At 36.3% G+C, this 72,089-nt stretch overlaps 2 protein-coding genes and 2 pseudogenes across 2 annotated transcripts; all 4 read left to right on the top strand.

Annotated features, from left to right (window-relative positions):
* The first annotated feature begins 4,952 nt into the window (after positions 1–4,952).
* LOC125396534 (olfactory receptor 4A5-like) lies at positions 4,953–5,894 on the top strand. The gene has a single exon (XM_048428472.3). The coding sequence runs from the start codon at positions 4,953–4,955 to the stop codon at positions 5,892–5,894; it is 942 nt and encodes a 313-aa protein (XP_048284429.3).
* A 22,842-nt stretch (positions 5,895–28,736) lies between these two features.
* LOC125396533 (olfactory receptor 4A5-like) lies at positions 28,737–36,643 on the top strand. The gene is made up of 4 exons (XM_087908720.1): positions 28,737–29,490; positions 34,245–34,248; positions 36,058–36,185; positions 36,582–36,643. The coding sequence occupies exons 1-4, from the start codon at positions 28,737–28,739 to the stop codon at positions 36,641–36,643; spliced, it is 948 nt and encodes a 315-aa protein (XP_087764846.1).
* An 18,095-nt stretch (positions 36,644–54,738) lies between these two features.
* LOC125393293 (olfactory receptor 4A5-like) lies at positions 54,739–55,678 on the top strand (annotated as a pseudogene).
* Positions 55,679–64,502: 8,824 nt separating this feature from the next.
* Positions 64,503–65,416, top strand: LOC148121067 (olfactory receptor 4A15-like; annotated as a pseudogene).
* Positions 65,417–72,089: the final 6,673 nt, after the last annotated feature.

Raw genomic sequence — 72,089 nt, 5'->3', positions numbered from 1 at the left:
AAGCTGATTTGATTTATTTTCTATTTTACAAAATAACTAGTGAAATACATTTTATGTTTTAAAAAACAAGTGGATTTATTCTTTTATTTTATTCCATCTCATGTGGAATGTACTAACAAAGATGTGTAACTATTGTTAGATACATTTAAATTAAGATATTTGGGATAACATATTATTCCAAGTGGTCAGTATGTGCGGAAACAAATGTCTATCAAGTAGCCACTCTCTAATCTTTCTCTTTTAGCTCTTCAGCAGCACAATCCATCCATCATTTGGATGTGTGCTTCCATATGTAGCTAAAATTATTCAGTATGGTAGCATATACGTAAAGAACCTCCTTTACTTAGATTTATTATGTTGGTGTTGTAAAGTATTTTACTTAAAAATTAACAATGTTAATTTTATTGTGCTGACTTCATAAGATCATTTTCTCATAAGTATATAATGCACCTTGAGCCTATTTCCTCCATAAACATCCACTTGTGCTGCTTTCACCCCACCACCTATCTCTTACATTGTTTATTCATGTATTCCCTTTATTCTATGCACATACAATTTGACACTTCTTTGAAAATTTGGGATCAACAAATAAAAGACCATGCAATATTAGTGCTTCAAAGATGGATTTAATTTTCTCAATATAATCATATCTAGTTGCATTTGTTTTCCTTTAAGTGACATAGAGTCATTTTTCTTTATGGTTGAAAAGAGTTCTAGAACAATAAAACTATCTTTTATAAAAGCAATTAATGCCTGGCTAATTATTGTTTTTTTCTGGAAGTAATTATGAACAATTTGAATTTAAAGCATTCATATTCTCCATTTTTTATGGAATCAAAGTTGTATTAATCTGTAGTCTAGTTTACATGGTTTAAGTATGATATGGCTGAAGGACTCTGTTCTCACTTTGTTTTGTAATAACTATATTGGATTCTAGAAAATTTGTTCTGGTGAAACCCAATGCTGATTAAAGTTTTAAAGGTGCTAAAACACATAAAAAATAAGGTGTGGAAGTGGCAGAACTGTATATTTTCCTACACTTATGCTCAACTATATGTGTGTCTTCATCAGTCTGAAGCTTCAAAACTGGCAGCTGTAGATCTTTTATTCCAGGTAACAGCTGAAATGTGCTTGAATTACATAGAAGGTTTATCACAGCTAACATCTGAAGCAAGTGAAGATACTACATGTATCCTTAACCACTATTATACCATGTAGATGTGTTTACCTTTGCTCATTTCCAATTGAAACATAATCCTTTACAGACAACGGTTATGAGCACTTAAATGTAATATAATAAAAAATGCCTAAAATACTTTTTTTTAACCTATGTCCTAAAAGTGACGCAAATGACAGCATTACTAACAACTAAAATTCATTTAGAGGTCACAAGTAGTGAGAAAATCTTAAAGTAAATTCAAAAGTAAACAAAGCACTCTAGGATGCAGATATTGAAGATCCGGGTTGTAAGATAATATAGGTGGTAAATAGATGATCCTGACATTGTAACATAAGTACATGACCCAGAGTCCACAGAATTCTCCAATGTGTTTCTCTCTTTTAAAGTGTGTTTGAGATTATTTGATTATACGGTATTGATAAAAGCCAGAATCATTAGTGTCGTGTTCACATCCCATTTATTCCTGATTATCATTATTAAAGTAGATACAATCTTAAAGATTGATTATGTAAGAAAACTGCTAGCATCAGGATAAACCATACTGTGAGTATATAAGATTACAAGGAATGAAGGCAAAAGATTCCTGAGATACACTGAAATGCAGCTGATATTTTAAGTCCTATGATCTCACAGAAAGTATCTAAATTGGAAAATTAAAAGCTAAGCTGATATTAATCATAAAATACAAGCATATTTGCTATCAGTGTCACAGACTACTTGTCTTTTTTTGTAAAGAAGTTGCACCACTACCCTTCATATGGCCAAATAACAAGTGAAATATGTACATATTATAAATGACAGTGTTTTATTATTTTTATTTATGGATGCTGTGTTTTGTGTGCTGTTTTTAAAAGGATGCATAATCAGTTAAGATATTTTAAACAGGAAAATTAAAAGTTCTGTAACCTCACACTTGCTTAAGTTCTACAAGATCAAATCTATTATATTCAGTTTCATGATGCTGTATTTCATGCGTGCATCTTAAAATTGTCAATGAATTTGTATATATGTAAATAGAGAAAAACACAGGAATGCCTCACCTTTTAACACAGACTTTTGTTAGTTGGGTATTGTGTACTACTGTACATGGCATTAAAAAACTGAATAGTTTCCCTGGATATTTTCCCTTCCACTCTTATGTTTTCAGTGAGTATATCAGTTTATATATCTCCTAAATGTCTAAAACTGACAAATGAGAGAAAATATAATACAGTTCCTTCTGATTCTGATTTAAACAGACAATATATTCCACTTGTATCTGTTTTTTGTCAAGTGATATATTTCACTTCTCTTTATTGGTGATAAAATTTGATATACAAAACATTTTAAAAATATAAGACTATATGTAAAAAAAGGCATATTCTTAATAATGGATAATGCTATTATTTTTCAAGAAGTGTGTAAACAGCCTGGTGGTGGCAGAGCACACCTTTAATCTCAGGACTCGGCAGGCAGATCTCTGTGAGTTTGAGGTTATCCTGATCTACAAGAGCAAGTTTTAGGGTAGGCTCCAAAGCTGTGGAGAAACCCTGACTTGAAACACCAAAAAGAAATCCACAAAAACAAAAAAGAAAAACAAATTGAAAAACAGTCATACTATTCTCCAGTGTTTATAGAATCGACCCTTTGATAATGTACATTATGCATAATTCCAGTATTATGTGGCCTATTAACTCTGTTTTTTCTCTATTATACTATTACATAATAATCATATATGACTAGAAGGTTTGATTTGGTGAAAACCAATGCTAATCAATACTGAAGCAACTGAATGTGTAGAAGTACAATGCAGAAGACAGAATTGAACATAAGTTATGTGATAACCCTCTGTTCTGTGACAGGCATGCCTATGGCAGTTGGGAAATTCAAGAATGACAAGGACAGATGTTTTGGCTCGGACAGCAGTATAAATGTGAAGGAGACATGTATAAGGTGCGCCCCAACTGCTTTTACAGCCATCCTGACCCTGCACATGTCCTCTGGTACCAAGTCCTTGGACAGGAAATTTTCTTGATTGCTATTAGTTCAATTATATTTCTTCACAGGTAAATATTGATAATAATAGTACATATAATAAAGCAAATTATTCCTAAGATGTATGATTTTAATCAAAGTCCAGAAAATGATTCATGAGACACACATGTGCCGTTTTTTCTAACCCAGATTATGTCTACATTCCTGTTAAGTGAACAGAAATTCTCATGACTTTTTCTCAGCTGATGCTCACAGTGAACCATCTGAAAATAGTGACCACAGCCACCAGTGAGATGTCTGATGTTCTGGGCAGTGTTAGGTGTTTCATAAGAACACCAATAGATACTCTAGGAGATGGATATTATTGAAGTCCCTGTGGTACAAATGTGGAAACAGAGGCAGAGGGAGACTTACTAAGATGGTCAAGGTCAGAATGACACAAACTGAGTGAACCTCATGCTGTAACCAGGTGTGGCTTCAGGGTCCATGGCTTTCCTCACTGCTCGGTTTGTGTCAAGTATTTCTCGTATTCCTTCTTGATACACCATGTACAATAAAATGAAAGATATCACACAGTCGTGATAGTTATTAAATTTTATTCTCCACTTAGTATCATTCAGGAAGCAGTGGTAAACTTGGAAATTTTGTGCAAATGTGAAAAGGGAAATTATGACAGCAGAAAAAGAGAAGAGGTCAGAAGAAACAGTGCTCAGAGACTGTGAGACCGGGAGAGACTGAAATATCGTCCAACCCCCTTGTTTTTCAGGATACAAACAAAGACATGCTGATAATTATGTTTAGAAAATGAACCCAACCAACACCTTTGCATTCTTTCTACACATTTTCTTTGAGTGTTCAGCTTTTGGAGATCCAGGCATTTGTTTTCTATGTGAGGACCCTCAGCACCTAGGATGTATTAGGATAAACACTATGCCCTATTTAGTATTCACTCTCTCCTTTCTGTTTCTATTTCCCTCTATATCTCTGCTTAGTTTTTCCTGAGAGTTCAGAAAAAACATAAACAGTCTGTTGTTGCAGGACATGGTAAGAGCAATGGTTAGTTAAGGTAAAGTAAAAATTCTTGTGAGAAACCTGCTGGTGCATCTAACTGTGTTACTGATTACTATAAATAAATAAATACAGTTCCACATGAAACTGTAACTACTAAATGTGTCAGAATTAGAGGAATTAATTACTTCTGGTAAGGATGTGCTCAATAATATTTGAGGTATTTGGTGCAATTCAAAATTCACTTAATTTCTAGATTGAATGAGATGTGTATGATGACAAAAATTATCTTGTGAGGTGTAGTTTCTATGCCCTCTAGCATGTATTTTTGAAGACCAACGTTACTATGGGCATTGCACAAATTCATATTTTAAAATATTCTCCACAAATATCACCAGCTCAACCTTTTTCTTTAATACTAGTAGATATATTTTAGTTTAATGACACAACCACTTCTCAAGTTTCTTAAAGGAGAGAGTTTTACTCTGTTTGCTGCTATCAATGTTGAGGTGTAATGTGCTTTAAATAACCACATTTAGATGTTTGGGGACCAGAGATACCTCTGTATACATTTTTTTTGCCTAGAGAGACACTAATATTGAGACAAACCTAGGACTTAAGAGATTTATTGAGAGAAAGTGATGGAACTTGTTTCAAGGGGAAGTTCTTTAAATGCCTACTACTGGCTCACTACTGTATTATAACAGAATGGGTTCATAGTCTTGTTCAGTTTGTGGCAGCTCCTGTTCTCCTGAGCTCCTTCTCTGGAACAAACCAGTTAGAAGAATAAATGGGCCAGAACAACAATGTCACTGAATTTGTCCTGCTGGGCTTCACTCAGGATCCTTTGGGGCAGAAAGTATTGTTTGTTATGTTTTCACTCATCTACATTGTCACGATGGTTGGAAACCTGCTCATTGTGGTGACAGTGATTATCAGTCCCTCCTTGGGCTCCCCAATGTACTTCTTCCTTGCCTCTCTGTCACTCATGGATGCTGTTTATTCCACTGCCATCTCACCCAAGTTGATTGTAGACTTGCTCCGTGATAAGAAGACCATCTCCTTCACAGCATGCATAAGCCAGCTCTTTATAGAGCATTTATTTGGTGGTGTTGATATTGTCATTCTGGTAGCAATGGCCTATGACCGCTACGTGGCTATCTGTAAGCCCCTGCATTATTTGATTGTCATGAATCGACGGGTATGCATCCTTTTCTTAGTAATGGCCTGGGCAGGAGGGTTTGTGCATGCTTTGTTTCAAGTTCTTGCTGTGTATAAACTTCCTTTCTGTGGTCCCAATATCATTGACCACTTTGGCTGTGACATATACCCACTATTGTTACTTGCATGCACTGACACCTACTTCATTGGCCTCTCTGTCATTGGTAATAATGGGGCCATGTGTATAGTGATCTTCATCCTCCTCCTATTCTCCTATGGAATCATCCTAAGATCTCTCAAGACTCACAGTCAGGAAGGGAGGCGTAAAGCCCTGTCCACCTGCAGCTCCCATATCACTGTGGTTTTTCTCTTTTTTGTTCCCTGTATTTTCATGTATGTTAGACCTGTTTCTAGCTTTCCTATTGATAAGGCCATTACTGTCATTTATACAATTGTCACTCCCATGTTGAATCCTTTAATATATACTTTGAGAAACTCAGAGATGAAAATTTCTATGAAAAAACTCCTGCAAAAGTTATTAAGTCCCAATATAATAAGGCTTTTTTCTTGATGTTTCTATTTGTAAACCCTAGGAAACAATCATGAATGAATTCTAGTAGTATGTGTTTACATCTTGAACATTCACACTATCCATTGCCATTGTGAAACTACTGAAATTGTGACTGTCCTTTGTAAATATTTTTCATTGTTGTGATTTTTATAAAATAAATACTGTAGCTGTTTATTGTATCATTCATTTTCTATGCTATCTATTTTAACATTTTTGATAAACTGTTTGTTGTAGTTTATGTCAAATTTTCAATAAATAATTTTCTTTAAAATTTTTTAAAAATATATATTTATTTATTATGTATACAATATTCTGTCTGCATGTATTCCTGCAGGCCAGAAGAGGAGACCAGACATCATTACTGATGTTTGTGAGCCACCATGTGGTTGCTGGGAATTGAACTCAGGACCTTTGGAAGAGAAGGCAATGCTCTTAACTGCTAAGCCACCTCTCCAGCCCCAAAAATTTTTCCTACAAAATATTTAATCACTTTTTCTTCTCCCCTGTCTTTCCCAGTATCTTCTCCCTTCCTGTCTCAACCAACATCATGTTCTCATATTCTCTTTCTCTGTACTATTCCCAAACCTCCCAAAAGTAAACATAAAAAATTAATAAACAAAAACAAGAAGCAAAAAACCAACAAGATAAAAATAGAAAACGGAACAATTTGAAAGAACCCCCAACACAACACACAGACACGAACATGCACATACACACACATGCACACATACACACATGAATCTAAACAAACCAAAACAAATCCATGGAGTTAATTTTCTGTTGGCCAACTACTCTTGGTTATGAGCTTTGTGCTGGAGTATGGTAGATACACCTAGTGACATCCTATTGGAAAATATTGTTCTTCCCCTCAGCAGGTATCAATTATAGGTAGTCTCTTGTTTTGATATGGGTCTTGGTTTCTACTTTCTTTTTTCAGTACTGTGGTATTGTGTAACTTGAATCTGTATAGGTAATGTGCATGCTGTCAGTCTCTATGAATCCATACATGCAACAGTGTCTGGAAATACTGCCCCATTAATTCATCTACTACCTCTGACTTTTATAATCTTTCCACCTCCTCTTCTATGGAGATATTATATTTAGAACAAATGTAATATATTTAGTCCTAAATGGTTTTCTCAATATAATTGGTTTGGTAGAAGTCTTTAGGTTTTCATTTCAGCTAATTCTGTATTGTAATTTGTACTACAAAATATACTCCATTTGTAATCTTCTATACTGCTTTCCTTTATTTTGATTAATAAAAAATTTCCAATTAAAGTTAATTTGAAATAATTCTCCTTAAATGTTTTGTAGATTAAGATACTTACAATCTGTGATCATTTATGATGTGTAAGCATTATGTAGTGGTAAATTGACTTAATTTTCATTTTATTATCAATGATAGTATTTATTTCTGTGTGGTGAGAAACCCACAATCTACTTGATATTCCTTCTTAACTGTGATATTTTTCTTATTCTCTTAATAATTGTCTCTTTTGGTTGCTTTAAAATTATTTCTTTGTTTGATGGCATACCATGTCCTGTATATTTTATGTTTATGTTCTTATGGATCTCTTTCCAGATCATTTAATTTGGCAAATTGACCTTTTTCCTAATTTAATATTTTATTATTGTATGCCAGTTAAGTAGGTATTGAAAAGCAGTAAAATATATCCTATTAATTAATTTTATTTAAACAACATTTCACAATGACGATAGTTATGGCTGGTGGTGTGTTAACTGTGTAGGTAGTTTAGAGAAGGGCTGATTCTTGAACTCAGTAAACTTTACTTTTGGGGATTAGGAAATGCTAGCTTTCTGCAGGTTCAGAAACTATCAATAGTCTTGTTCTTCATTTGTTTTAATCATTCAGAAATTTTACATTTTTTTCTTGAGATTTTATAATATGTGTTATTGTAATTAAACTTTTAAATTGATTTCTATCCTGCAATTTTTTAGTGATAGTGACAAATAAGTAAGGAAGTTAAAGCATGAATTTGGACACTTTATCAAGAATCTTTATATAATGTGTTGAAATTTCTCTTAATTCCTTGAATTGGCAAGATAAAAGTGATATCACACTGAAATAAGTACTTTTGTTTACAACAATTTCTTCCCAATATTTATAACATATTTACTCATTATGCCTCTGTACCTCAAGGCTTTTAGAACTGATTGAGAACTTACTTTACTGTGGTGTCCTTAATTCAGGGAAGCTGTTGCCATTTCATGCTGTTTTAATCATTGCTTGTCTTATGCAAATGCATCAAGATGAGCATAGTTTCTATATGTTACACTTTGGAAATTTTCTTTTCATATTATGTGTTTTCAAATCATCTTGGGAGTCAGCTACTCACTGTTGGCAAGATATGAGGCTCTTGACCCCAGGGACTACAAAAATGAAGAAGACTATTCAAGAGACATTGTTTCATTTGAATTTGTTCTAAATATTCGAAGTAGTTTATCTACTAAAATAGATGGGGCTACACAGCTAGGATAAATGAAAGAACTATTTTGCTAATTAAATTATCTAAAGATAAGTGTTCCCCTCACTCCACATCCTCTCCAGCATAGGCTATCATTGGTGTTTTTGATTTTAGCTATTCTGACAGGTGTAAAACGGTATCTCAAAGTTGTTTTGATTTTGCATTTCCCTAATTGCTAAGGAGATTGAGCATGACCTTAAGTGTGTTTTGGCCATTCGAAGATCTTCTGTTGAGAATTCTCTGTTCAGTTCAGTACCCAATTTTTTAATTGGGTTAATTAGAGTTTTAGTGTCTAGTTTCTAGAGTTCTTTGTATATTTTTGAGATCATACCTTTGTCTGATGAGGGGTTGGTGAAGATCTTCTCCCAGTCGGAAGGTAGCCTTTTTGTCTTATTGACAGTGTCCTTTGCTTTACAGAAGCTTCTCAGTTTCAGGAGGTCCCACTTATCCATTGATTCTCTTATTGTCTGTGCTACTGGGGTTTTACCTAGGAAGTGGTCTCCCGTGCCTATGTCTTGTAGAGTACTTCCCATTTTCTCTTCTATCATGTTCAAAGTAGTCAGATTAATGTTGATGTCTTTAATCCATTTGGACTTGAGTTTTCTGCATGGTGATAGATATGGATCTACTTTCATTCTTCTACAGGTTGACATCCAGTTATGCCAGCACCATTTGTTAAAGATGCTTTCCTTTTTCCATTGCATACCTTTAGCTCCCTTGTCAAAAATCAAGTGTTCATAGGTTTTGGGGTTAATATCCGGGTCTTCTATTCAATTCCATAGGTCGACCTCTCTGTTCTTATGCCAATACCAAACTGTTTTCAATCCTGTAGCTCTGTAATAGAGTTTGAAGTCAAGGATGGTAATGCCTCCAGAAGTTCCTTTATTACATAAGATTGTTTTGGCTATTCTGGGTTTTTTGTTTTTCCATACAAAGTTGATTATTGTTCTCTCAATGTCTGTGAAGAATTTTGTTGGGATTTTGATGGGGATTGCATTGAATCTATAGATCGCTTTTGGTAGAATTGCCATTTTTACTATGTTGATCCTCCCAATCCAAGAGCAAGGGACATCACTCCATTTTCTGGTATCCTCTTCATTTTTTTTTTCTTCAAAGTCTTAAAGTTCTTGTCAAATAGGTCTTTCACTTCCTTGGTTAGAGTTACCCCAAGATATTTTATGCTATTTGTGGCTATCGTGAAAGGTGAAGATTCTCTGATTTCCCTCCCTGTTTCTTTATCCTTTATGTATAGGAGGGCAACTGGTTTTTTGAAGTTGATCTTGTACCCTGCCACATTACTAAAGGTTTTTATCAGCTGTAGGAAATAAGGTCTTTATATTATAATCTCAAAAATAGAAAAAATAGTTAAAGATTGTTTAACTATTTTATATTATATTATATATAATATATAGATATTTTATATTAGAAAATATAGTAAATGCACAGAAGCATTATCTATATGTAATAATTTGTTTAGATCACTAATAATTAAGGGAAATCAAATCAATCTCATAATGAAATACCATTCTATGTCTGTTAAAATGGGTATTTCACAAGGTCATATGACCAATGCTATTGAAGATGCAGGAATTTGAGTTCTCATATATTATTCTCAGAAAGTTTGCAAATTAACACGACAATTCACTATTTATTTTGCTCAGAACCTAGAAATAGAACTACCACATGACCCAGGAACCACACCCTTGGTTGTACACCCACAGTTAGTGAGGTAAATAACAAGTGAGATACCTGGGTTTTTCTGCTTATTGAAGGATTATTTGTAGTATAGTTTTGGAAACTTCAGGATCTCTGAACACATGATCAGAGTTGGAAAGAGCCCTAAAATGTGAACTAAAATTGAACAGATATAATGTATCTAATGCTGTGGGACAATGGTCTGTACTCTGTCAATTGTATTTTAATAAAATACAGTAGTCTGGCAGGAAGTATAGGTGGGGTGACCAGGAAGAAATTAGAGTTGGGGCAATGAGAACAGAAGGATTCTGAGGAGAGGGGAGTGTCATTCTGCAGTCATCATCCAGACACAGAGAAAGCAAGATGTGACTGCATAGCTGAAAATGGTACCAAGGTACATAGCTAACACAGACAAAAATACAAGTTATGAGAGTTAATAAGAAGCCTGAGCTACTAGGCTAACAAGTTTATAATTAATGTAGACCTCTTTGTATTTCTTCGGGACTGAACAGGCTTGGGACTGGATGGGACAGAAACCTCAGTCAACAAATGGTGCCCAATGTGGGGCTAAATCCTCTTTAAAACCTGAGACAGTTTGGAAAATAATTATAGATACAAAAGAATAGAGTTAAGCATGGGTTATTAATAGCATCATTTTCTCAGCTGGGCCCTCTTTGCTAGATACAAGCGTATCTCTTTTAAAAGATCTTCCTAACTCAGCTTTAGCTGAAAAATTTTGCAGCTTTTTAAAGAGGCCCCCCCCAAAACACTTAAATAGCATGCTTTTTTTTTGTTGGTAGGGACCTTGAAACTTCACAAAATTGTGGCAATAAACATGGTTCTAGCCAGTATGTCTACCATGAGGCAAGACTCTCAGAAAGATAAAGAATGGGCTGGATCCAGTCGTCAAAGCCATGGCTTTAATCCTATCCATATTACTTAGAAAATTAAAGACTCAAGTGGTCAGAAAATGATATACAATCAAGATAGATTCAGATGAAGAAAACCTCTAAATTGTTTACAGTATATTTAAAAATATATGAAGGATATTTAGATGGGAGAGAAAAGAAGAAAAGATAAAGTCTTTAAAAAAAAGAAATAGTAGTCAGGTGTTCTGGCACACACCTTTAATCCCAACTTTTGGGAGATAAAGGCAGGCAGATCTATGTGAGTTCAAGGTATGGTGGCATACACCTTTAATTCCAGCACTCGGGAGACAGAGGCAGGCGGATTTCTGAGTTCAAGGACAGCCTGGTTTACAGTGTGAATTCCAGGACAGTCAGAAATACACAGAGAAACCCTGTCTCAAAGAGTCAAAAATTAAAAATAAAAATAAAAAAATAAAGTTTAAAATAAAGCCACATAAAGATAAAAAAATACATAGAGAGTCTGTACACTGTATGATATAGTATTGCCTTTAAATTGTCTGATTGCTGAGAAGGGAGCAAAAGCTGCTAAAAGATATTTGATTGTAAACACTTATAATCAAATACAATATGTATATTTTGAAATGACTTCACAATTTAAGTAAAAAGGTATGTTACTTTGGAGAAGAGATTTTGCTTTTGTTTCCACAGTAAATGAGATACTGTGGATTCATTCTGGTCTAGGAAAAATCAGGTTTGATCAAAGAAGACCCCCTGAAGAATCTCCAATAGGAGTAGATGGTTCAGATGATCTAATGTTTCAGAGGACCCCTGTTGGAGTTTCCTCTGAGTTCTGTATCCAGAACAATTTCCAGACTGCTGGCTGAGATGATCAACCCTCACAGAATTTTCAAATTAGGACTTGACCATAGTTCAAAATTTTCTTTAGGTCCCCATAAGATTATCAACACCTCCCAATCAGCAGTAAGTATCCTGGAAAACTACACCTATATTCTCAAAAAATAGTTTATGAATGTTTGCCTTTGTTTAGAATGTTGGTTACAAGTTGTTATGAAGAATAGTCAGGAGAAAACTAACCAAAAAAGATTCAATTCAGAGTTTTTGTTTTCTTTGTTTGTTCATTTGGTTGGTTGGTTAGTTGGTGTATTTTTAGATAAATGGGGGGGTAAGTATTATGGGACAATGGTCTGTACCCTGTCAATTGTCTTTTAATAAAACATTGTTTGGTCAGTAGCCAGGCAGAAAGCATAGATGGGGCAACCAGGCAGGAAGGAGAGGTGGGGAAATGAATGGAAGAATTCTGGGAAAAGGAGAGGGTCAGTCTGCAGTCATCATCCAAACAGAGGAAGCAAAATGTGACTGCATGACCAAAAAAGATACCAAGTCATGTGACTAACACAAGCAAGAATTATGGGCTAATATAAGATATAAGAGTTAATAAGAAGCCTGAGCTACTATGCCAACTATTTATTATTAATGTAGACCTCTGTGTATTTTTTGAGACTTAACCACTGTGGGACCAGACAAGAATAGAAACCTCAGTCAACAGATCTAACATACAAAATGAATACTGATATAAATTAGATTATGTTGGGTTATGGAGTTTCACCAAATTGAGCATATTATACTATTAGGAGCCACAGAGGTATAAAATAGATAAGTAAGAGTGATGGTCGATGTATTAATTGTCTTCTCAAAACCAAAAATTTTATTACATATCTGTGTTATAATATTATTCCAGTATGTGTTAAATATTCAAAATAAGATTTATTTGTACAATACACATGTCTTTGCAGATGTAACTGACCTACTCTAATCTTCCCTGTGGTGAAGAAAAATGTTTTCTCTAATAGTATTGTCTATCACTCCATTTGTTGATCATTCGTTTATCAAAGGCTGCCAGGCTAAGCATACAGCGAGGCTGCACATACAAGTCTCTGAATATCTGGACATTACTCTGAGATTCAGAAGCAAATGGTTAGTCAGTGGAATTAATATTGTGGTCTTTAGGTTTTTACAGACACAGGGGGAAATTCGCTATTTATCCAGATGGATTTTGTTCACCAATTTGAGAAGTTCCTTTGTAAAATAAATAAATAATCTTCATCTTTAAAGATGGAGTTGCATTATGTTCAAATTAATATGAGTAAAAGGCACATAAATATTTACCCACAAGAATACATATGTAAATATAGACAAGTGATACAATGTAGTACTATACACTAAAAGTGTTCTTACTAATATTTAAAGAACATCCTTAACAAAATTTTTCTACTCTTTATTAGTGTACATAAATGAAACTTTCAAACCTTCAGAAAACAGAAATTTGCAAATCACTACCTAGTAGAATCTTTAATAGCATTATTTTTTGACAAATAAATCTATATGTTATTATAGGATAAAACGTGATATTTAATATCATTTTGTATCTCATGAGTTACCTTGGAGGGTCTTATTCTCAGAGAAATAATTTATTGAATAAACATTTATTACATTCAGTTTTCTATGTTTAAATTTTATAATATATGATAGTAAGATTTTGCCTTATTCATGAACTTTCACAAATTATATTCTCAGTACAATATCGCTTAAAAATTCATGAACTTTACTGTTCTTTTTCCCTAAATGTTATAGAGAAATTTAATAATTCATTATCAAGAATATAGAACTTTTCTGACATTTTTTTCTATACTCTTTTCTTGTAGGAACGTCATTGAGATAAACAGACAGCAGTAGTGGTTTTTTGAGCTCAGAAGAATAAGGAAATAGTAATTTTTGATCATGCGCAGTTCTTCCATCTTCCTATGATAGTAAAGCTTTCAGAAATCTAATCATTTTTTTACTTTTTTCCAAAGGAAAACATGCGCTGTGTATCTTTTCTCATTCATCAGTAAGGGAGACACAATTATAAATGTATCTGTTATATATGATATTGGATATATCTGCTGTTATGTAAGTTGAAAATAGTTAAGCTTAAGCAGGGATGTCACAGAAGATCCTATTTGCAAGTAAATATAACAATGATAGATACTGACTAGAGTAGATAATAAGCCCAATTATAAAAAATTAGTGGGAGTCCTGGTTATCGTTGATTTCAAAATACTAGAAGAAAACATAGGCAGTATCCTACATGATATAGATATTGGAATATGCTTCATTCATATGAATCTCTTTGTCCTAGAATTAAGATCAACAATTTACTACTGATACTTCATGTAACTATCAAGCCTGCATAGCTAAAGAAACTACCAATAAGATGAAGAAGTCTATGGAATGGGAGAGAATCATTGCAAGCTGTTGTAGGAAGAGAATGAGGTGGAAGAGGGGCCACTTAGCCCCGAAGTAATACACAGAAACTGTATCATTTAACTCACTGCTTGACCCATTAGCTCTAGCTTCTTATTTGTGAACTCTCACATCTTAATTTAACCCATTTTTAGTAATCTGTTTATCACCACGAGGTCATGGCCTACAAGCAAAGTTTCAGAGTGTCTGTCTCTGGCAGAGATTACATGGCTTCTCTCTGGCTCCACCCTTCTTCCTCCCAGCATTCAGCTTAGTTTTCCCCACCTAGTTCTGTTCCCCTACAGCTCTGCCATAGGCCCAAAGCAATTCCTTTATTAACCTATGGTAATCATAGCATACAGAAGGAAATCCCACATCAGCAAGCTGTACCTTTAACAGAGGAATAATATAACAAAGAACTAAATAGAAAGTAAAAATCAAAACTAGACAAAACAAAAACTCACGACTACCACTACTACCAAAATCACCATCACTGCCACAACTGACAACAACAAAATAAACAAAAGCAATTGACCCATTTGGAAAATGGGTTTGGGATCTGAGGAGAAAATTCTCTTCAGAAGAAAAAACTGACTAAGGAATTTTTTTTTAAATTTTCATCTTCCTTAGCAATTAGAAAAATGCAAATCAAAATAACTTCGAGATTTTATTTTACCCCAGTCAGAATGGTAAAGATAGACAGAGCAACCAACAGCAAATGCTCTAGGGATGCAATGAAAACAATCAACTTTTAAGTATAAATTATTATAAACCAAAAAAGATTTCCTTTGGTGTCTATCAGCCATTTTAGATATCTGTTGAGAGTTTTCTGTTTAGGTCTGTTACTTCTTATTTGATTATGTGTTCTTTTGATGACCAATTTCTTGAGTTCTTTATATATTTTGGAGATCAGACCTCTGTATGATGTGGGATTAGTAAAAATCTTTTCCCATTCTGTAGACTGCCATTTTGTCTTGTTGACCATATTCTTTGCTTTACAGAAGCTTTTCAGTTTTAGGAGATCCCATTTTTTTAATTGTTTCTCTCAGTGTCTGTGTTTCTCGGGTTATGGGTCTATTTTTATTCTCCTACATGTTGATATCTAATTATGCCTGTACCATTTGTTAAATACGTTTTTGATTTTCCAGTTGATAATTTTTTGTTCTTTGTCAAAAAATCAGGTGTTAAAAGATGTGTGGATTGATACCCTGGTCTTCTATTCAGTTGCATTTGTCCTCCTGTCTGTTCTTATGCCAGTTCTGGGCTGTTTTCAGTACTGTAGCTCTGTAGTAGAGTTTGAAGTCAGGGATTGTGATGCTTCCAGAGATTCTTTTATTGTACAAGATTGTTTTGGATATCCTGTGTTCTTTTGCTTTTCCATATGAAGTTGAGTACTGTTCTTTCAATGTCTGTGAAGAATTTTACTGGGATTTTGATGGGCATTGCATTGAATCTGTAGATTACTTTTGGTAAGATTGCCATTTTTACTATGTTAATTCCACCTACAGAAGAGCATGGGAGATCTTTCCAACTTCTGGTGTCTTCTTCAATTTCTTCAAAGATTTAAAGTTCTTACCATACAAGTCTTCAACTTGTTTGGTTAGAGTTACTCTGAGATATTTTACGCTATTTGTGTCTATTGTGAAGGGTGTTGTTTCTTTGATTTCTTCCCCAGCTCTTTTATCATCTGTGTACAGGAGGGCTACTGATTTTTTTGAGTTAATTTGTATCCTGCTACATTACTGAAAGTGTTTATGAGTCACAGAAGTTCCATGGTAGGATTCTTGGGGTCGCTTATGTAAACTATCATATCATCAGCGAAAAGTGAGAGTTTGACTTTTTCTTTTCTGATTTGTATCTCTTTGATCTCCTTTTGCTGTCTTATTTCTCTAGCTAAGACCTCAAGAACTATATTGAATAGATATGGAGAGACTGGATAACCTTGTCTTGTTCCTGACAATGGGAGTTTCCATTTATTTTGATGTTGGCTGTTGACTTGCTGTATGTTGCCTTTATTATGTTTAGGTTTGTTCCTTGTATCCCAAGACTTTTATCATGAAGGGAAGTTGTATTTTGTTGAAAGCTTTTTTGGCATCTAATGACATCATCATGTGGTTTTTATTTTTCAGTTTTTTTAAGGGTGGAGTATGTTAACAAATTTTCATATGTTGAACCATCTCTGCATCTATGGGATGAAGCCGACTTGATCATGGTGGATGATGTTTCTGATGTGTTCTTGTATTTGATTTGCCAGTATTTTATTTAGTATTTTTGCATCAATGTTCATGAGAGAGATTCATCTGTAATTGTCCTTCTTAGTAATTTCTTTCTGTGGTTTGAGTATCAGGGTAAATGTAGCCTCATATGGAATTTGGCATTGTTCCTTCTCTTTCTATTGTGTGCAATAATTTGAGAAGTATTGGTATTAGGTCTTCTTTGAAAATTTTGTAGAATCCTGAGCTGAAACTATCTGGTCTTGGGATTTTTCTGTTTGGAAGAATTTTGATGACTGTTTCTATTTCTTCAGCAGTTATAAGTGTGTTAAATTTGCTTATCTGTTCTTGATTCAATTTTTGTAATTGGTATTTATCCAGAAAGTTGCCCATTTCCTTTAAGTTTTCAAATTTTGGGGAGTATAGGTTTTCAAAACATGACATGGTGATTCTCTGTATTTCCTCCATGTCTGTTGTTATGGCCCCCTTTTCATTTTTGTATTTGTTAATTTGGACATTCTCTCTCTGCCATTTGTTTAATTTGGAAAAGGATTTGTCTATTTTGTTGATTTTCTTGAAGAGTCAACTCTTTGTCTTATTGATTATTTGTATTTTTTTGTTTCTTTTTATTTTTCTGATTTCAGTTCTCAATTTGATTATTTCCTGCTGTCTATTCTCTTAGGTGAGTTTGCTTCTTTTTGTTCTAAAGTTTTTAAATGTTCTGTTAATTCACTAGTGTGGGATTTTTCTAGCTTCTTTATGTAGGTATTTAGTGCTATTAACTTCCTCTTAACACTGCTTTCATTGTGTACTATAAATTTGGGTATGTTGTGTGGTAATCTTCATTGAATTTGAGGAAGTCTTTAACTTCTCCATTTATTTCTTTCTTGACCCTTTGATGTTTCAGGTGAACATTGTTTAATTTCCATGAGTTTGTGGGTTTTCTGGGATTAGTATTGCTGTTGACTTCTAGTTTTAATCCATGGTGATCTGAAAAAGTACATTGGGTTATTCCAATTTTTTTGTATTTCTTGAGGTTTCTGTTACTGAGTATGTGGTCAGTTTTTGAAAAGGTTCCATGAGAAAGTATATTTTTTTCTGTTTGGATGGAATAATCTATAGATACCTGTTAAGTCCATTTGAATCATAACATCTGTTATTTCTCAGTTGTGAGAGGAAAGTGTTGATGTCTCCCACTATTAGTGTGTTGAGTTTAATGTATGATTTAAGCTTTAGAAGTGTTTCTTGCACCCTTGTATTTGTGGCATATATGTTAGGTATTGTTATTTCCACTGGATGAATTTTTTCTGTGACTAATATGAAATGACCTTCTTTGTCTATTTTGACTCATTTTAACTTGAAGTCTACTTTGTTAGATATTAGGATAGCTACATCTGCTTGTTTCTTAGGTCCATTTTATTGGTATGTTTTTTCCTAATGCTTTACTTTGAAATGATGTCTGTCTTTGAGGCTGAGATGTGTTTCTTATATGCATAAGAAGAATGAATTCATTTTTCTTATCCAATCTGTTAGCCCGTGTCTTTTCATTGGTGAATTGAGCCCATTTACATTAAGTGATATTAATGACCAGTGATTGCTATCTCCTGTTAACTTAGTTTTCATTGTTGATGATGTTAATTTGTCCTTTTTTCTTTTGGGGGGATTTGCTTCTATGAGACCATCAATTTTCTGTGTTTTTGTTGATGTAGCAACTTTTGTGGGTTGAAGTTTTTCTTCTAGTATTTTGTGTAGGACTGGGTTTGTGGCTAGCTATTGGTGAATAACTGTTTGCTTAAGAGTCAGTTACACCAGATTCTACAGTGCAGATTTATGTTTTCTTGCTGAAACCTCAGAATTTATGGACAGGGCCCTGACAGTATCAGAGTAAGAGTGTCCTGCTGGTGTGTGGGTAGCTGAAGTCTCTGGAATGCTTGCTTTCTGTAGGTTGGTTGGCATATTACTTGACTTGCCAATCCATTTCATAATGTTTGATTTTCATTAGATTGTTAACCATTTCACTTTAGAATTTTATTGTTTCTCATTATGTGTCTTTGGGAAGCTAATTACTCTCACTTTGTAATATACAAGTACTTCTTCCCTTGAGATTTTTTGGGAACCAATTTTCTGAAATGATTCCAAGAATTTTAATGAATTAATCTATAATAATCAGTTTATCCCAGATGCTATAGTCACCCACTCAAATAAAATTATGGTCCAAATTAGAGGAAATATTTATGTTTTTAATGGCTCAGGGTACTCTGGAAGCACATTGTGTTCAAGCTAGGAACATATAGTTGGTATCTAGTCTCAATGTATCATTTTATCTTGTTATATTTATAATTACTTATAGAAGTCTGTGCACAATGTCCATTTCTTTTTGGGATACTTGGTGATACAAGATAATTTTTTTAAATTAGAAAAGAAACATCTTAAGGTTTTATTTTAATGTGTACAAGACTAGATGAATTTTCCTTTGGTTATGAGACACTGTGCTATTTCCTTTTCTATGAGGCTGAATCTCAGCTTTCCTACAGTTAGGTATAATGTTTAAAAAAACTAAACAAACAGCTTTTTACTATAAATCATCAAAGTAAGATTCTCATTTTGTTTCATCATAATAGAGGAAAAGAAAAAAAATGATATAACAATACTTTTTAATTAATTAATTTATTTGTTTATAAAAATTTCCACTTCCTCCCCTCCTCCACATACCCTCCCATTTCCCCCACTCCCTCTCCTCCTCCCTCTCCAGCCCTAAGAGCAGACAGGGTTTCCTGCCCTGTGGGAAGTTCAAGTTCCTCCCCTCTCCCACCAGGTCTAGGAAGGTGAGCATCCAAACAGACTAGGATCCCAGAAATCCAGTACATGCAGACAAAACAAGACCCAGTGCCAATGTCAATGGCTTCTCAGTCAGCCCCCATGTCAGTCACATTTAGAGAATCGGGCTTGATTACATGCTCGTTCAGTCCCAGTCCAGCTGGCTTTGGTGAGCTCTCATGTGATTAGTCCCCTTGTATTGGAGGGTGAATGCCCCCCCACGGTCCTGATTTCCATTTTCATGTTCTCTCTCCTTCTGCTCCTCATTTGGACCTTGGGGGCTCAGTCCAGTGCTCTAATGTGGGTCTCCATCTCCATCTCCATCTATCATCAGATGAGGGTTCCCTCTAGTCCTGCCTTTTTTGCTCACATTCTCCCTCATTCTGCTTCTCATTTGGACCTAGGGAGTTAAGTCCAGTGTTCCAATGTGTGTCTCTGAATCTATCTCCATCCATCGCCAGATGAAGGTGCTATGATGATATACAAAATATTCAACAGTATGGTTATGGGCCAAGGCCAGTTCAGGCATGCTCTTCTCTGCTGCCCAGGGAACAATCTGAGGACCTCTTCTTGGGCCTGGGAACCCCTCCAGAATCAAGACTCTTGCAAACCCTAAAATGACTCCCTTAGTTGAGATATATACTTCCCTAGTCCCAAATCCATCCTTCCTCCCCCATCCCATTCCCCCAACCCATCCCCAATCCTCCCCCTCTCCCTTCTCTCTAACCATCTCACCTTAATTATACCCCCCAAACCCACCACCCATGCACCCAAGTTTGATTGGCAATCTTGTCTACTTTCAATATCCAAGAGGATAACTTTATGATTTTCTTCATGTTTACCTTCTTATTTAGCTTTTCTAGGATCACGAATTATAGGCTCAAAGATCTTTAATTATGGCTAGAATCCACTTATGAGTGAGTACATACCATTTTCCTCTTTATGGGTTTGGGTTACCTCACTCAATAAAGCACTTTCTATGTCCATCCATTTGCATGCAAAATTCAAGATGTCATTGTTTTTTACTGCTGAGTAAAACTCTAATGTGTATATGTTCCACACCTTTTTTAACCATTCTTCTATTGAGGGGCACCTAGGTTGTTTCCAGGTTCTGGCTATTACAAATAGTGCTGCTATGAACATAGTTGAACAAATGCTTTTGTGGTATGATAGGGCATCTCTTGGGTATATTCCCAAGAGTGGAATTGCTGGGTCCTGAGGTAGGCTGACTCCCAGTTTCCTGAGAAACCGCCACACTGATTTCCACAGTGGTTGCACAAGTTTGCATTCCCACCAACAATGGATGAGAGGTCCCCTCACTCCACATGCTCTCCAGCATAGGCTATCATTGGTGTTTTTGAGTTTGGCTATTCTGTCAGGTGTAGAATGGCATCTCAAAGTTGTTTTGATTTGCATTTCCCTGATCGCTAAGGAGGTTGAGTATGATCTTAAGTGTCTTTTGGCCATTCGAATATCCCATTTTTTAATTGGGTTAATTAGAGTTTTAGTATCTAGCTTCTTGAGTTCGTTGTATATTTTGTAGATCAGACCTTTGTCTGATGAGGGGTTGGTGAAGATCTTCTCCCAGTCAGAAGGTAGCCTTTTTGTCTTACTGACAGTGTCCTTTGCTTTACAGAAGCTTCTCACTTTCAGGAGGACCCATTTATTCATTGATTCTCTTATTGTCTGTGCTACTGGGGTTCTGCTTAAGAAGTGGTCTCTTGTGCCTACATCTTGTAGACTACTTCCCACTTTCTCTTCTATCATGTTCAAAGTGGTCGGATTAATGTTGATGTCTTTAAACCATTTGGACCTGAGTTTTGTGCATGGTGATAGATATGGATCTACTTTCATTCTTCTACAGGTTGATATCCAGTTATGTCAGCACCATTTGTTAAAGATGCTTTCCTTCTTCCATTGTATACCTTTAATTCCCTTGTCGAAAATCAGGTGTTCATAATTTTGTGGGTTAATACTTAGGTCTTCTATTCGATTCCATAGGTCGACTTCTCTGTTCTTATGCCAGTACCAAGCTGTTTTCAATAGTGTAGCTCTGTAATAGAGTTTGAAGTCAGGGATGGTAATGCCTCCAGAAGTTCCCTTATTGTATAAGATTGTTTTGGCTATCCTGGGTTTTTTGTTTTGCCATATAAACTTGATTATTGTTCTCTCAAGGTCTGTGAAGAAGTTTGATGGGATTTTGATGGGGATTACATTGAATCTATAGATTTCTTTTGGTAGAATTGCCATTTTTACTATGTTGATTCTCCCAATCCAAGAACAGGGGAGGTCTTTCCATTTTCTGGTATCCTCCTCAATTTCTTTCTTTAAAGACTTAAAGTTCTTGTCAAATAAGTCTTTCACTTCCTTAGTTAGAGTTACCCCAAGATATTTTATGCTATTTGTGGCTATTGTGAAAGGTGATTTTTCTCTGATTTCCCTCTCTGCTTCTTTATCCTTTGGTATAGGAGGGCCATCAATTTTTTGGAGTTGATCTTATATCCTGCCACATTTCTAAAGGTGTTTATCAACTGTAGGAGTTCTTTGGTAGAGTTTTTGGGGTCGCTTATGTACACTATCTTATCGTCTGCAAATAACGAAAGTTTAACTTCATCCTTTCCAATTTGAATCCCCTTGATCCCCTTATGTTGTCTTATTGCTATTGCTAGATCTTCAAGCACTATATTGAAGAGGAATGGAGAGAGTGGACAGCCTTGTCGTGTTCCTGATTTTAGTGGAATAGCTTTGCGTTTCTTTCCATTCAATCTGATGTGTGCTGTCGGCTTGCTATATATTGCTTTTTATTATATTTCGGTATGATCCTCGTATCCCCAATCTCTCCAACACCTTTATCATAAAGGGGTGTTGAATTTTGTCAAATGCTTTTTCAGCATCCAATGAAATGATCAAGTGGTTTTTTGCTTTCAGTTTATTTATATGATGGATTACATTGATAGATTTGCGTATGTTGAACCAGCCCTGCATCTCTGGGATGAAGCCCACTTAATCATAATGGATAATTTTTCTAATGTGTTCTTGGATTTGGTTTGGCAGGATTTTGTTGAGAATTTTTGCGTCAATGTTCATGAGTGAGATTGGCCTGTAATTCTCTTTCTTGGTTGTGTCTTTGTATGGTTTTGGTATCAGGGCAACTGTAGCTTCATAAAAAGAGTTTGTCAATGATTCTTCTGTTTCCATATTGTGAAATACATTAAGGAGTATAGGTATCAGTTCTTCTTGGAAGTTCTGGTAGAATTCTGCATTGAAACCATCTGGTCCTGGGCTTTTTTTGGTAGGGAGATTTTTGATAACAGCTTCTAATTCTTAGCGACTGACAGGTCTATTCAGATTGTTCATCTGGTCTTGGTTCAACTTTGGTATATGGTACTTATCTAAAAAAATGTCCATTTCTTTTACATTTTCCAATTTTGTGGCATACAGGCTTTTATAGTAAGATCTAATGATTCTCTGAATTTCCTCTGTGTCTGTGGTTATGTCCCCCTTTTCATTTCTGATCTTATTAATTTGCATGTTCTTTCTCTGTCGTTTGATTAGTTTGGATAGGGATTTGTCAATCTTGTTGATTTTCTCCAAGATCCAGCTTTTTGTTTCATTGATTCTTTGGATTGTTTTCTGTGTTTCTATTTTGTTGATTTCAGCCCTCAGTTTGATTATTTCCAGTCTTCTAGACCTCCTGGGTGAATCATCTTCTTTTTTTTCTTGAGCTTTAAGTGAGCTGTTAAGTCTCCAATGTGTGCTTTCTCCGTTTTCTTTAATTGGTCACTTAGTGCTATGAACTTTCCTCTTAGCACTGCTTTCATTGTGTCCCTTAGGTTTGATTATGTTGTGTCTTTATTTTTATTAAATTCAAGGAAGACTTTAATTTCTTTCTTTATTTCTTCCTTGACCCAAGGGTGATTTAGTAGTTGACTGTTCAACTTCCATGAGTTTGTTGACTTCCTAGGGGTAGCACTGTTTTTGAATTCTAACTTTAATCCATGGTGGTCTGACAAGACACAGGTGATTACTAATATTTTTTTGTATCTGTGGAAGTTTGCTTTGTTACCGAGTATGTGGTCAATTTTTGAGAAGGTTCCATGAGCTGCAGAGAAGAAGGTATATTCTTTCCTATTTGGGTGGAATGTTCTATGGATGTCTGTTAAGACCATTTGATTCAATACCTCCAATAATTCTCTTATTCCTCTGTTAAGTTTCTGTCTGATTGACCTGTCCATTGGTGAGAGAGGAGTGTTGAAGTCTCCTACTATTAGTGTGTGTGGTTTGATGACTGCCTTGAGTTCTAGAAGAGTTTCTTTTACATAAGTGGGTGGCTTTATATTAGGGGCATAGATATTCAGGATTGAGACTTCCTCCTGATGAATTGTTCCTGTTATGAGTATAAAATGACCATCTCCATCTCTTCTGATTGATTTTAGTTTGAAGTCAATTTTGTTTGAAATTAGAATGGTCACACCGGCTTGTTTCTTAAGTCCATTTGTTGAAAAACCTTTTCCCAACCCTTTACTCTGAGTAGATGTCTGTCTTTGTGGTTGAGGTGTGTTTCTTGTAAGCAGCAGAATGTTTTATCATGTTTTTGTATTCAATCTCTTAGTCTGTGCCTTTTTATAGGTGAATTGAGTCCATTAATATTAAGTGATATTAATGAACAGTGGTTGTTGACTCCGGTTATTATTATTTTTTGTTTGTTTGTTTAATAGAGTTTATATGTGTCCCTTCTTTGAGTTGAGCTTGTTAAGGGTCGCTTGATGTCTGAGTCATCGTAGGCAGTGTTGGCAATGTTGGATTCCTTGGGTTGCTATTTTCCTTCTATTACTTTCTTTAAGGCTGGGTTTGTGGCTACAAATTGTTTAAATTTGTTTTTATCCTGGAATATTTTGTTTTCTCCATTGATGGTGAATGAGAGCTTGGCTGAGTATAGTAGTCTGAGTTTGCATCCATGGTCTCTTAGTTTCTGCAGTACCTCTTTCCAGGACCTTCTTGCTTTCATGGTTTCCATAGAGAAGTCCGGTGTAAGCCTGATAGGTTTACCTTTATAAGTTACTTGACCTTTTTCTTTGCAGCTCTTAATATTCTTTCTTTAATCTGTATGTTTTGTGTTTTGATTATTATATGGTGAGGGGATTTTTTTTTTTGATCAAGACTATTCCGTGTTCTGTATGCTTCTTGAACCTTCATAGGAATATCGTTCTTTAGGTTGGGAAAGTTTTCTTCTATATTTTTGTTGAATATTTTTTTCTGGGCCTTTGCTCTGTAGTTCTTCTATTCTTCAATCACAATTATTCTTAGATTTGGGTTTTTTTATTGTGTCCCATATTTCTTGAATGTTTTGTGATGAGAATTTGTTGGATTTGCTGTTTTCTTTGATCAGAGCATTTATTTTCTCTATGGTATCTTCAGAATCTGAGATTCGTTCTTCCATCTCTTGTATCCTATTGGTTATGCTTGATTCTGTAGTCTCTGTTCATTTACCTAGATTTTCCATTTCCAGCCGGCCCTTGTTTTGTGTTTTCTTCATTGCCTCCATTTCAGTTTTCAATTCTTGAACTGTTTCCTTTACCTGTTTGATTGTTTTATCTTGGTTTCCCAGTGTATCATTCACAGATTTACTCATTTCTTCAAACTTTTTGTTATACTTCTCATTCATTTCTTTACTCATTTCTTCAATCTTTTTGTTGTACTTCTCATCCAATTCTTTAAGGGAGTTATTCATATCCTGTTTAATGGACTCTATTGCTTGCATAATGACACTTTTTCCCACTTCTTTTGGATTAGGAGGTTCAAGTCCTTCTATTGTAGGGTCTTTGGGATCTGGTGTTTTCATGTTGTTTTTCAGATTGTTGGAGGAGTTCTTGCCTTGACGTCTGTCCATCTCTTCCTTCAAATGCTCTCTATTGGATCTTCTGGTACTGGGTCAGGTTCCCTTGTTGGGCAGGGACTTCACTGACAGAAGGCCTACCTTTCCTCAGGCAGGCTATTGAAACACAGGCACTCCTTCCTGCTGGATTGCACTCACAGCCCAGGTCAAGTGCTCAAGGCAACTGAGCTGGGGAGATCCCCTCCTCTGATGGATGTCTGTTAGAAGATCACTTCCCCTTGCTGGCCAGGAATGTGGCTGAGCTGACACAGGGCCCGCCTGTCCTCAGGTTATTAAGCACAGGAACTGCCTCTGCCAGGTTGCACCCACAGCCCAGGCCCAGCATGCAAGGCAGCTGCACTGTGGAGATCTTATGGTCCCAGGGGGAAGGGGTGAAGAGAGGAAGGTGTACCTGGATGAATGCTGGGATGGGATTCGGGAGTGCTCAGCAGGGTTGAGCCACCACTGCAGGGTGACCAGGAAGTCAAGGGGGTCGGGGAAAGTCTGAATTCCTCCTTGCTGGGCTTGTGCCTTGGGCCAGAAGCACACTCACCCCTCCTCCAATGGATGTCTGCTAGAAGATCTATAACTATATTTTGAATTAAATTATTTTCCTACCAAATAGGGTTTGAACATTAGTTTCTGCTAATTAAGTTACTATCTGACACTGATAAGTAAGTGTAGCATCTTGTTTGATTATAGCAAGTAACAACATTAAACTACCTTCATAAAGTAAGTATATTATATTTAATGGTTTATATGTTCCTCTTCATAAATGTTTTTATATCTATCTTCTATACTGAATTTATACTGAGTAAAACAGGCAATACTTTTCTCTGTCATAATATGAGTTCTACAACATTGGACTAGGAACAAAACGTGATGTTCTTGTGTTGTACTGAAATAAAGGAATGTTTTAAAGGACAGATAATTTTGAAGAGGTATTGAAACTGGCAGAATAAATCTGTAAAACAAAGAAGCTCACTGAATGATGCATAATATATTTGGTTAATTTTTTATACTGTCTAATGCATTTTTTCACATTGACCAATAGCACATATTATATATTATATAAGCAAAATAACACAATTGTTATTTATTTTATGAGGTATTTTACATGACATATTAATAGGTATGTAATTATAAATATTAATGCTAGAAAATTTAAATTCTATACACTAAATATGTTAGAGTATAAGGAAAAATGTTTTTAATGTGTATTTTGGAAACTTGATGTAAACATTCATCTGTGAATATTAAAATGATTCCAGACAACAAGTTAGCACATATACATAAAGAAAAATCACAGTCAGAGAGTTTTTTTATATACTGTTACCTAGATTCATAAAAGTGTTATACTGAATGCTACTATGTATTAAAAGTTGTTATTTTCTATAAGAGCTTACTATCTAATGTTAAATGCCTCTCTACTGTTCTAGATTGTTTGCACTATCCAATCTTTGTATCTGTATACTATATATTTTAATATATTGTTTGAGGATTCTATATTTGCTATATCGTGAAAACATTGTGGAGAATACTCCTTTTGAAATGCAGCAATGACAAAGAGATTAATCATGCTTAAAGTTTCAGGATGATGTGAAAGCATTTGTATTGGACACAGATTTTTTTACTCTTAAGTCATTCAGCAGCTGTGCTGTGACCACTTGTAGCTTCTGCAATTGAGACCTCCTGAATCAGTACTTGATATTAGTGGAAATGATACATGTAGAAGTTGCCTCATAGTAACATAGAAAGTTCCCAGACTTTCTCTTAAAGGATTCTTCCTACTCCAGTTAATATATCCATGGGCACAGGATCTTAATTGACTCTATACAAAATGAATTTCTTTACACATAAATATTGACCTCATTTACATGTGATAAGATAGGTAATTCCAAAGATATCATTTTGTCTATTCCTTAAATGGTGTTCATGAATTACAAGATATACTGTTATTTACATCCTGGGCCAGGAAAATTATTCTTATTTTTTGGATAGTGATTGAGATGGTGTAGTGTCTTTGGTCAGAGTAAACACTTTAAGGCATTGGCAAAGTCAATTATCAATCTAGGATGTTTCTGGATACTAAGTGGTGCTGTAGTCATTACATATAACAAGATTTAAAAAGCGTTGGGGAAAGTACATGCTAAGCATGTTCTCCTGGGTGAAATGAAGAAGTAGAGGCATAGGGAGGTTAGTTATAGCTCCAAATTAATATTCTCATGAAGTTCATGAACCTGAGGTTGCAACATAAGCTACATTACTGCAGACCCTTAACCATTCACCACTGCCCTGTGCACTGCCTGGTTCTTTTGCAGATGGCATTCAATTAGAGCAACATACCCTTTATTTGGTCTCAGTGATTATCAGATTCCAGTTACTACTAACTAGCATTTTTCAGATTATGAAAGTGAGTTTGAAATGTGCTGCATGACTGTTTAAATATAAAAAGAAAATAAATCAGTAGAATAGAAAAAGGTAGGGCTGCAGTAATACACGTGTAGATTGTTTGCTGAAAATATTCTGAAGTAATTTTCATTAATGGCTGACTCTTAGTGTGAAAACTGAGACATTTAGGAAAGTACCTAGATGCTTGCTTTCTCGTGAAGGGCATGAAGTTTCCACCTTTATTTTGATGCTCTGGGTTTGTCTGGATTTCTGCTTGAGTACATTTTACACGTGAAAAGTTTTGTATAACATGAAGACTGTTTTCTAGTGATCTATCACTTTCTATTTCCTTCTGTTTCACTGTTTCCTCTATTTTATGATTTCTAAAACATATTAGCAGCTGATAAAATATTTGCTAAGAGTCCTGGGTCACAAGATTTCAGTTAAATTGAATTTGATCTCTGTGAAGTTATTGAAAGCTGCAATGTTATAAAGTCAGTAAAGGCAATGATACAATGGGAAGAATTATGACTACTAGAAAGTTTCGGAGAAAGAATCAGAAGGAATAATTGCTCTGGGCAGAAATGTGATAAATACTTCTGTAGTTGTTTGATGTAGCTTAATGTTCGATCTTTTAAAATTTAATAAGATAGCCAATAAAACGGAAAGACCCTTTAGCTGTGAAGGTCTAATTTTGTAACCTCATAGTAATGAACTGATTGCTCCTGAAGTTGCTGATCATATTTTAAAGTTATTTCCCAGACCACAATGTCCTCTACAAAGTTACTCTAGAGTAGTTGATAAATTTAGGCTTCAATGACACTAAAGAGATTGTGCTCATATAAATCAGGAACACATTCACTATTTGGTTGCTAATAATATGCTAAGATATAACTTAAGTGTATAAATTGACATAGTATAGAGATATATGGAGGTCTTGAGATAGATTCTAGTTCTTATGTGCTTAGAAAAAATATCTTAAATGAAACAGGATCAACAGAAGATGTGCTAAACTCTTTGAAAGGGGAATTTAGAAATCTTTATTAAATATCCACTACAGGTTCATGACTGAAGCAAATGAAGAAGAAGATGATGTGTTCTATGTCATAATGGACTCTTTGTCATGTTCAGAGCTCCATGTCAGACCTTGTTCTTAAGTGTTTTCTTTTTGAAGCCTTATAAAAGGATCAATGAGTCAGAACAACAATGTCACAGAATTTATCCTCTTGGGCCTTACTGAAGATGCTTCTGTGCAAAAAGCATTATTTGTGATGTTTTTACTCATCTACATAGTGACAATAGTGGGAAACTTGTTCATTGTGTTTACAATTATCACCAGTCCCTCTTTAGGCTCACCAATGTACTTCTTCCTTGCCTGTCTTTCACTCCTGGATGCTCTTTATTGCAATACCATCTCACCCAAGTTGATTGCAGACTTACTCCATGATAAAAAGACCATCTCCTTCACAGCTTGTATGGTCCAGCTCTTTGTCAAGTGTTTATTTGGTGGCACTGAGGTTTTCTTTCAGGTGGCAATGGCCTATGATCGCTATGTGGCTATCTGTAAACCTCTGCACTATTTGACCATCATGAATCGACGGGTATGCATCCTGCTATTGGTAGTGGCCTGGACTGGAGGTTTTGTTCACTCTCTCCTTCAAATTCTTTTTGTTTATAACCTTCCTTTCTGTGGTTCCAATGTATTTGACCACTTTATGTGTGACATGTATCCATTATTGGGACTTGCATACACTGACACTTATTTCATTGGTGTCACTGTGGTTGCCAATGGTGGAGTGAGCTGCATAGTAGTCATTATCCTTCTCCTAGCTTCCTATGGAATAATCCTAAACTCTATCAGAACTCATAGTCAAGAAGGGAGGCACAAAGCCCTGTCTACCTGTAGCTCCCACATAATGGTAGTTGTCTGGTTTTTTGTTCCCTGTATTTTTTTTAAACTTTACTAATTTATAAAAGTTTCCATTTCCTCCCCTCCTTCCAACTTACTCCCACTCCCCCCACTCTCTCTCCTCCTCCCTCTCCATCCCTAAGAGCAGTCGGGGTTTCCTGCCCTGTGGGAAGTTCAAGTTCCTCCCCCCTCCCTCCAGGTCCAGGAAGGTGAGCATCCAAACAGACTGGATCCCAAAAATCCAGTATATGTAAAGGAAAAAAGTCCCAGTGTCATTGTCAATGGCTTCGCAGAAAGACCCCATGCCAGCCACGTTCAGAGAATCCGGCCACATTCAGAGAATCTGGTTGGATCACGTGCTCGTTCAGTCCCAGTCCAACTGGCCTTGGTGAACTCTCATTAGATCAGTCCCCTTGTATCAGTGGGTGAACGCACTTCTCACGGTACTACCTTTCTTGTTCATGTTCTCCCTTCTTCTGCTCTTCATTTAGACCTGGGGGCTCAGTCCAGTGCTCCAGTGTGGGTCTCTGTCTCAATCTCCATCCATCAGCGGGTGAAGGTTCCCTCTGATCTTGCATTCTTTGCTCACGTTCTCTTTTCTTTTGCTTCTCGTTTGGACCTAGGGAGTTAAGTCCAGTGTTCCAATGTGGGTCTCTGTCTCTATCTCCATCCATCGCCAGATGAAGTTTCTATGGTGATATACAAAATATTCATCAGTATGGTTATGGGCCAAGGCCGGTTCAGACACCCTCTCTTCTGTCCAGCGAACAATCTGGGAATCTCTCCTTGGACCTGGGAACCCCTCTATAATCAAGTCTCTTGTAAACCCTAAAATGACTCCCTTAGTTGAGATATATACTTCCATGCTCCCATATCCATCCTTCCTCCCTTACCCCATCCCAATTCCCCGAGCTTTCCCCATTTCTCCCCTACTCCCTTATCTCTAACCCTCTCCCATTCCAACAACCCCTCCATCCCCCCATGCACACAAGTTTGCCTGGCACTCTTGTCTACTTCCAATCTCCAGGAGGATAACTACATGATTTTCTTCAGGTTCACCTTCTTATTTAAATTCTCTAGGATCACGAATAATAGGCTCAAAGACCTTTAATTATGGCTAGAATCCACTTATGAGTGAGTACATACCATATTCCTCTCTTTGTGTCAGGGTTACCTCACTCAGTAAAGCATTTTCTATGTCCATCCATTTGCATGCAAAATTCAAGATGTCATTGTTTTTTACCGCTGAGTAAAACTCTAATGTATATATGTTTCACACCTTTTTTAACCATTCTTCTATTGAGGGGCACCTAGGTTGTTTCCAGGTTCTGGCTATTACAAATAGTGCTGCTATGAACATAGTTGAACAAATTTGTGGTATGATAGGGCATCTCTTGGGTATATTCCCAAGAGTGGAATTGCTGGGTCTTGAGGGAGGTTGATTCCCAGTTTCCTGAGAAACCGCCACACTGATTTCCACAGTGGCCGCACAAGTTTGCATTCCCATCAACAATGGATGAGAGTTCCCCTCTCTCCACATCCTCTCCAGCATAGGCTATCATTGGTGTTTTTGAGTTTGGCTATTCTGACAGGTGTAAGATGGTATCTCAAAGTTGTTTTGATTTGCATTTCCCTGATCGCTAAGGAGGTTGAGCATGACCTTAAGTGTCTTTTGGCCACTCAAAGTTCTCCTGTTGAGAATTCTCTGTTCAGATCAGTACCCGATTTTTTTAATTGGGTTAATTACAGTTTTAGTGTCTAGTTTCTAGAGTTCTTTGTATATTTTGGAGATCGGGCCTTTGTCTGTTGAGGGGTTGGTGAAAATCTTCTCCCAGTCAGAAGGTAGCCTTGTTGTATTACTCACGGTGTCCTTTACTTTACAGAAGCTTCTCAGTTTCAGGAGGTCCCATTTATTCATTGATTCTCTTATTGTCTGTGCTACTGGGGTTCTACCTAGGAAGTGGTCTCCTGTGCCTATGTCTTGTAAACTACTTCCCACTTTCTCTTCTATCATGTTCAAAGTGGTTGGATTAATGTATTTGGACTTGATTTTTGTGCATGGTGATAGATATGGATCTACTTTGATTCTTCTACAGGTTGACATCCAGTTATGTCAGCACCATTTGTTAAAGATGCTTTCCTTCTTCCATTGTATACCTTTAGCTCCCTTGTCGAAAATCAGGTGTTCATAAGTTTGTGGGTTAATACTTTGGTCTTCTATTCGATTCCATAGGTCGACTTCTCTGTTCTTATGCCAGTACCAAGCTGTTTTTAATAGTGTAGCTCTGTAATAGAGTATGAAGCCAGGGATGGTTATACCTCCAGAAATTCCTTTATAATATAAGATTGTTTTGGCTATCCTGGGTTTTTTGTTTTGCCATATAAACTTGATTATTGTTCTCTCAAGGTCTGTGAAGAAGTTTGATGGGATTTTGATGGGGATTACATTGAATCTATAAATTGCTTTTGGTAGAACTGCCATTTTTACTATGTTGATCCTCCCAATCCAAGAGTAGGGGAGATCTTTCCATTTTCTGGTATCCTCCTCAATTTCTTTCTTTAAAGACTTAAAGTTCTTCTCAAATAGGTCTTTCACTTCCTTGGTTAGAGTTATCACAAGATATTTTATGCTATTTGTGGCTATCATGAAAGGTGATGTTTCTCTGATTTCCCTCTCTGCTTCTTTATCCTTTGTGTATAGGAGCGCAACTGATTTTTTGGAATTGATCTCGTACCCTGCCACATTACTAAAGGTGTTTATCAGCTGTAGGAGTTCTTTGGTAGAGTTTTTGGGGTCGGTCATGTATACTATCATATCGTCTGCAAATAACGAAAGTTTAACTTCTTCCTTTCCAATTCGAATCCCCTTGATCCCCTTATGTTGTCGTATTGCTATTGCTAGAACTTCAAGAACTATATTGAAGAGGTATGGGGAGAGTGGACAGCCTTGTCATGTTCCTGATTTCAAGGGAATGACTTTGAGTTTCTCTCCATTCATTTTGATGTTAGCTGTCGGCTTGCTGTAAATAGCTTTTATTATATTTAGGTATGATCCTTGTATCCCCAATCTCTTCAACACCTTTAACATAAAAGGATGTTGAATTTTGTCAAATGCTTTTTCAGCATGTAATGAAATGATCATATGGTTTTTTTCTTTCAGTTTATTTATATGATGGATTGCATTGATAGATTTGCATATGTTGAACCTGCCTTTCATCTCTGGGATGAAGCCTACTTGATCATAATGGATAATTTTTCTAATGTGTTTTTGGATTTGGTTTGGCAGGATTTTGTTGAGAATTTTTGCGTCGATGTTCATGAGTGAGATTGGCCTGTAATTGTCTTTCTTGGTTGTGTCTTTATGTGGTTTTGGTATCAGGGTAACTGTAGCTTCACAAAAAGAGTTTCGCAATGGCTCTTCTGTTTCTATATTTGTGAATTACTTTAAGGAGTATAGGTATCAGTTCTTCTTGGAAGTTCTGGTAGAATTCTGCATTGAAACCATCTGGTCCTTGGCTTTTTTTGGTAGGGAGGTTTTTGATAACAGCTTCTAATTCTTCGCGACTAACAGGTGTATTTAGATTGTTCACCTGGTCTTGATTTATCTTTGGTAAATGGTATTTATCTAAAAACCAATCCATTTCTTTTACATTTTCTAACTTTGTGGCATATAAACTTTCGTAGTAAGATCTAATGATTCTCTGAATTTCCTCTGTGTCTGTGGTTATGTCCCCCTTTTCATTTCTGATCTTATTAATTTGCATGTTCTCTCTCTGCCGTTTGATTAGTTTGGATAGGGATTTGTCAATCTTGTTGATTTTCTCCAAGAACCAACTTTTTATTTCGTTGATTTTTTGGATTGTTTTCTGTGTTTCTATTTTGTTGATTTCAGCCCTCAGCTTGATTATTTCCAGTCTTCTACTCCTCCTGGGTGAGTCTACTTCTTTTTTTCCAGAGCTTTCAGGTGTGCTGTTAAGTCTCCAATATGTGCTTTCTCCATTTTTTTCAACTGGGCACTTAGTGCTATGAACTTTCCTCTTAGGACTGCTTTCATTGTGTCCCATAGGTTTGAGTATGTTGTGTCTTTTTTTTCATTAAATTCAAGGAAGACTTTAATTTCTTTCTTTATTTCTTCCTTGACCCAAGAATGATTCAGTAGTTGACTGTTCAACTTCCACGCGTTTTTAGGCTTTCTGGTGTTCAAATTGTTATTGAATTCTAACTTTATTCCATGGTAATCCAACAAGACACAGGTGATTACTAATATTTTTTTGTCTCTGTGGAAGTTTGCTTTGTTACCGAGTATGTGGTCAATTTTCGAGAAGGTTCCATGAGCTGCAGAGAAGAAGGTATATTCTTTCCTATTTGGGTGGAATGTTCTATAGATATCTGTTAAGTCCATTTGATTCATTACCTCTAGTAATTCTCTTATTTCTCTGTTGTGTTTCTCTCTGATTGACCTGTCCGTTGGTGAGAGAGATGTGTTGAAGTCTCCTACTATTAGTGTGTGTGGTCTGATGACTGCCTTGAGTTCTAAAAGTTTTTCTTTTAAATAAGTGGGTGCTTCTATATTAGGGGCATAGATATTCAGGATTGAGACTTCCTCCTGATGAATTGTTCCTGTTATGAGTATGAAATGTCTGTTTCCATCTCTTCTGATTGATTTTAGTTTGAAGTCCATTTTGCTAGATATTAGAATGGCCACACCCTCTTGTTTCTCAGGTCCATTTGCTTGGGAAACCTTTTCCCAACCCTTTACTCTGAGTTGATGTCTATCTTTGTGGTTGAGGTGTGTTTCTTGTAAACAGCAGAATGTTATATCCTGTTTTCATATCCAATCTCTTAGTCTGTGCCTTTTTATAGGTGAATTGAGTCCATTAATATTAAGTGACATTAATGACCAGTGGTTGTTGATTCTGGTAATTATTTTTGTGTGTGTGTGTATAGTAGAGTTTGTGTGTTTCTCTTCTTTGAGTCGTGGTTGTGACGGGTCGCTAGATGTCTGGGTTATTGTAGGCAGTGTTGATAATGTTGTATTCCTTGGGTTGTGATTTTTCTTCTATTACTTTCTGTAAGGCTGGATTTGTGACTACGAATTGTTTAAATTTGTTTTTATCCTGGAATATTTTGTTTTCTCTGTTGATAGTGAATGATAGCTTGGCTGAGTCTGGGTTTGCATCCATGGTCTCTTAGTTTCTGCAGTACCTCTATCCAGGACCTTCTGGCTTTCATGGTTTCCATAGAGAAGTCCGGTGTTAGCCTGATAGGTTTACCTTTATAAGTTACTTGCCCTTTTTCCTTTGCAGCTCTTAATATTCTTTCTTTAATCTGTATGTTTTGTGTTTTGATTATTATATGGTGAAGGGATCTTTTTTTTTTTTTGGACCAGTCTATTCCGTGTTCTGTATGCTTCTTGAACCTTCGTAGGAATATCGTTCTTTAGGTTGGGAAAGTTTTCTTCTATAATTTTGTTGAATATTTTTTCTGGGCCTTTGCTCTGCAATCCTTGTCCTTCTTCAATCCTTATTATTCTTAGATTTGGGTTTTTTATTGTGTCCCAGATTTCTTGAATGTTTTGTGATGAGAATTTGTTGGATTTGCTGTTTTCTTTGATCAGAGCATTTATTTTCTCTATGGTATCTTCAGAATCTGTGATTCGTTCTTTTATCTCTTGGATTCTATTGGTTATGTTTGATTCTGTAGTCTCTGTTTATTTACCTAGGTTTTCCATATCTATCCCGACCTCGTTTTGTGTGTTCTTCATTGCCTCCATTTCAGTTCAATTCTTGAACTGTTTCCTTTACCTGTTTGATTGTTTTATCTTGGTTTCCCAGTGTATCCTTCACGGATTTACTCATTTCTTCAAACTTTTTGTTTTACTTCTCATCCATTTCTTTACTCATTTCTTAAAACTTTTTGTTATATTTTTCATCCAATTCGTTAAGGGAGTTATTCATATCCTGTTTAATGGACTCTATTGCTTTCATAATGGCACTTTTTCCCACTTCTTCTGGATTAAGTTGTTCCAGTCCTTCTATTGTAGGGTCATTGGGATCTGGTGTTTCCATGTTGTTTTTCAGATTGTTGGAGGAGTTCTTGGCTTGGCGTCTGCCCATCTCTTCCTTCAAATGCTCTCTATTGGATCTTCTGGCACCGGGTCAGTTTCCCTTGTTGGGCAGGGACTTCACTGACAGAAGGCCTACCTTTCCTCAGGCAGGCTATTGAAACACAGGCACTCCCTCCTGCTGGGTTGTACTCACAGACCAGGCCCAGTGCCCAAGGCAGCTGAGCTGGGGAAATTTTATGACCCCAGGGGGGAAGAGAGAAATATAGGAATGTGTACCTGGATGGAAGCTGGGATGGGAGGCGGGAGAGCTTTTCTTGGTGGAACCACCACTTCAGGGTGACCTGGGAGTTAAGGGGGTCGGCAAAAGTCTGATCTCTTCCTTGCTGGGCTTCTGCCATGGGCCAGAAGCAAACTTACCCCTCTGATGGATGTCTGCTAGAAGTCAATGCCCCTTGCTGGTCAGGAATGTCGCTGAGCTGACATAGTGCCCACCTGTCCTCAGGCAGGCTTTTAAAACACAGTCTTTTCCCTGTAGTTTTATGTATGCCAGACCTGTTTCGAACTTTTCCATAGATAAATCCATTTCTGTTTTTTATACAGTTATCACTCCCATGTTGAATCCTTTAATATACACTTTGAGGAACTCAGAGATGAAAAATTGCATGCAAAAACTGTAACATGAGGGGCTGGCTTGTTGGGGTATCTGTCCTGCCCAGTACTCCACAGCAGGCAGGCCCCAAAGAAAATCACGCACAAGACTCCATAAGATTATAAACTTATTGGCCCATTTGGTCAGGCTACTTATTAGCTCTTATAACTTATGTTACCCCATTATCCTTATCTACATTACCCACATGGGCTCAGTACCTTTCTCAGTGTGACAGCTTACATGTTGCCTCTTCGGTGGTCTGTGCAGGAGTGCTGAGGGAGCTCTGCTTCCAGAATACTCCCAGTCTCTTTGCTCCACCCCTACTTCCTGTCTGGTTTTCCCGCCTATACTGCCTGCCTGGCCAATCAGCGTTTTATTAAAATGATTGACAGAATACAGACAATTCTCCCGTATCAAAAAACTTTGGCATAAAATGTTTACTACAAATAGAATAAGAAACTCATTGTGCTAAGAAATTACTAGCTATATCAATCGGGAATAAATTCTAACAAAGCATCACCTTGTCTATTCAGTGGATCCCAAACATTCTAGAAAGACCTCAGAGAAGGAGAATGCATTATTTTTTGAACTTTTATATTAAATTTTCATGTATCCATGTCATGTATTTTGGTCATGTCGATACTTCATTTCCCCACCTCCAATCGCTTCTCTCTCCTCTCTTACCATTTTTTTCCTCCCAATATCAGGTACACTTTTTAAAAACCCACCCAGTCAACCTATATTTACCAGTAAATAAATCATCTATGGAGTATGGTATGTTTCAAAAGGCCTCCCCTGAAGAAAATCAACTCTCCTTGTCCCAGTGGTCACAAATTGCCAAAGGATTTTTAGTTAGATGAGGAATTTCATTACTTCTTCCCTCATCCATACTGGAATTTTTTCTGACTTGATGTATTTAGATCTTCTGCAGATAGTCACAGTGTCTGTGAGTTCATGTGTACAAATGTTTGTAGTGTCTGGAAAACAGCATTTACATCAATTTGCTCACTATCTCTGATTGTTATATCTTTCCACCCTATCTTCCCTGATGATTCCCGAGCATCGTAGAGCAAGGGTGTGACGCATATGTCCATTTTAGTTAAAATTTGACAGTTTCTTATTTTCTTCAAGTTGACCACTTGTGACTCTCTATATCCATTGATACAAACTGCAAAAAAGAAGTTCTTATGATGAGGGCTAAGTTGTGCACTGATGCTGGAGGTGGCAGCACACACTTTCAATCCCAGCACTTAGGATATAGAGGAAGGCGAATCTCTATGAGTTTGAAGCCATCCTACTCTACAAAGCAAGTTCCAGGACAGCCAGTGTTGCCAAAGCAGTCCTCTCTTTAAAAAGATGAATTAGTCTACAGGTATAAAAATAGGATACTCAGAATTCAGTGTCATATTATGTCTACTTAGCAGAATAATAGCAGTGTGTTTTTTCATAGTTCCCATGATCAATACAGGCATAGGTTCTCAGTGTAGTTAATGATAATAAACAAAATGTCTTCACATGAAAATGTATAACCAGCCCGGTATTGTATCAAATGATAAATGACTTAAGACAAATGTAGCACAATGGAATTTTATTAAGGTATACATAACATAAAATTATGAAATTGGCATGTAAATACATATAGATGAGAATAAAGATTCTCAGTTGAAGCAACCCAGATCCAGAAATAAAAACAGATATATTCATTCTCATGCAAATCTTTAGATAAATGTGCTTAAATTGAATCATTTGTAGAAGTCAGGAAATTATTCAGAACAATTGTTGAATTTCAACTTAAGGAGATAGAATATGTGCAGTATGAAGTGAGAAAAGGAAACAATGGGAAAAATTTTAACTTGATTAGGGGATGATATAGGATAGAGGAGGTATTATGGGAAGGGATAACTGACACTAAAAACCTTTGTGGAAGAATTATCTGTATTCTGTCAATCATGTTTTAAAAAAAAACGCTGATTGGCCAGGCAGGCAGTATAGGCGAGAAAGCCAGACAGGAAGTAGAGGTGGAGCAAAGAGACTGGGAGTATTCTGTAAAGCAGGAAACTCCCTCGCCAGTTCTGCCCAGGCCACTGGAGATGAAAGATGTAAGCTACCCCGCTGGAAAAGGTACTGAGCCATGTGCTAACGTAGATAAGGATAATGGGCTAACATAAGTTATAAGAGCTAATAAGTAGCCTGACCTAATGGGTCAATCAGTTTATAATCTTATGGAGTCCTGTGTGTGATTTTCTTTGAGAATTGCCGGTTGTGGGGTACTGGGTGGGACAGAAACTCCAAGTTGGCCCCTCATGCTACAGATGGTGCCCACGTGGATAACTGAACCCACAGAAAACCTGAGGAAGCTTGGGAAAAAATAGTATAAAGCATGTTTTCTTGTTATCAGCAATTTCTCAGGTCTGCTCTGCTTGCTAGAGGCAAGCAAATGCTCTCATCTAAGAGAGGCTTCCTGACTCAGCTTTAGCTGTAAAACTTTGCAGCTCTTTTAAGAGGTCCTGCCACGAAATACTTAAATGGTGTTGATGAAAAGCTGAACGCATGCTTTTCGGTTTTCAGCCGTAGCAGGAAAAAAGCTGCGCTGTTTTAAAATGCCGTCTTTCTGGGCTGCCCTGCCAGGGCAATCTCTGACTCTTTCAGGCAGGCAGTCTGTCTGAGTTTGGTCTGTGAGAAGAATGCTCCAGCTTGCTTGCTGGCAAGGACCTTGAAACGCCATAGAGTTGTGGCAGTGAACACAACTCTGGCTGGTGTCTCAGTCATGAGGCTGGAAAGCTAAGGAATGGGCTGGATCTAACTATCAAAGCCATGGCTTTAGTCCTACCCATTGAAGACTCCTGTGGTTAGAAAAAGAGAGGTATGCAGTAAATAGAGATTCAAAGAAGAAGAAAACCTTTAAATGGTTTACTATGTGTTCAGGCTGAAGGTTAAAGTTCTTAAAAGTAAAAAAGAAAAAAAAGGAGTTGTTGGGTGTGGTGGTACACACCTTTAATCCCAACAAAAGGGAAGCAGAGGTAGATTGACCTCTGTGACTTCAAGGGGCAGAGGCAGATTGACCTCTGTGACCTCAAGGTGTGGTAGTACACGCCTTTAATCCCTATGCCTGGGAGGCAGAGACAGATCTCTGTGAGTTCAAGTCATGGTAGCACATGCCTTTAATCCCAGCACTGAGGAGGTAGAGATGGGCAGATCTCTGTGAGTTCAAGGACAGCCTTGTCTACAGAGTTATTCCAGGACAAAGATATATACAGAGAACCTGTCTCAAAAAAGCCAAAATTTAAAAGTAAAAATAAAAGAAATAGATGTTGAAATAAAGCCGCATAAAGATGAAAAATACACAGAGAATCTTGATACTGTATGCTATTATGCTCTCTTTGAATTGTTTGAATGCTGAGGAAGGAGCAACAGCTACTAAAAGATACTTGTTTATAAATGCTTCTGAACTAACCCAAGATAGGTATTTTGAAAATACCTTGGCTTCAAAACTGAAGTCAAAAGGTATGTTACTTTGGAGAAGAGATTTTGCTTTTGTTTCCACAGAAAATGAGAGGCTGTGGATTCATTCTGAGTTAAGAAAAATCAGGTTCGAAAAAGGAAGACCACCTGAGAAATCTCCGATAGGAACAGATGGCCCAGATGTCTGAGTTCTACATCCAGAACAGATTCAAGACTGCTGCCTGAGATGATCAAGACTCACAGGATACTCCAGTCAGGACTTGATTATAACTCTAAATTTTCTTTAGGTCCCCATAAGATCATCAGTGCCCCCAACCAGCAGGAAGTAGCCTGAAATACTACACCCACATTCCCAACAAATGGACTATGGGTATTTTCCTTTGTTTAAAAAAAAAGAGGGAAATAGTATGGGAGAATTATCTGTATTCTGTCAATCATGTATTTTAATAAAACGCTGATTGGCCAGGCAGGAAGTATAGGCAGGTCAACCAGACAGGAAGTAGAGGTGGGGCGATGAGAGCAGGAGTATTCCAGGAAGGAGGAAGTGCCTCTGCCATTCCTGCACGACCACCGAAGAGGCAGCATGTAACTTGCCCCCCTGTAAAAGGTACCAAGCCATATGGCTAACATACATGAGAATAATGGGTTAATATAACCTATAAGAGTTTCAGTTAAGAAACCTGAACTAATGGGCCAATCAGCTTTATAACTTATAGAGATCTCTGTGTGATTGATTTTCTCTTTGGGACATGCCGGTTGTGGGGTACCTGGCGGGACAGAAACCCCAACAAGCCGGCCCCTCATGTTACAAACCTTAAAAATCACATAGAAACCTAATTAAAAGTTTCCCAAAATGTATAAATATGCAAATATTCACACATATATGTAAATAGTTGAAATGAGAAGACCCTATATTCAGTGATGGCACTTCTGAGAAAAGACACACACATTTCTGATAGTTTAAGGTCAGTATATCTGTAGAGCAAGTTCCATGAGAGCCAGGGTAATTACACGTGGAAACCATGTCTCAACAAACAAGCACACAAACAAACAAGAAAACAAGAAACAGAGAAAGACTACCCTATAGTGGAGTTGGATGGGTGGCTGGATACTATAGACTATCAAATAAAAATCCCTATGCCAGTAAAGTTTTTTTTTTGAGTTGTTAGTCAGTAAGGTCATATATGGCCCTCAAACATTGCAGACTGTTATGATTGTAGTTGGTTAGCCTATAGAACTTGACCTTAAGACTCTACAGCTTAAGGCAACACACACATGAACCATAGAAAATGGATACTCAATGTGATACTGCCCTGTGTTTTTCATCCACTTTGGCTCGCTCTCATACTGGAAGGTGCTATGCTTGCCAGCATGAGAGAAAAGCATTCAATGACAAAGTAAGAATAAAAAGGATGAGAAAAACGAACTGACTGAAAGAAAAAGATTCATCAGGGCCCTAACTCCTAGAGATTTGGATTCACATATCACCACTCCTACAAGTGTTTAGACCTATAATTGACAATCTTTTCAAGAAAAATGTCAACTACAACAGATTCTGCAGTTCCAAGTTCTTTTATCAGAACCCCTGAGCTTCTTTGCCTGAGTGTCTCTCAATGGACAGAGTAAAGTTGTACTCTGGCAGGTTATGCCTGAGGAAGGAGACAGGGTCAGCTTCCTTTAGACTGATTTATATGTTAATGAATCTCTAAAGTGTTTCATAATATGCAACAGTACAATTTATTAATCATTTCATGTATAATTTTTATTTCACATTATAGCATTTTAACCTAATCTACACAAATTTCATATACAAATACAATGAATTTTGATCATATCTTCTTCCTATTCCTTTTGACTAAAACTCAAAGAACATCCATCTAAATATTACCCTGTATAAAATCATGTCCTCTTTTTAATTTATTGAGTACAATTAGTGTTGCCCATATGTATATGGAACAGGATCATCCTCATTAACTTTTAATCACAAATAACTCCTCAGATAGGTGTGATGCCTGGAATGTTGACTGACTTATCTTGTAAAGATCTTGTGCACGTAACCATGGCCTCTGTAAGCTCATGGTTAAATGGCTGTCTCATGTTAGAATATGTTTTGACCTAGTCCTTCCTGATCAATGGCCCTTACAGATTTTTAAACTTTTCTTTGGTTATGTTTCCTGAGTCTTGGTGTGTGTGTGTGTGTGTGTGTGTTAGAGATGATCCATTTAATGTTAAGTACCCCATAGTCAATTATTCTCATTTCTCTGACTAGTTTTAGTTCTCTTTAATAATGTTGCTACTGCAAAGAGAACTTGTTTTGGTAAGGGGCAAAGACTGAACTAGTCTATGGGTATAAAGATAAGCACGTTAAAGGCAATTGAATACTATATCAATTTAAGAAAATGGTAGTAGCAGGATATCCTCTACTGTCTGTTACCTGTTAAGCTCCATGTTTTTGGCTATGTTAGCAGTACTAGGAATGAGCTCCTTTTCAGGACCAGGCCTTCAGTCCACTTTTAAAGCTGTTTATTATCCCAAAGTTTAGTGCCTCTATCGCACCAATGGGTTACCTTGATGGTCCAGACATAATTTTAGGATTACAGTTGTGTAGGGGTATTTTTAACTTTTCTCTCTCTTTGCAGGATGCTTAGTACTTTCTGATATCAAGTCACTACCAGGGCAGTAGTTAACCTTTTTTTGATTTTTGTGTATAACATTATAAGTATCTCATGTCCCTTGGCATTTAACTACTCTCCTTATAAGTAACTCACCACATTTTCACTAGAGATTTGATTGTTCATGAAAATAAGCCTGTCCAGAAGAGGTATCATTTAAACTTCTGCAATGCCTTCTAACAAGCTCATTTATTGGAAATGTGGATGACCTAGAGCCATACACACATGTAAGATTATTTGTACACATAAATGGAAAATTATCGTCTCTTTCAATTGACTCAATGGATTTTTAAAAACTCAATTATACTCAAGGTAAAAGATGCCTTAGTATTTAGCCCTCAAGTTATTGTCTTCCTTTGTATACATCACTGCTTATTGAAGTTTGTGGAAGGTTTCAAATACCTTGGAGTTAGAAAAAAAACCAAAAACTGAAGAAGTTGCTCTGCTTATGAGAAAAATGTCATCAGTTTTGCCATGTGCTTAATCTCAGTTTTTCTATTGTTATTTAAATATCAGAAACATTGAATAGCTAAGCATGTAGTAGTTATGGTAGATTTGGTAAATTCTCAAGGAAATATCCTTTTGTCTGCTTCAACAAAGTAAACTGAAAAGACAAAAATTCATGCAACTCCCTTTGGTGCTTATCTTTTGTTTATGTATGACTGTAAAAATGGGTTTGAATAATTAGTTTCCACTAAAACTAAGAAACCTTACTTTTGTTTGTTATTTTCACAACACTAAGAATTTTCAATTGTTTTTCTATAGTAAAATAGTGGTAATACGTATTAGTGCCTTTTTATCTGTCTTCACAAATTTACTCATATGCTTATAAACCATAGCATTTTCTAATAAAAAAAGAATGATTCCCTCCACTGAGGATGATTGCAAACTATGAGTTCTTGAAATAATGAACTTGGAATACAAGGTGAGTATTCCTAAGATGCACAATGGTTTTCTTAAAGGTTAGAAAATCTCATGAGCAACATATAAATAGGGCAAAGTAATGTGAACAAAACCACACAGAAGTTCATTGGAATATATGAGAGTCGATTTGCTCTTAGTTTTATAAGCTGGCTGGTGACTATTTTCTATTTACCAATTTTATAAAAAGTGTGTGCTATATGAATAACAATTAAAAATTGATTTAATACTTTGGTTTATACTTTATAATTTCTAAACCATTTATCAAACAAAAGCTAATGTTATTTATTTATATATATATTTGTATTAGTAAATCCAATATTCCATATGTCAAATGTATTTCAGCAAAAGTAAAAATATTTTATAGATTTGAAGCTTATTATAGGTTTTAATGTATGACTATTAAAATGATGTCAGCCAACTTGTAAGTACATATATGCAGAAAAACTCTTTTTCAGACTCTTGGTGATATTCTTTTCCCTAGTTACTTAATTTCTGTGTTAAAGTATCATAATGCTAATAAAAATGGTGTTAAAATAAATTTTCCAGAAAAAGTTTGTTGCCTAGTGCTGAAAGCTCAATCATATTATTCTACAGCTTCATTGTGTCCAAATTTGAAAACTTTGTGACATAGAATATGAAGTGAGTATTCATGTGATGTACTATAGTGTACATGTATTTCTGGATGGTCAGATTGTCTCATGAAGAGCATGTGAATAGGACAAATTCATCTGAGAAATGAACACAGACGTTTATTGGAACATATAGAGAACATTTGGTATTAGTTTCATAACCTGACTGATGTCTATTTTTGTATTCCAACATAAAACAAAACAATTTATATTTAAGAGCTTCATTTTACTGTGTTATTGAAATTCTTAAGCTAGATCCCAGCTTCCATCCAGAGAGCCATCGGAGGGGTGAGTTGATTCGGGCCTGTGGCAGGGGCCCGGCTAGGAGGAGCTAGGACTTTCCCTGACTCCATAGACTCCCAGGTCAGCCTGCTCTGCTGGCTCCACCCTGCGTGCCTCCGCCAGCCATCCCAGCTTCCATCCAGAGGGCCATCAGAGGGGTGATTTTGCTTCGGGCCTGCAGCAGGGGCCCTGCGAAGAGGAACTCAGTCTTTCCCCGACCCCATAGGCTCCCAGGTCAGCCTGCTCTGCTGGCTCCACCCTGCTAGCTCCCCCGCCAGCCATCCCAGCCTCCAGCCAGTGGGCCATCAGAGGGGTGAGTTTGCTTCAGGCCCGGGGCAGGGGCCCGGTGAGGAGGAGCTCGGACTTTCCCCGACCCCATAGACTCTCAGGTCAACCTGCAGTGCTGGTTCCACCTTGCTAAGCTCTCCCGCCTGCCATCCCAGCTTCCATCCAGGTACAAATTTCTATATTTCTCCCCTCCCACTGGGGCCATAAAATTTCCCCAGCTCAGCTGCCTTGCACACTGGGCCTGCTCCGTAGGCGCATCCCGGAAAGAGGGAGTGCCTGTGCTTCAATAGCCTGCCTGGGGAAAGGTAGGCATTCTATCAGTGAACTCCCTGCCCAACAAGGGAACCTGACCCGATACCAGAAGTTCCAATAGAGAGCATTTGATCGAAGAGATGGGCAGATGCCAAGGCAAGACCTCCTCCAACAATCTGAAAAACAACATGAAAACACCAGATCCCAACGACCCTACAACAGAAGGATTTGAACACTCTAACCCAGATGAAGTGGAAAAAAGTGCCATTATGAAAGCAATAGAGTCCCTTAAACAGGATATGAATAACTCCCTTAAGGAACTGGTTGAGAAGTATAACAAAAAGTTTGAAGAAATGAGTATAGAAATGGATGAGAAATATAACAAAAAGTTTGAAGAAATAAGTAAATCCGTGAATGATACCCTGAGAAAGCAAGAAAAAACAATCAAACAAGTAAAGGAAACAGTCCAAGAATTGAAAATTGAAATGGAGGCAATGAAGAAAACACAAACCGAGAACCAGCTGGATATGGAAAACCTAGGGAAATGAGTGGAGACTACAGAATCAAGCATAACCAATAGAATACAAGAGATAGAAGAACAAATCTCAGATTCTGAAGATACCATAGAGAAAATAAATGCTCTGGTCAAAGAAAAGAGCAAATTCAACAAATTCTCTTCACAAAACATTCAGGAAATCTGGGACACAATAAAAAAAACAAATCTAAGAATAATAGGGATTGAAGAAGGAGAAGAACTGCAGATCAAAGGCCCAGAAAATATATTCAACAAAATTATAGAAGAAAACTTTCCCAATCTAAAGAACGATATTCCTATGAAGGTTCAAGAAGCATACAGAACGCCAAATAGACTGGATCAAAAAAAGAAGTCCCCTCGCCATATAATAATCAAAATGCAAAACATCCAGATTAAAGAAAGAATATTAAGAGCTGCAAAGGAAAAAGGTCAAGTGACTTATAAAGGTAAACCTATCAGGCTTATACCAGACTTCTCTATGGAAACCATGAAAGCCAGAAGATCCTGGATAGAGGTACTGCAGAAACTAAGAGACCATGGATGCAAACCCAGACTACTATACCCAGCCAAGCTTTCATTCACTATCAACGGAGAAAACAAAATATTCCAGGATAAAAATAAATTTAAACAATTCGTAGCCACAAATCCATCCCTACAGAAAGTAATAGAAGGAAAATTGCAACCCAAGGAATCCAACATTGCCATCACTGCCTACAATAACCCAGACATCTAGCGACCCTTCACAACCACAACTCAAAGAAGAGAAACACACAAACTCTACTACACACACACACACACACACACACACACACACACACACACACACACAAATAATAAACGGAATCAACAACCACTGGTCATTAATATCACTTAATATTAATGAACTCAATTCACCTATAAAAAGGCACAGACTTAGAGACTGGATAAGAAAACAGGATCCAACATTCTGCTGCTTATAAGAAACACACCTCAACCACAGAGATAGACATCTACCCAGAGTAAAGGGTTGGGAAAAGGTTTTCCAAGCAAATGGACCTAAGAAACAAGCTGGTGTGGCCATTCTAATATCTAACAAAATTGACTTCAAACTAAAATCAATCAAAAGAGATGGAGATGGACATTTCATACTCTTAACAGGAACAATTAATCAGGAGAAAGTCTCAATCCTGAATATCTACACCCCTAATATAAAAGCACCCACTTATGAAAAAGAAAAACTTTTAGAACTCAAGGCACTCATCAAACCACACACACTAATAGTAGGAGACTTCAACACACCTCTCTCACCAATGGACAGATCAATCAAACAGAACCTCAACAGAGAAATAAGAGAATTACTAGAGGTAATGAATCAAATGGACTTAACAGATATCTATAGAACATTCTACCCAAAAAGGAAAGAATATACCTTCTTCTCTGCAGCTCATGGAACCTTCTCGAAAATTGACCACATACTCGGTAACAAAGCAAAATTACACAGATACAAAAAAATATTAGTAATCACCTGTGTCTTATCGGATCACTGTAGAGGGCCGCAACCACACTCTCCACCATAGATGGCGCTGCACCGCCAGGTGAGCTAGAAAGCTCACATGTGTTGGTATTTTCCACTACTCCCAAGGTTTCACCTGGGACTGGGAGCAGTTGACCAATCCAAGAATGACACGTCCAGAGCGGGGTCTGTTTCCTTTATAAGGGATGGGTTCCATCATATCTGGGTCTCCGCCATGTGGCTTATGCTCTCCCTCCCAAGAGACATAAAGCTTTTCTGCAGAAGGATCCTATGTGTACCGCGTGGTTCTTGCTGGCGAGACGGTAGCGCGGGACAGATCACCACGGAATAAAGTTAGAACTCAATAACAATTCGAATTCCAGAAAGCCTACAAATGTGTGGAAGTTGAACAGTCAACTACTGAATCATCCTTGGGACAAGGAAGAAATAAAGAAAGAAATTAAAGTCTTCCTTGAATTTAATGAAAAAAAAGACACAACATACTCAAACCTATGGGACACAATGAAAGCAGTTCTAAGAGGAAAGTTCATAGCGCTAAGTGCCCAATTAAAGAAAACGGAGAAAGCATATATTGGAGACTTAACAGCACACCTAAAAGCTCTGGAAAAAAAAGAAACAGACTCTCCCAGGAGGAGTAGAAGATTGGAAATAATCAAGCTGAGGGCTGAAATCAACAAAATAGAAACACAGAAAACAATCCAAAAAATCAACGAAACAAAAAGTTGGTTCTTGGAGAAAATCAACAAGATTGACAAACCCCTATCCAAACTAATCAAACGGCAGAGAGAGAACACTCAAATTAATAAGATCAGAAATGAAAAGGGGGACATAACCACAGACACAGAGGAAATTCAGAGAATCATTAGATCTTACTACGAGAGTTTATATGCCACAAAGTTGGAAAATGTTCAAGAAATGGATTGGTTTTTAGATAAATACCATTTACCAAAGTTAAATCAAGAGCAAGTGAACAATCTAAATAAACCTGTTAGTCGCGAAGAATTAGAAGCTGTTATCAAAAATCTTCCTACCAAAAAAAGCCCAGGATCAGATGGTTTCAATGCAGAATTCTACCAGAACTTCCAGGAAGAGCTAATACCTATACTCCTTAATGTATTTCAAAATATAGAAACAGAAGAATCATTGACAAACTCTTTTTATGAAGCTACAGTTACCCTGATACCAAAACCACACAAAGACACAACCAAGAATGAGAATTGCAGACCAATCACACTCATGAACATTGACGCCAAAATACTCAATAAAATACTGGCAAACCAAATCCAGGAATACATTAGAAAAATTATCCATTATGATCAAGTGGTCTTCATCCCAGAGATGCAGGGCTGGTTCAACATACGCAAATCTATCAATGTAATCCATCATATAAATAAATTGAAAGAAAAAAACCATATGATCATTTCACTGGATGCTGAAAAAGCATTTGACAAAATTCAATACCCCTTTATGATAAAGGTGTTGGAGAGATTGGGTATACGAGGATCATACTTAAATATAATAAAAGCAATATATAGTAAGCTGACAGCTAACATCAAATTGAATGGAGAGAAACTCAAAGCCATTCCACTAAAATCAGGAACATGACAGGCTGTCCACTCTCTCCATACCTCTTCAATTTAGTGCTTGAAGTCCTAGCAATAGCAATAAGACAACATAAGGGGATCAAGGGAATTCGAATTGGAAAGGATGAAGTTAAACTTTCGTTATTTGCAGACGATATGATAGTGTACATAAGCGACCCCAAAAACTCTACCAAAGAACTCCTACAGCTGATAAACACCTTTAGTAATGTGGCAGGATACAAGATCAACTCCAAAATATCGGTTGCCCTCCTATACACAAAGGATAAAGAAGCAGAGAGGGAAATCAGAGAAACATCACCTTTCATGATAGCCACAAATAGCATAAATTATCTTGTGATAACTCTAACCAAGGAAGTGAAACACCTATTTGACAAGAACTTTAAGTCCTTGAAGAAAGAAATTGAGGAGGATACCAGAAAATGGAAAGATCTCCCCTGTTCTTGGATTGGGAGAATCAACATAGTAAAAATGGCAATTTTACCAAAAGCAATCTATAGATTCAATGCAATTCCCATCAAAATTCCATCAAACTTCTTCACAGACCTTGAGAGAACAATAATCAAGTTTATATGGCAAAACAAAAAACCCAGGATAGCTAAAACAATCTTATACAATAAAGGTACTTCTGGAGGCATTACCATCCCTGACTTCAAACTCTATTACAGAGCGACAGTAGTGAAAACAGCTTGGTATTGGCATAACAACAGAGAAGTCAACCTATGGAATCGAATAGAAGACCTGGGTATTAACCCACAAACATATGAACACCTGATATTTGACAAGGAGCTAAAGGCATACAATGGAAGAAGGAAAGTATCTTTAACAAATGGTGCTGGCATAACTGGATGTCAACCTGTAGAAGAATGAAAATAGATCCATATCTATCACCATGCACAAAACTCAGGTCCAAATGGATTAAAGACCTCAACATTAATCTGACCACTTTGAACCAGATAGAAGAGAAAGTGGGAAGTAGTCTGCAAGATATAGGCACAGGAGACCAGTTCCTAAGCAGAACCCCAGGAGCGCAGACAATAAGAGAAGCAATGAATAAATGGGACCTCCTGAAACTGAGAAGCTTCTGTAAAGCAAAGGACACTGTCACTAAGTCAAAAAGGCTACCTTCCGACTGGGAGAAGATCTTCACAAATCCCTCATCAGACAAAGGTCTGATCTCCAAAATATACAAAGAACTCAAGAAACTAGACACTAAAACTCTAACTAACCCAATTAAAAAATTGGGTACTGAACTGAAGAGAGAATTCACAACAGATGAACTCCGAATGGCCAAAAGGCACTTAAGGTCATGCTCAACCTCCTTAGCAATCAGGGAAATGCAAATCAAAACAATTTTGAGATATCATCTTACACCTGTCAGACTAGCCAAACTCAAAAACACCAATGATAGCCTATGCTGGAGAGGTTGTGGAATGAGGGGAACACTCATCCATTGTTGGTGGGAATGCAAACTTGTGCAGCCACTGTGGAAATCAGTGTGGCGGTTTCTCAGGAAACTGTGAGTCAACCTCCTCAGGACCCAGCAATTCCACTCTTGGGAATATACCCAAGAGATGCCCTATCATATCACAAAAGCATTTGTTCAACTATGTTCATAGCAGCACTATTTGTAATAGCCAGAACCTGGAAACAACCTAGGTGCCCCTCAATAGAAGAATGGTTAATTTTTTTTAATATGTCTAAAATTTATTTCTTTTTTATTTCTTTTTTTAAGGTAATTTTATTAAATTATAAAAGTTTCCATTTCCGCCCCTCCTCCCACCATCCTCCCACTCCCCTCACTCCCTCTCCTCCTCTCTCTTCGGCCCTTAGGGCAGTCAGGGTTTCCTGCCCTGTGGGAAGTTCAAGTTCCTCCCCCCTCCCTCCAGGTCCAGGCAGGTGAGTATCCAAACAGACTGGATCCCCAAAATCCAGTATATGCAGAGGAAACAAGTCCCAGTATCATAGTCAATGGCTTTTCAGAAAAACTTCGGGCCAGCCACATTCAGAGAATCCGGCCAAATTCCGAGAATCTGGTTAGATCACGTCCTCGTTCAGTCCCAGTCCAACTGGCCTTGGTAAACTCTCATTAGATCTGTTCCCTTGTATCAGTGGGTGATAGCATCCCTCGCAGTCCTGATTTTCTTTTTCATGTTCTTCCTCCTTCTGCTCCTCATTTGGACCTTGGGAGGCTCAGTCCGGTGCTCCAATGTGGGTCTCCGTCAGAAGAATGGTTAATAAAGGTGTGGAACATATACACATTAGAGTTCTACTCAGCGGTAAAAAACAATGACATCTTGAATTTTGCACGCAAATGGATGGAAATAGAAAACGCCTTACTGAGTGAGGTAAGCCAGACCCAAAAAGAGGAATATGGTATGTATTCACTCATATGTGGTTTCTAACCATAATTAAAGGTCTTTGAGCCTATTATTCGTGATCCTAGAGAAGCTAAATAAGAAGGTGAACCTGTTGAAAATCATGTAGCTATCTGCCTGGAGATTGGAAACAGACAAGAATCCCAGGTAACCTCGGGTGCATGGGGGGTGGGAGGGTTGTTGGAAGGGGAGAGGGTTAGAAAAAAGGGAGTAGTGGAGGAATGGGGAAAGCTAGGTGGACTGGGATGGGGGGAGGGAGGAAGAATGGATATGAGATTAGGGAAGAATATATCTCAACTAAGCGAGTCATTTTAGGGTTTACAGGAGACTTGATTATAAATGGGATCCCAGGTCCAGGAGAGATCCCCAGACTGTTCTCTAGACAGAGGAGAAGGTGCCTGAACCGGCCTTGGCCTATAACCATACTGATGAAGATTTTGCTTATCACCATAGATCCTCGATACAGATGGAGACCCACATTGGAGCACCGGACTGAGCCCCCCATGGTCCAAATGAGGGGCAGAAAAACTAAGAACATGAAAAAAAACTCAGGACCGCGAGGGGTGCGATCACCCACTGATACAAGGGGACTGATCTAATGAGAGTTCACCAAGGCCAGTTGGAGTGGGACTGAACGAGCATGTGATCCAACCAGATTTTCTGAATGTGGCTAGATCTCTGAATGTGGCGGGTCCGGAGCCTTTCTGAGAAGCCACTGACAATGACACTGGGACTTGTTTCCTCTGCATGTGCTGGATTTTTGGGATCCAGTCTGTTCGGATACTCACCTTCAGGGACCTGGAAGGAGTGGGGAGGAACTTGAACTTCCCACATGGCTGGAAGCCCTGACTGCTCTTAGGGATGAAGAGGGATGAAGAGGGAGGAGGAGGGGGAGGGGGAGTGGGAGGGTGTTATGAGGAGGGGCGGAAATGAAAACTTTCATAATTTAATAAACTTTAAAAAAAAGAAATTCTTAAGCTAGACAATGAGAGACTTGATCAGGTAAAATATAGCACTGGTAATAAATTAATGTGAAGGTGTAAAACATTAATGAAACTAAGCCATGGAAGATTGACTATTGGAGCTATAACACTCTATTTTGTCATTCAACAGGATTGCTTTTTTTTGGTCTGTAGCTTTTATAAGTGCTAATCTTCCAAATTAGCTGGATCAGATGCTGGTGTAATAGAAACTGTACACATACAGAGAGTATCATGTCAAGCTTCTAATTATAGATCAGACCCTCTTTCACATGCTCCCCTCCATTATTAAATCCATTCAAACAGAATACTCTTTCTTGCATCTAGATATAACATATTTACTCATAAGTTAAAAAATATTCCTTTTACTTATCTATGTAAAATAGATGCAGTATTATATCTTGGATTAAAGGCAATAATTCTTCTATGACAGGAATCATGATAATTTTTGCCCTTTGTTTAGACAGAAACACTTAAAGCAATACTTACTCTATCATATGCATATCTGAAAAGATTCTGAGTAGTGTTCTATACATTCGACATGTACCTGTAGCAACAAAGAGATAAGAAAAGGAGAATCTAAGTATGCTCTTCTAGTAAAATTATCGAGTAAAAAAATAGAGATATTTATAATATGGACTGAGAACAAATTCATGACAAGGGAATCTACTAAAGATTTAAATGTAGCCAAATGACTTCAGAGTCCATATTATTAAACACAGACCTATGTTCTTCTTGTAAATATGTTACTGCTACATCCACGGCTGTCTCGCCAGTGTAGCAGAAATGCTGACTGGATGGGCAAATATTGCTGGAAGGATTGGGATTTGTGCTTCTAGGAGCTGTGTGTTCCAGGCGGCCCCTTGGCAACCAGTTGTGGTGTAATGCTATCTGAGTCGCCATTAGTACTGACTCGACCTGGCTGTCCTTGGAGCCATATGTGTGTCTTTTCCCTTGTCTGTGTGTTCTTTGTGATCCTTACATATTGCTAACAGATCAGACTAGTCCAGGCAGTTGTGGATATAAACAAGACTGCTGAGGACATTTTTGAATTCTGCTCCACTATTAATTAAAGCCTTAAAAAAGTAGCCAGTTCTGGGAATTGCCAAAATCATCATTAGGACAATTCCTTGATGATGTGGAATAAAAGGAGTTAATCTTAGCAGAAAAAACCTTAGAAGCCTTCTACAGGAAAGCAGCATTAGGCATTTATGTGCAACTTAACAGGAGGCCTATGCAACCTTCCTTATGGCCAGAAAACCTAGGCTAGTTACAACATCTGACCCTGAGAGTCGAGAAGGGAAAGGAGTTGAGATTAATGGTACAAAATGAGTCTCAGAAAGTTTTTCCAGGAAGATAGTAGCCTTCTTCTTCTTTCTCACCAAGACACATAAGGTCACCTAGCTGAGCCCAAGTCAGCCACCTGGTACAAGCTGATAAAGGTGGGCTAACTCAAGAACAATGGTCTCTCTAATAACAAGAAAAAAGAAGGGGTAACTTTACAAATGTAAGGAAGCAAAAGTCCTTGTACTCATGCCAAAGCATCTTTAAAGATTCTCTTTGTAAAACTGTTTTATGCCGTTCTTTTCTATTTTATGATCTGATGATGTATGCCTTTGCCAAGTCCTTTGTTTGTAATAATATATAATCCTGCACTGAAGTAAGTAAATCGCAACAGCATGTCTCAAAAACATTGAGAGTGTCTGTGTGTCACTTTTCCTCGCCGTATCCTGATTTCTCCTGTGCCTTCGCCCTGATTCCCTTATGGTCTGAGTGGCTCCCTTGAGCCGGTCCGTAGCATGTTACATGTCCTTTCTAGGTATTATCATTGAGTCATTATGTGATCATTGTAGTTACTATATTCTGTTCATCAGTGATTAGAACTTTTTCAAAAGCAGTAATTATTGATTTTATAAGATTATGTATAAATTAAAAACATATTAGCCAAGCAAAAAAATGGTAAGGATTCATTAATTTTTTTGACTTTAAAGAGCTTGAAAAGATTGTGAAATCTTCTCATCTAATCATTTTCTTTATATGCAAATTATGACATATTTGTAACTAATTTAGAAAATGATCCAGACTCATGCCTTTCTATCTGAAGGATTGGTTATTCATTTTAGATGCTGCTTTTATGGATGTGCACACTGAATTTTTAATTGAACACTTTGTTTCCAAGAAGTTGATACTTAAACCTAATAGTATTCTCTATTCCAGTTCTCAGTTTCTGTTTTTTCCTGTTTTACTATTTATGTCATTTAAGAACAAGAAAAACTTAACTGATGATAAATAAGTTAAATGATATAATGGGTAAGAAGACTTCTGAGTTATTTACATTCAGTACAATTAAGGATGTGTGGTCAAAACTGTGGTTCCTGTGAAGTCTCATAAAAACTAGTGGAAACAATTGCCACAGACAAAAATGTTCCAAATCCATTTGTAGTTACCTGATACAGTTTCAAGTAAAATCTCTTAAAATTCCATGAGAGCTTCACCCAGACTGAAAGTCCTTTGGGAAGTACAAGTAGTATGCCTAAATGATACAATATTATGGCAATGAGCATTATGTTCCTAGAAATCAAGATCACATTTTGAAGATACTCTTATCAGACAAAATCAGTTGCAAAAGGTTTATTTTATTTGATATAATAAAATTTTATTAATACCATAGAATCCAGATTTCTGAAAAGTAAGAGTCATTTTTCTGTCATTACTGGTGGCAGTGATGATTAGATGTGTTTTAAATAAATCATTTTCAGGGATGACAGTAATACATGGAAGCAAGGAGGTCATGAGAAATGGTACTATTTGTAAGGTTAATAAAATAATCATAGAAGAAATAGAATTATAAACAGAGAATCTGTTTGTTTTTATAGAAGCATAACTCAAGAATTATTTATTTAATATCTACTGCAGGTTCATAATTATAGAAGAAAATTGTGATGATGATGATAATATTGCTTGTGCCATAATACAATCATGTTCACAACATCAGAGAAAGTCTTGATCTCATGAGATGTCATCTTTGACACAAGTGCCCTGAAAGTGTCAATGGGAGAGAACAATGTGACAGAATTTGTCCTTCTGGGACTCATGCAGGATCCTTCTGGACAAAAAGCATTGTTTATCATGTTTTTACTCATCTATATTGTGACAATAGTGGGCAACCTACTCATTGTGGTGACTATAATCACCAGCCCCTCCTTGGGCTCCCCAATGTACTTCTTTCTTGCCTGCCTTTCATTCCTGGACATTGTTTATTCTACTTCCTTCTCACCAAAGTTGATTATGGACTTAGTATGTGATAAAAAGTCCATCTCCTTCACAGCTTGCATGAGCCCACTCTTTTAGAGCATTTATTTGGTGGTACTGAGATTGTCATTCTTGTGGCAATGGCCTATGACCGCTATGTGGCAATTTGTAAGCCATTACACTATTTGACCATCATGAATCGAAGGGTTTGCATCATCTTATTGATATTTTCCTGGATTGGAGGTTTTACACACTCCCTGATTCAAATTGTCTTTGTTTTTAACCTTCCTTTCTGTGGTCCTAATATTATTGACCACTTTATGTGTGACATGTCCCCATTATTGGGACTTGTGTGTACTGACACTTACTTAATTGGTCTCACTCTCATTGTCAACAGTGGAGCTATGTGCATTATTGTTTTTATACTTCTCATACTGTCCTGTGGAATCATCCTAAGGTCTCTCAAGAATTACAGTCAGGAAGGGAGGCATAAAGCTCTGCCCATCTGCAGTTCCCACATCATGGTGGTTGTCCTCTTTTTTGTTCCTTGCATTTTCATGTATGCCAGACCTATTTATAGCTTTTCTATTGACAAATTCATTACTGTATTTTATACAATTTTCACTCCTATGCTAAATCCTTTAATATACACTTTCAGAAATTCAGAGATGAAAAATTGTATGGAAAATTCTGGTGTAAAATGTTAACTACAGATAGAAAAGGAATGTCTTGTCACTGAACATGCAACTAAGTGAACTAGAACAATCAGTGAAAAATCCTAGCAAAGGAAAGTATCAAAAAATTACAGACAACTAATTACCCCGAGACAATGAAAATTTTCACTTCCTAGGAATTAGTTCTTTTACTGGTTGTATAGTGCTGATTGGTCAGCCCTGAAACCATATACACATAAACAGAAAAATGGAATAGTCTAGTTATAGTTATATGTTTTATGTATGCATATTCATTTATACATGTATAATACGATAATAAAACCTCTAGGAGACTATCAACTTGAGAGTGGAGGGAATAAGATATATTCAAAGTAAGGCAGCTGGGAGCCACTGGAGGTAAGAATAGGGAGAGGTAAGGCAATATAATTACTTTTCAGTTAATGCATAAATAAAAACAATATTCTATTCAATACATTTCTCTGAGATACCCTATAAATGTAATTTCCTTAAAAATAGTAAAGTAACCTTCCATATTAGAATCAATTAAAAGTGAATTTCAGGAAATGTACAAACTGCATATGCTTTTCTCCCATAATGCAGAAAACTAGCTTACTTGAACATAATTTATCTCAATTAATATTGAAAAAGAATTTAGCAGAAATTGTTCATTAATTTCCGTTGAGAAATAAAGTAATTTTGAGAATGTCTGACTATTCATATTCTTAAGAAAGGACTATGGTATATAGACATAGTTTATAGCCTTTAAATCTGCTTTACTTTCTATAGATAATGAACTTAATTTCATGTGTTTATGATAGAATTATATGCTTATATGAAATATCATTTTTTGCATAGTAATGTTACATTTTATATGTATTTAATACTTTATTCATCTCTTTGCAAACTAGAGTTATTGTGTTGTTTCCAGGTAGCTAACATTATGAATAAAGTATAAAATGTACCTGTGTATTCATAGCTAAGTTTTCTTTAAACTTGGATAAATACTGAGTAACATATTTAGTGGTCAATTTACCTTTGACTTCATAAGAAACTGGAAGATTCTTCCATATTTGAGCTGGCACGAATTTATAGTTTCATGGGGTTTTTTGTTTGTTTGGTTGGTTTTGGTTTTGGTTTTGGTTTTGGTTTTGGTTTTCGAGACTGGGTTTCTTTGTAATTTTAGAGCCTGACTGGGAGCTAGCTCTTGTAGACCAGGCTGGCCTCATACTAACAGACATCTGCCTGCCTCTGCCTCCCAAGTGCTGGATTAAAGGTGTGTGCCACCACCTCCCGGCTCAGTTTTACATGATTTAATGTTTATAACAACTTGATGTTGCTGAAGAATTTTTGGTTATTGTTTTATAAAGTGTACAAATGAAAGTGTTCACTATCATATTTTCAAACACATGTGTTATTAAATTTTGTTCATATTTCTCCATAAGACCCTTCTCATGTCATCCTTCCTTGTGTTTGTACTTTCTTCCCATCTCTGTCCCACTTATGATGTGTGTGTGCTTGTTAAATTTAGAAATGCATATTAGAAAATTCATGCTACATTTTATATTAATTTATCAAACGAAACCATCTTTTTTTATTCTTTTGAAGTCATTTAGAGTCCTTCCTGGCTGAAATTAATGCTTGCTTGAGTCAGGATTTTGTGAATCTGAGAAACCCATTTGTTTTAGAGTCTGGCCTACTTTGCTTAAACTTATGATCTTCAGTTCCATTCATTTCCTTATAAAGAAATCATCGGAAAACAATGTCATTCTAACTGGTATATAGTGGCATCTTACATTTTTAATATTCTGATTATTATAATAAACTAGTAATAAACATGGGTGTTTTAGGGTTTCTGTTATTATGATGAAACACCATGACCAAAAAGCAAGTTGGGGAGGGAAGGGTTTATTTGGCTTATACTTCAACATTGCTGTTCATCACTGAAAAACGTGAGGACAGGAACTTAAATAGGCAGGATCCCAGAGGCAGGAGATAATGCAGAGGCCATGCAGGGAGCTGCTTACTAGGTTACGTCCCATGGCTTGCTCATCCCACCTTCTTACAGAACCCAGGATCACCTGTCCAGGGATGGCACTGCCCACCATGGGCTAGGCATTCCCTCCTGATTACTACATGGATTAATTACGGTTGGATCTCATGGAAGCATTTCCTCAAATGTAGTTTCTTCTTCTCTGAAGATTCTAGCTTGTGTCAAGTTCATACACAAATCAGCCAGTACAGTGGTGTGCAAATACCTCTGTAATATGTAGATTTAGTGTTGGGATTAATGAGTCCTGGCCTTCAGCTGGATGTTGGGACTAATGAGTTTGGGGCCTTCAGCTGCTCTTCCCTCCTAGAACCTTCTAATTAAAGTTACTAGAAACTGTGCCTAGTTTAGAGGATCAGAGGATGGGATTGTCACCTGTTGGCCATTGACTGTAGTGTATTTAAGTCGACGTGGTGTTAATAAAGGGGGCATTCTCAACCAACGTTTGGAGGTCCGTGTGTCGGTCTGTCTCTGCGTGTGTCAGTCTGACTGTGCGTGTGTCGGTTTGTCACTGGGTGTGTATTCTCAACCTCCAGCCCCTTGCCCGAAGCTCGCGAACTGAGTTCTAGCGCACAGAGCGCAGACATGGGGGTGGTATGCGCGGCAATTTAGAATTTATATTCATGAGGAATCAATGAGAACAATTCCTAGATAAATTTCTGGAAAAAAAGAGGTTTTCTAAGCTAAATACATACCATACATTCCTAATGTAATATAATCTGCATGGCAGATTTTAATACCTGTGCACTGTTTTAGGATTCCTTTTTATCATCGGTCAACATTAAAACATTTTCTATTTTATGTACTCTAATACTGGATGATATTAAGATTAGCTAAAAATATGAATAACTTCATTATATGAGATGCAGTTGATGCTATCACTAGATTACAGTACTTGTTGACAGAATAGCTTTTAATTGAAAACCATGTTATGCCAAGTTATGAACACATTTTTGGTTTTTGTCACTAGTTACCTAAGGAACAAAAATTCCTCCTTTTGTCCATGCCTCCATCTTGTGCTTATGTAAGCTATTTCCCATAAAACATTCCAGTCCTGGGATTTTCTTTAGGGCCAGATTTCTTGCTAACCTTATAATGGTTCCCTCAATCAAGATATCTCTTTCTCTGCTCTCATCTCTGTCCTTCCTCCTTCCTGACTATCCCAATCCCTCAAGTTCTCCTTACCCCTCCCCTTTTACCTCCTCTGAACCAGTCTACCTGAGCTAATGGGAGCTCACCAACTGCAGCCTGACTGGGAAGGAACAAGCATAGGACCAACTAGTCCCTCTGAAGGTGGTTGACACTTGAATGACTGGAGAAGATTGAGGGGCCACGGGCAGTGGCACCAGGATTTATCTCTACTGCATGTACTGGCTTTTTGGAAACCCATTCTCTTTGGATGAATACCTTGCTCAGCCTAGATATAGTAGGGAGGGCCTTGGACCTTCCACAAAGCAATGTGCCTTACCCTCTCTGAAGAATGAATAGGGGTAAGCTGGGAGGGTATATGGAGGAACTGGGAGGAGTGGAGGGAGTGGGAACTTGGATTGGTATGTATAATGAGAAAAAGATAGTTTATTTTCTTTTTTGAAAAAAATAATAAAAAGGAAAAAGCAAAACAAACAACAACAAAAACCATTCCAGTCCTCAGAAATAGCTAGGGGCAAAAGTAACAGGGGAGCCATCTGGAAAGTATAGATAACCTCAGAATGTCCCCCCTAAAAGGTCAGCCAATAAGAAAACTTTACAAGCAACAGGCAATGTTTGAAAATAATATTTCTAAAATGTCCCTAAACATGAGCCAATCAGAATTGAACCTGTGTTCCCACATCCTGCTACTGTAACTTTTCTGGTTCTTGCCTTTAAATAAGGCCCTCTAGAAGAGCGGGGTACCTCCTCTTGCTGCTGCTGTGCCAGTTTTTGGCGAGGTCCCTGTCAGATTGTATTGTGCACACAATAAACCTTGCTTCTGCTTTCAGTGAGTCAGTCTCCATGGTGATCTTTTAAGGTCCTTATAGACTGGGCATAACACACTAGTTTCCATAATATTTTTTCAACTTTTTAAAAAATAGGTGCATGTCATAATTATTTGTTATTAAACAAACCAACAAAACAAATAAACAGGAATGGTGTTTATTATAAACAGTATTTTTATTAAGTACTGTATTTTACTTGAGTATTTTAATTATAGATTTATATATATTTTCAATTGTAGTTTTTTTCAGTCTACAGTCATGTTGGATCATCCATATTCTAAATACACTATAATTTTATTTATAGTCTTAATGTCTATTAATATGTATTTTAGACTACTGACTGCAGGCCCCAGTTAGTGGCTATTTTCTGAGATCTCTCAAATACATAGTCCCCCACTTGTTTTCCCTTTCTCTACCCCTGAACTAAAATACAATCTGCCAACTGTCCTCTAAAACTATATAAACTAGAACTTTTTCCCTTAAGTGACAGCTCTACATTTGAATTAAACCTCTGGTAACTAGTTAGAAATTAATATTCCTCATATTTTGCTGTGGGAAAAAATAAGTAAAACTATATACTCACAGTGATTTTTATACATGATATTTTATACAAACTTTTTATTGGCCAAGATTGGAATTTATTATTTGGTAATTTGTCCTCAAGTTGTTCACTCATGGTGTTTTCCTCAAAGGTTGTGTTTCTCTAAGTCTATAGTGTTGTCCTTGAGGGTATCTGAGGAGATGCATAACCTACCTTCAGAATTACAAATAAGGTCCCAATGAATCCAATAGAGGAAAATCACCATTGGAGATACATTGATAGGCTAGTTTGTCGTTGTGTGCTGTATAAACATCTACAGACTTTGCTCTTTCCTTAGAGTGTTTGTCTGTATCAGTATTCATGGAGCTGGGTTTTCAGAATCTGAAATGATAAACCCAAATAAGAATGATGGAATACAGATTAAGACTATTTTCCTCCTTTAGTCAGCCTGAGTTAACTACACCTACAGGCCAGTATACCTGAGATCCCGAAGTTTTAAAGTGGGGTTTTTTTTTTTTGATTTTCATTTCTCTGATGACTAAAGATGTTGAACATTTCCTTAAGTGTCTTTCAGCCATTTTAGATTCCTCTGTTGAGAGTTCTCTTTTTAGGTCTCTGAGATTCCATCTTACACCTGTAAGAATGATCAAGATCAAAAAACACTGATGACAACTTATGCTGGAGAGGTTGTGGGGAAAAGAGAACACTTCTGCATTGCTGGTGGAAATGCAAGCTGGTACAGCTCCTTTAAATGTCAGTGTGGTAATTTCTCAGAAAATTAGGAAACAACCTTCCTCAAGGCCCAGTAATAACACTTTTGGGTATATATCCAAAGGATGCTCAATTGTGCCACAAGGACATGTGCTCAACTATGTTCATAGCAGCATTGTTTGTCATAGCCAGACCCTGGAAACAACCTAAATGTCCCTCGACCAAAGAATGGATAAGGAAAATGTGGTACATTTACACAATGGAGTACTACACAGTAGAAAAAAAGAATGACAGCTTGAATTTTGCAGGAAAATGGATGGAACTAGAAAACATTGTTTTGAGTGCGGTAACACAGACACAGAAAGACAATTATCACATGTACTCACTCATAGGTGGTTTTTAAACATAAAGCAAAGAAAACCAGCCTACAAACCCCAATCCTAGAGAATTTAGACAACAATGAGGACACTAAGAGAGAACTACATAGATCTAATCTACATAGGAAAATAGAAAAAGACAAGATCTCCTGAGTAAATTGGGAGCATAGGGACCTTAGGGGAGAATTGAAGTGGGGAAGGGAGAGGCAGGGAGGGGAGCAGAGAAAAGAGTAGAACTCAATAAAAATCAATAAAAAACAAAGTGTTTTTTTAGTTTTTTGTTTAAAACATAAATTCCAATTATTTTATTAAGTATTCATTAGTCTCCAACTAAATTCACCTATGTAGCCTCAGCACACATAATAATATTTATTTACTATTTCAAGAAATTTTGCCAAAAGAAAGATTTCAGATTTCTGTGTTGCAAATCAATACTAAAGGTTTTGCAATTATTAAATATTCCAAATAGTCAGTTAAAAAGTACAAACAAGGTTAAAAGTAATACTTCATTTTTTTTTCTGAAAGACTGATCAGTCTGAATCCTTGCAAGCATGAAGAGAATTGTTTAGCTAGAAGTCTTTCAAAATCCAGATTAGTACTTAGGTAATTTTTCTCTCTTTTTTTTTGTAATTTTATTAAATTATAAAAAGTTTCCATTTACGCCCCTCCTCCCAACGCCCTCCCACTCCCCCCCTCCCTCTCCTCCTCCCTAATTTTTCTCTCTCTTAAGAAGTGGAATCAATGTGTAAATCTGTAATCATTCTGGACCAGTAATCAGAAACCACACTCCTGAATTTGATCTGAATGAGTAGGCTCTTACATTGGTAATTAAGGATATGTATTTATTTTTAAAAGTTTTTAAAATTTTGTCTGTGATATTGTGATAATCATTTTCATTAAAGGTCCATTGTGACCATTAAAATGTGTGTGGATCTATATAAAACTGCAATGCTTTTGAATGTCTTAATACTATAAAAATCTGGAATCTATTTTCCTGATGGCAGTTCTTAACAACTAATTTCCAGAGTAACTACTTGAGGAATCTTCCACTGGACAGGCAGTTATAGCATCAACTGGGATCTCTTAGCATTGTTAAATATGTTAAATATTAGAGGATAATGTAGAACTGAAGTCGCTGAAAGAAGGGATTTAAAGAATCTAGAATAATCCTTATACTGCTGCTACTTCGATTGTTGTAAACAGCAGGACAAGTAAGAAGAACAAAATCAGCCATCCGGATCAGTGAAGTGAGGAGTATACAAAAAACATAGAATAGAGGTAAGTGCTTTCTTGAAAGCAATATAGGGCAAAAGAATAGAATGTTTTTAAAATGGACTTATATAAGTGTGATGAAAGGGTAATGCAATATAGGGAGAAAATTAATGATGAGAGAAATAGTGGGGGAAATACACAAGAGTTGTGTTCTTGAGAGTGTTAAAAGGGTGGGCTGGTGAGATAACTCAACTAGTAACAGTTTGCCATATAACCTGATAACTTGAGTTTTCTCCTCCTCCAGGACTCACATGGGAATCAACTTCTGCAAACTGTCCTCTGGCCTCCTCATGCATGCCATGTCATGTGTAAATGTATATGGTATCGTAGTTTGGTATATGAAATCAATCGTACCCCTCCCATGTTAGTTTCATCCTTTCACATAAGACTCTTTATTTCTTCCTGCATCAACAGTATAGATATAAAAAGTGTTTACAAAAATATTTTTCATTTTTCTTAATAAAGTATTTATAATAAATGTGTGTCATATCATTTTATTTATATTTTTATGCTTATTTCTGTTTTGCTCAACAATCTTTTTGAAATAATTATTTTTCTTTTAAATGGATTTTTTATACTTAATAGATTTTGCATTCTGCTTATTTGTTGTAATTTACTTTACTGTTTCAATTTTTTGCTTCCTCTAATCATAAATAAAACAGCAAAGTGTGTCCTTATGTTCCATGACTTTAATTTCTTTGTAACAAATTTAAAGGGTACAACTGGTGAGATAAGTACTTGTATTTTCTCATTCAATAAAGATTGTCAAATTGTATTCAAAATATAAAGTTTATATTACATTTCAGAATACAAAAAATATCCTTTTTCACTACACAAGCAACTTGTTGATTTGATAAGTATAGACTTACATTTGAATTTTAGCATCCTATAATGTTTTTTATTTTGTGCTAATGTGTAAATTTTAGTATCTTACGTATTTTTCAAATATTTTTATGTATTTCTTTTAATTGCTCTTTAAATATTAAAAACTTGTATTTAAAATCATTTTCTTATACTTTGAATACAATACAATATTGTATTGTATACAATACAATATATACAATAGGGTATATAATACAATATACCCTATGGTGTTTCCTGTTAATATCTTCTTTCAAGCTTTTGTTTCTTTTATATATCACTTTAATCTTACATTAAAACTTAAATTCATATTATTTTGTTTTTGTAATGGAAAAATTAAAAATATTGCAGGATCCTCAGAGGCACTAGGCAGCAGGAATGCTGTAGGTCCCAAAACGGTGGGAGCAGGCCATGTGGCGGCAGGCAGTGGACCCTGGGAGCAGCCAGTCCCAGGCAGGGAGACAGAGACATGAATAGGCACGACACGCAGACTGAGGTTGAATATTTATTCAGGGGGTTATGGAAGGGGAAGCGGGAAGGGGGAGAGAGAAAGAGGGAGAGAGAGAGAGAGAGAGAGAGAGAGAGAGAGAGAGAGAGAGAAAAGAGGAAATGAGAAGAGAGAGAACAGAGAGGAGAAGTCAAGATGGCAAGAGAGAGAGGGAATTCAGGGAGTGGGCATGACTTGTCTCTTAAAGTGACAAACAATCATAACTGTTTTTTCTTATCTCACTAGTTTTATGTCTGACTTTATCAGCTATCTGGTAAATATAAAAGCTAGTTGAGACAGCTCATTTATTTCACAAACTGAAATATATCTTTTTTTCTCATATATCTCTTATATTTTTGGTTGTGAGCCCAACATTCCTCTTATAACTCTAATTTCTTATATCTCTTTCAATTAGGCTGTAATATTACTGAATTTGGAGACTCCTATTTGTGTTATCTATAAGTTTGGAGATAAAATAAACCATTATCTCTATTTTCTTATTTCCAGAATGAATAAACAATCTTTAAAAAAAATTTTGAAGTCACTGAAAAAATTTCAAATAATTTGTTTGACTCATGACATAAAAATATACAGAAGGAACAAAGTATAAAATATATATGAAACAAAGAAACATTGTGACTGAATTTGTTCTCTTGGGTCTCACTCAGAGTCCAGAAGGCCAGAAAATATTATTTGTTGTGTCCATGGTTATCTACATTGTGCCAATGGCAGGCAACCTGCTTATTGTTGTGACTGTTGTGGTCAGCCCAAGTTTAGATGTCTCCATGCATTTCTTTCTAGGCTACTTCTCATTTATGGATGCTGTTTATTCAACTATAGTTACACCAAATACATTTATAGACTTACTTTAGAGAAGAAAGCCATTTCCTTTCAAGCTTGCATGACCCAGATTTTTATACGACAATTATTTGTTGGTGTTGAAATTTTACTCTTGGTTGTCATGGTTTTGACTGGTATGTGGCCATCTGCAAACCCTTGCAATATCTGACCATTGTGAACCAATGTGTGTTCTGTTATTGTTGCTGGCCTAGGTTGGGGGTTTTGTGCATGCTGTAGTTCAACTTCCCTTTGTATATAACCTTCTTTTCTTTGGTCATAATGTCATTGATCACTTCATCTGTGACATGTACCTCTTATTAAAACTGGCCTGCACAGACACCTATGTTATTGGCCTCACAGTTGTTGCCAACGATAGGGCAATCTGTGTGGTCATCTTTATGCTGTTGTAATTTTTTTGTGGGGTCTTTCTTCACTCCCCAAAGAATCTCAGTCAGAAAGAAAGTGCAAAACTTTGTGCACCTGTGGATCCCACATCACTGTGGTAGTCTTCTTCTTTGTTCCCTGTTTTTTTATGCATATGAGAACTTCTACGTTACGAATTGATAAATCATTGACTTTATTTTATACTGTTATCACCCCAATGCTGAGCCCCCTCATATAAACTCTGAGAAATGCAGGAATGAAAAAATGTCTTGAAGAAACTTTGGAAAAGAAAAAGAAAATGAAATGAAAAATGATGGCTGCTAAGAAAAAGGAGTTCATTTTCTCTAGGGATGGTTAACCTAATCTCAAGTAGTCACCTCTAGATAACATATACACAAGCAACATTCAATGGATTCAACAAGTTGTATTTATAGATAAATAAATATGCAAATATACATATGAAACAATAATAACTAAATAAGAGTCCATGACATTTTTGAGACAATAGAGTGACATGGATGGAGTTTGATGGAGGAAAGGTGGAAAATATGTAAATATAACAATATTGAATGAAATTCTCAAGAAGTATAAATAAAAAAATTTCAAAAGAAGTAAACATAAATGGTTAAAAAAATTAAGAATGTAGAAATCTAGAGGAAATTCAGAAAATCATTTTACAACAAAAATGTTCTCCTTAATGATAACAACTATACATAGCAGAAACAATTATTAAGTGAATTATTCCCATTAACAACATGAATTTTTAAGATTTTCTGAATTTATAGAAAAATGCACATTAAGTTTTGGTAACAAAATAGTTTATGCAAACTGAAGATTTATGTGGCATAATTAATACTGTAAATTTATTTTACTTATTGGAAATGTCTTTTGTGTTTCTTAAATTTAGCTGATTTTGAGCACTGAGAAAGCTTATTACCAATTTTGAGGAATAAAGTATTATGTAGCAACTCTGCTCATTCTTTACCTTACACAGTATTAATATCATATTAGTATTTAAAGTACAAATTTTAGTTTTGTATGTGAAAGGTACATAATTTATATAGTTAAGCTGAAATTTCTTAGAATATTAGTATTAAATAGAAATATTATGCAGATTTAATATTCATGATAAAGGGTATATACAAAAAATACAAACAAATAATGGAGATATATAGAAAAGTAACCAAATTTGATTTTTACAATTGAAAAATCATACAAGCTCATGTAGTGGCTACTATGTTTGCTGCTATTATTGCATAGTAATTTAAAAAAGCATAATATCCTTAGCTTAGAATGCCTAACACCATAGTATTTTACAATGTCTGTCTCCTTAAGAGATCATGGCACTTTGTAAGAGAATAGCTCCTATGTTATATTATATGTGTAAAATATCATAACCAATAGTCCTGGAGTTGCAGCAATGCAGTACAGAGCTTAACAGTAGATGTTTAGAAAATACCATACTCTCCCACTATTAGTGTGTGGGGTTTCATGTGTCATTAAGTAATACTTTCTATACAAATGTGGGTTCCGTTGGATTTGGAACATACATATTCAGAGTTGAGACTTTATCTTGATGTATTTTTCCTGTGACAAATATAAATGGTCATTCTTCATCTCTTTTTACTAATTTTAGTTTGAAATCTAATTTGTTAGATATTAGGATAACTACACCAGTTTGTTTCTTAGGTTCATTTGATTGGAAAAATCTTTTATGAACCCTTTGCTCTGAGGTAATGTCTGTTTTTGAAGTTGAGATGTGTTTCTTATATGAAGCAGAAGGATGGATACTCCTTTTTATCTGCATCATGTATATGTGTTTTCCTTACTCTTGTCCTTCATTTTTTGTAAGTTTAAGTATTAGATTTGGTATATAAAACATTGTACAAACATTCAAGCTTGTTTACAAAGTCCTGGTCTATACAGAAAATGATTTTTTTATTGTCTTTTAGAACAACAGCCCCACTGCTCTTTGGCTTTTTTGTCTTGTAATAGCTTTGATTGCATATCACCAATTCTCCTTGCTGTTCTACTTTTGATATTTGGTACTGAGAAATGTTTCTTTATACTTCATAGGTGACAAACACAAAGTCTACTCCTCTTATTCTGGAATGTTGCCAGATCTGGGTTATAGAGAAAAACCACGAATCTGGCATATTTGAAGGCAACATATTATGCTATTATTCTCCATATATTTTTCTTAATGAAGCTAACACACTCCAAGTTTGACTTGTAGGCACCCTATGATCTGCAAACATTCTTACTTCACTCAGATAAAAAGAGCATTAGCTTTTCTTGATTTCAGCTTGGAGTGATTAGACAATTGCATCCATTAAACATCTTCATCCAGTGATCATTTCAAACAATCAGTTTTCAATTTACCAGAAAAATGAGATGAATCCAGCAACCCCAAATGTTATTTTTTAATTCCTCTAACTGCATTTTTTCTGGCCCATATATTATCTTATCGTTCTGTAATGATGCAATGATCACGATGACTTTATACCTTGATAATTTTTACAAAACTAATTATGTGTTTTATATAATTTACCATTTACTCAATTGACAGACAACATTGTTGGGTGATTATTTTTAAAAAAAAAGCATATAATATTTTGGATAAGTGGTATTATCTCATTTGTTTGGTAAGTTGAAAACAGACAACTTGTAATGGAACTTGCTGTTATGGGTACTTATGACATCAAAACTCCAGTGTCTATCTAAGCACCATGTAACTTTTCACTGATACTGATAGAGAGTCAAGGTAAAACAACAGCAGTGGAAGCCTTTCAGGCCCTGTTCATGCACTGAAAAATAATTGTGTTTTCCCTATATTCACTTTGCTGTTCAATTCATAAATCAATTCATAGTTTACTGAAATGAAATGAAGTAATTGAAATCATGAATATCCTTACAAGTTCCTCTGACACTGATTCAGATCTTAACTATACCCTACAGTCTAAAAGTGCAGAACTTAGCCTGCTTATCTTCTGAAGAGCTATCGTACCAGCTGCAGAAGTCTGAAGTTCTGTGTTCTTTGGCTTTGTACACAGAGCTCCTTGGTTGGAATGAGTTTTGCAGAGGAATGCCACACTGTACTTGGATTTTAGAGGGGAAGAATGGGCATTCTCTTTCCTTCAGAATGATCTAAATATTATTGGCCTTACTAAATATTTGATAATTTACAACTCATGTTTTATAAATCATTGCAGAACAGAATATTTCTTTTCAAATTATAGGTTACTAAGAAATCAGGCCCTATCTCTTGGCAGAGTCTCTTTCCTCTAGGGACTTGACTAGGGAAGAAACCTCTTTGGAAGAGATTGCTGAATTTGAACTTGTTCCAAATATTCCAACAAATAGCTCTATTGCGACCTGGTAGTCTCTTAACTTTAAATTAGTGATGATATAGAAGCCATAGATAGTATTTGCTCATGTAAATGGAGGAATTTTTCTGCCACAGACCAGCTCAGGGGAGCCACTCAGACCATGGGAGAATCAGGGCGAAGGCTCAGGAGAATTCAGGAATTGGCGAGGAAAATGACAGACAGACACATTCAATGTGGTTGAATATGCTGCTGTAACTTTACTTTTTTCAGCGTAAGATTAATATTCTTTTACAATAAAAAAAAACTTGGCAAAGGCATACATCAGATCATAGAATAGGAAAGAACAGCATAAAACAGTTTACAAAGAGAATCTTTGAAGATGCTTTGGCATGGGTACAAGGACTTTTGCTCTCTCATATTTTGTTAAATAAACTCTTTTTCTTGCCTTCAGAGAGGCCATTGCCCTTGAGCTAGGCTATCTTTACCAGCCTGTACCAGGTGACTGGCTGGTTTGGGCTAAGTGACCTTGTGCTCAGAATATCCTGGGTGGGAAAGAAGAAGGCCACTATCTTCCTGGGAAAACTTTCTGCTAGGAAATTTCAAAGACATGGTCTCAAACCTCCCTGAAACCCGTTCCACATCACTGACCTCAACTCTCCTCCCTTCTCAATTCTCAGGCTCAGATGTTATCAGCTTAGGTCTTTTTCTGACCACAAGAAAGGCTTCATAGGCCTTCTGTTTGCAACTGTACGTATTTCCCAGGCAAATGCCTAATACTGTTTTCCTGTAGAAGGCTTCTAAGGTTTTTTTCTAGTAAGATTAGCTCCTTTTGCTTCACATCATTAAGGAATTATTTTAACGATGACCTCCCAATTCCCGGAACTGGCTATTTCCTTAAAGGCTTTAATGAATGGTGGGGCAGAGCTCAAAATGTCCTCAGCAGTCTTGTTTGTATCTGCAACTGCCTGGAATAGTCTGATCTGTTGGCAATATGTAAGGATCACAAAGAACACAGAGATAAGGAAAAGACAGCCATATTGGCGCCAAGGGCAGAGAGGTTGAGTCAATGCAAAAAACGGCTCAGGTGACATCATGACCACAACTGATTGCCAAGGGACTGCCTGGAACACAACTCCATGAAGTGCAGGTCCCAATCCTACAGCAACAGTCTGTCCAGTCAGCATTTCTGCTACACTGGCATGACAGCCATGGATGTAGCATTTTTCTTCAGGTAGAATGGCCCAAGTGCATTGTGAAAAACTCATTCCATCTAAGCTAGAGGATGCTATAGTTGGATTCCAGTCCTTGGACTAGCATGCTCTCTTGTTTTATCAATGACTGCTGCCAGAAGATTGTGTAAGATTTGAATTACCTGGTGAAATTGTGGAGATGTACAAGTAGTTTTTTAATTTGGAAGGAAGAAGTATTTCCAGGAAGATAGCACTTGAGAAGAAATTAGAATTCTGCTTATACTTGTGGGAAAATTTCCAACATTTTCTTAGCTAAGAAGTTAAATTGAAACTTGGCTTGGTAAACAGAGGACCTAAAATTTTGGCAATTAAATGTAAACACATCAATGGTAAGTCTTCACAGCAGAGCCTTTTTGTTGTTACTCAAGTAATAATTAAGAAAAAATTGTGTTTTTTTAATGTTGATAATTTTTTTGTTTATTCATTTGAACTACCAAATAATTGTACAGGTAAAGTTGATTTTGATTAACAGACTGAGTTTTACACAGCAATAAAATATATATCTTTATTTCTTCATGAAATTATGTTTCCTATCTGGCAAGAAATTTTATTTACTGCTATATGGTACTTGTTGATTTTAAGTGATTTTACATTATAGGTATTAACTTTGTACTTTTATACCTTTCTAGAAGAATGACTTTACAAGAAGTGGGGATAAAAATATTGAAGCAGTTACCAATTGTATTTATTTCTAGAAATACAAATAAATTATTCAAGTATTTTATTATCACATCATAGCTACAAGAGAGATCTAACTATCCGAGTGAAAGAAGCATTAATTTTATTGGCCCAGGACAAGACACAAAATAAACATTTACAAAACAACTAGGAATGGTGGCTAGATGCAAATTCCTGTGATATCTTAAAATGCAACTAACAGCTAAAAGACCATATATTCTCCCAAGGGGCAACTGAACTAAATAACCAATCTATCAAAACACAGAAATTAATTAGAATTATATTGTAGTTGACATGTAATTATTTTCTGTATTGACAACAACAATGCATATATATCAAAATATAACAAATACAACTATCAGTTTAGTATCTTACACTTTTCTTTATAAGATATTATATTTTGCACAATATATTTACATGGAATTTGATTTAAATATATGAATTAGAAAAAGTTATAGCTTAACAACCATGCTACAATGTAAAAGTTTCATTGTTTACCATGACCTTGAAGGTTTTGTGAGGTTTCATAAATCACCTGAGCAAGCAAGTTAGTATGTACTCAGAACCAAACTCATGCTCAAAATAGTACCTAACTGCTATTAACTGGACAGATACTTAAAATTATTATCATAAAATAATAGTGATATTTTTGTGATTATATATTTCATTTTGAAAAAAGCATTCCTTTTTTCTTTTATATTAGATATTATAATTTATTACAATATTTCTGCCTTTTCTTTTCTCTCCCTAAACCTTCCCAATACCCTCTCTGTTCTTTGAGAAAAATATATTCTTAATAGCCTGTGTTAATTTTTCAAAAACTTATTAAAGCTTTATTTTGGAATCATATTGAGACTATTATTCATTATTTGTGGCAAAAATTTTCACAATTGACACAATAAATTGTAGTTCAAATACTAATATTTACTGTGCTGTGTAAATAACTATACAATTAAATAGTAATCATGAATCTCCATCTTACCCATGCTAGAACTGAAGTTTGAGAATAAATAAACACACATAAAAATAGATTATAACACAAGGGGGACTGGAAATCATCACTTTACAGCTTTATATGCTGCAATGGGTGTATGTTCATCAGTCTGTTTCTTCAAGGATGGATCTGCAGAATGAGATGAAGCAGTAATATGAATGAGACTTGTAAAATGTGCATCACAGCTACCATCTAGTGAAATGTCAGATTCTTTCTGGTCCTCGTTTTATGTTTATCTTACCATAGAAATTACTTTTTTGCATTTTCTTTGCAGTCTTCCTTGGTTTAGGCTTGTCAGTCTAGGCTACAATTCTTGTATGTGTGTGTCTGTGTAACTGTGTCTCTGCATAGTGTGCATGTCTTTTCACATCCCTCTTCTAGTATCTATGTGTGAAGTCTACATATTTACTTCTATTTAAAATATGTAAATTTAAGTATGCAAATATTATATATTATTACAAATATATTTATACCAATGCAAATATATTTAAAAGACATAATTCTAACTTTAATCTAAAAATTAATTTATGGGTAATAGGCATAATATTTTTATATCTTGATTCATATTTATAGTTGTTAAATCAATAGAGACTTTTATTATTTTTTCTAATTTAGTTTCACAGTAAAACTATGAGGAACACCAGAGGTACATTTTATTCATTTAGATTTTGCTAGAGCTCAGCAGCTTAGGGTATTTTATGTTTATTTAAACAGAAGTTAGTGGTGTCA

Source organism: Myodes glareolus, chromosome 8 (genome assembly GCF_982192425.1).
Source record: "Myodes glareolus chromosome 8, mMyoGla1.1, whole genome shotgun sequence".
NCBI classification, from domain to species: Eukaryota; Metazoa; Chordata; class Mammalia; order Rodentia; family Cricetidae; genus Myodes; species Myodes glareolus.
Note: the sequence above shows the minus strand (reverse complement) of the source record. Positions and strands in the feature narration are given on the sequence as shown.

Bases quoted from the DNA above. Each gene is read 5' to 3' on its own strand.
- LOC125396533 (XM_087908720.1), top strand. From the start codon at position 28,737: ATGAGTCAGAACAACAATGTCACAGAATTTATCCTCTTGGGCCTTACT. The intron at 36,186-36,581 runs TGCAAAAACTGT...GACAATTCTCCC, and splicing joins CTCAGAGATGAAAAATTGCA to GTATCAAAAAACTTTGGCAT.
- LOC125396534 (XM_048428472.3), top strand. From the start codon at position 4,953: ATGGGCCAGAACAACAATGTCACTGAATTTGTCCTGCTGGGCTTCACT.